The sequence below is a fragment of the Balaenoptera musculus genome, chromosome 5, assembly GCF_009873245.2.
Source record: "Balaenoptera musculus isolate JJ_BM4_2016_0621 chromosome 5, mBalMus1.pri.v3, whole genome shotgun sequence".
Taxonomy (NCBI): Eukaryota; Metazoa; Chordata; class Mammalia; order Artiodactyla; family Balaenopteridae; genus Balaenoptera; species Balaenoptera musculus.
In genome coordinates, this window is record NC_045789.1 from 47,075,677 (window position 1) to 47,147,765 (window position 72,089).

At 38.1% G+C, this 72,089-nt stretch overlaps 1 pseudogene; it reads left to right on the forward strand.

Annotated features, from left to right (window-relative positions):
• The first annotated feature begins 12,583 nt into the window (after window positions 1-12,583).
• Window positions 12,584-36,407, forward strand: LOC118895289 (annotated as a pseudogene).
• The last annotated feature ends 35,682 nt before the right edge of the window (window positions 36,408-72,089 follow it).

Here is a 72,089-nt window from a genome sequence, read left to right on the forward strand (position 1 = left end):
GTGTACAGATTTTTCACTTCCTTGGTTAAGTTTATTCCTATGTATTTTATTCTTTTTGATGCAATTGTGAATGGGATTGTTTTCTTAATTTCTCTTTCTGATTGTTGTCAGTATATCGAAACATAACTGGTTTTATATGTTGATTTTGTACACCGCAACTTTACTGTATTTGTTTATTAGTTCTAACAGTTTTTTTGTGAAGTCTTTTTTGTTTGTTTTTTTGTTTTTGTTTTGTGAAGTCATTAGGGTTTTTATATAAAATATCGTGTCATCTGCAAATAGACACAGTTTTACTTCTCCCATTATTATTTGGATGTTTTTTATTTCTTTTTCTTGCCTGATTGCTCTGGCCAGGAGCTCTGGATTAAGATTGCAAGAGTTCAAATTCCACCATCACCCTTTCCTACTACATGACTTCCAATACTATGTTGAATAAAAGTGGTAACAGTGGACATCCTTGTCTTTTTCCTGATCTTATAAGAAACTCTTTTAGCTTTTAACCATTGAGTATGATATTAGCTGTGGGTTGTCATATATGATCTCTATTATGTTGAGGTACAATCCCTCTATACCCGGTTTGTTGAGAATTTTTATCATAAATGGATGTTGAATTTTTCAGATGCATTTTTGCATCTATTGAGATGATCATATAATTTTTATCCTTTATTTTGTTAATGTGGTATATTGTATTGATTGATTTACAAATGTTGAACCATCTTTGAATCTCTGGAATAAATCCAACTTGATCATGGTGTATGATCCTTTTAATGCGCTTTTGAGTTAGGTTTGCTAACATTTTGTTGAGGATATTTGCACCTATGTTCATGAGGGATATTGACCTGTAATTTTCTTTTCTTGTAGTGCCCTTGTCTGGTTTTATCGGAGTAATATTGGCCTCATAAAATGAGTGTGGAAGCATTCCCTTCTCTTCTATTTTTTGGAAGAGTTTGATAGGATTGGTTTTGTTTTGTTTTTTTTTAATTTATTTATTTATTATTTTTGGCTGTGTTGGGTCTTTGTTTCTGTGCGAGGGCTTTCTCTAGTTGTGGCAAGCGGGGGCCACTCTTCATCGCGGTGCACGGGCCTCTCACTATCGCGGCCTCTCTTGTTGCGGAGCACAGGCTCCAGTCGTGCAGGCTCAGTAGTTGTGGCTCACGGGCCTAGTTGCTCCGCGGCATGTGGGATCTTCCCAGATCAGGGCTCCAACCCGTGTCCCCTGCATTGGCAGGCAGATTCTCAACCACTGCGCCACCAGGGAAGCCCCTAGGATTGGTTTTAATTACATTAATATCATTAAAATAATTTATTGATTATATTATTATAGTTATAATGTTATTATATAATATAAAATATAATAAATAGTATATAATTATATTACATAAAATATAATAAATAATACATAATTATATATTTATATAATGTATAATAAAAATATAAAAAGAATGTGATAAAATTCCATTAATTAAATGTTTGGTAGAATTCACTACCATATGTAGTCCATATGTTCCTGGACTTTTCTTTTGGGATATGTGTTTGATTACTGAGTCAGTCTCTTTAGTAGCTATTGGTCTGGTCAGATTTCTGTTTCTTCATGATTCAGTCTTGGTAGGTTGTATGTTTCTGGGAATTTACCCATTTTTCTAGGTTGACCAATTTTTTTTTGCATATAATTCTTCATAGTAGCCTCTTATGATCCTTTGTATTTCTGTGCTGTTGGTTGTAATGTGTCCTCTTTCATTTCTAGTTTTATTTATTTAAGTTGTCTCTTTTTTAAATTAATAAGTCTAGCTAAAGGTTTATGCATTTTGTTTATCTTTTCAAAAAACCAGAGTTTCATTGATCTTTCTATTGTCATTGTAGTCTCTACTTCATTTATACCTGCCTGATTTTGGTTTTTCCTTCCTTCTACTAACTTTGAGCTCAGTTTTTCTAGTTCATTGAGGTGTTAGTTAGGATGTTTGAGATCTTTCTTATGTCTTAATGTATACGTTTATTGCTATGAACTTCCCTCTTAGAATTGCCTTTGCTGAATCCCATTTCCATTTTCATTTATCTCAAGGGTTTTTGATTTTTCTTTTGGTTTCTTCTTTGATCAGTTGTTTGTTCAGTAGCATGTTGTTTAACCTCCACATATTTGCAATTTTTCATTAACATATCAGCATATCATGCTTGATATGATTTCAATCTTCTTAAATTTATTAAGACTTGTTTTGTGGCCTAACATATCATCTGTCCTGGAGAATGTTCCATGTGCAGCTGGGAATAATGTGTATTCTGCTGCTTTTGGATGGAATGCTCTGTAAATGTCTGTTAAGTCCATCTAGTTAAGTGTTAAGTCCAATGTTTCCTGATTGATTTTCTGCCTGAATGATCTATTCATTGCTGTAAGTGGGGTACTGAGGTCCCCTAATATTTTGGTATTGCTGTTTATTTCTCCCTTTAGATCTGTTAATATTTGCTTTACATATTTAGGTACTCCTATGTTGGGTGCATACATATTTACAAATGTTATATCTTCTTGTTGGATTGACCCCTTTATCATCATAAAATGACCCTCTTTGTCTCTTATTACAATCTTTGTTATAAAGTCTATTTCATCTGATAAGTATAGCTACCTCTGCTTTCTTTTGGTTTCCATTTGCATGGAATATCTCTTTCCATCCCTTCACTTTAAGTCTCTATGTGTCCTTACATCTGAAGTGAGTCTCTTACAGGCAACATAGCTGGGTCTTTTGAGAAATTTATTTAGCCACTCTATGTCACTTGACTGGAGAATTTACTTCATTTACATTAAAAGTAATTATCAATAGGACTTACTGTTGCTATTTTGTTAATTGTTCTGGCTATTGGTAATGCCTTTGTTCTTTTCTTCCTCTTTGTCTCTTCCTTTGTAATTTAATGATTTTTCTGTAGTGGTATGCTTAGATCTCTTTTTCTTTATCTTTTGTGTATTTACTATAGATTTTTACTTGTGGTACCACAAGGGTCATATAAAATACCTTCTATTTGTAACAGTATATTTTAAACTGATAACAACTTAAGTTTGAACACATAGTATAGCTCTGTATTTTTACTCTCCCCCCTCCATGTTTTATGTTTTTGATGATACAGTTTACATCATTTTACCTTATGTATCCATTAACAAATTATTGTGGTTATAGTTATTTTTACTACTCCTGTGTTTTAATCTTCATACTAGGTTTGTAAGTGATTTACCACGACCATTACAACATTAGAATATTCTGAATGTAACTATATATTTACTTTACTGATGAGATTTTATGTTTTTCTGTTACTAATTAGTGTCCTTTAATTCCAGCTCAAAGATGTCCCTTTAATATTTCTTATAAGGCTGGTTTAGTGCTTGTCTGGAAAACTCTTTATCTTACCTTCAATTCTAAAGCACAGCTCTGCCATGTAAGGTATTCTCAGTTGGCAGTTTTTCCTTGCAGCACTTTGAATGTATTATGCCATTCCCTTCCAGCTTGCAAAGTTTCTGCTGAAAAAAATCGGCTGATGGTTTTATGGGATTCCCTTATATGTAACAAGTTGTTTTTCTCTTGCTACTTTTAAGATTCTCTCCTTGTCTTAACTTTTGTCATTTTAATTATAACATTCCTTAGTGGAGTCTCTTTGTGTTTTCTTATTTTGAACTCTCTGGGCTTCCTGGATCTGGATGTCTGTTTCCCTCCCCAGGTTAGGGAAGTTTTCAGCCATTATTCCTTCAAGTAAGTTTTCTGCCCTTTCTCTCTCTCTTCTCCTTCTGGGACCCCTCTAATGCGAATGCTGGTCCACTTGATGTTGTCTCATAGGTCGCTTAAACTATCTTCACTCTTCTTTTTTTTTTTTTTTTGCTGCTCTGATTAGATGAATTCCTCTGCCCTGTTTTCCTGTTTGCTGATCCTTTCTTCTGCTTCATCTAGTCTGTTTTCAAACCTCCTCTATTGAATTTTTCAGTTCAATTATTATAGTCTTCAGTTCTGTGATTTCTATTTGGTACTTTCTTTTATTTTCTATCTCTGTTGAAATTCTCATTTTGTTCATGCATTGTTCTCCTGACATGGTGAGCATCTTTATAACCATTTTTGGAACTCTTTATCAGGTAAATCACCTTTGTTTCATTAAGGTCTGTTTCTGGAGTTTTATCTTGTTCTTTTGTTTGGAACATATTCCTGCCTTTCTTCATTTTCCTTGACTCTCTGTGTTGGTTTTTGCACTTCAGATAATATAGCTACTTCTCCCAGTCTTAAAGGAGTGGACTTATGTAGGAAGTGAATCTTATCAGCCCTAGTTCCTGGTTATCTCTCAAACACTTGTGATGGTCCAAGGTTCCTTCTTTGTCTTTGTGGCTCCCAGTGTTTTAGAGTGTGCCAAGACTTATCAGTATCCAGGGGGAGGATTTTAGTCAACACCTAGATGCTGGCTGATTGGAAGCTGGACCCTTAGGCAGCAGCTTCTAAAGTATACAAGTAGACATCTGTCAGAGAAAGACTGGGAGCTGGGTGGTTCTGTCTGCTCCCTCTGCACTGAGTCCCGGTGGGATAGGGGTGGAGGGCTGGTTAAGAACTGATTCTTGGGGCTTCCCTGGTGGCGCAGTGGTTGAGAATCTGCCTGCTAATGCAGGGGACACGGGTTCGAGCCCTGGTCTGGGAAGATCCCACATGCCACGGAGTGGCTGGGCCCGTGAGCCACAACTACTGAGCCTGCGCGTCTGGAGCCTGTGCCCCGCAACGGGAGGGGCCGCGATAGTGAAAGGCCCGCGCACCGCGATGAAGAGCGGTCCCCGCACCGCGATGAAGAGTGGCCCCCGCTTGCCGCAACTGGAGAAAGCCCTCGCACGAACCGAAGACCCAACACAGCCAAAAATAAATAAATAAATAAATAAATAAAGTAGCTATAAAACGCAGCTTTAAAAAAAAAAAAAAAAGAACTGATTCTTTTTTGCTATAGTCCTGTGGGATCCATGAACACAAGCCCCACTAGCTACCAGAGCCATGTGATCAAAGGTTGCATCCTCTGGGCAAGAACTATAAAAGCCAGGGCTCCAGACATATGCAAACGCTTCTTTCAGGGAGATATTAGTGACCTGTAGCAGAGCAGAGGGAGGATCCAGAGATGGCTCCCAATGGCCTTCCTGGTCTCCAGGGAGAACCACAGTCACCCTAGATGTGGGCTAAATTAGGAGCCTGACCCTCAGGCTGCACCTTTTAAGATATGCAAATAGGCCTATTTCAGGGAAAGATTGTGAGATGGGCATTTCCGATTGCTGCCTCTATACTGAGCCCTGGTGGGATAGCCATGGGGAGTCCTCAAGAGCCTGTTAAAAACTGTTTCTTTGTTTGCTATAATCTGGTGCTTCTCATGGATGCAAGCCCTGTTGGCTGAGCTAGGTGTTTGGGTGGGGGGGGGCCACCCCCCAGGTTGAAGTCTTAAAAGTTGGGGAGTGAGATGTTGGGTCTAAACCCTTCACTCCTCAGGGAGAAGCTGGGAGTTGGGAGTGCCCTTCCGACTGTATGGTACTGTGCCAGGGGTGGAGTTTACGGTGAGTATGTCTCAGCCTGTCCTTTTTGATGTAGGTTTGTTTCTCATTCATCTTAGTGTAGGAGTCACTCAGATAGTTTCTGGATTTTTTTTCATAGGGAATTGTTCCATGCGTATCTGTAGATTAGTGTGTCTGTGGGAGGAGGTAAGTTCAGGAGCCTCTGATGTCACCATCTTAGACTGGAACCCTCTGAACAGGATGCCAGTTTCTTAAGACAGTCTCCCTCAGCCTCTCAATCAGAATCATCATATAATCTTAGATCTCCTTTACAGTTGAGGCAAAAGCCACCCTTTAAAAGAATGAAAGAGGAGCAGCTGTAGAGGGCAGCAAAGGCAAGGTAGGCACCAGGATTCATTGGCTCCTATAAGATTGAAAAGAAAGATAAGAAAAAAGTCCACCAAATGAGGAATTATGACAAGGCTCAAACAGCAAAAAGTGTGCAGTGCATGTCAGAAGCCAATTTTTCTATTCCTTCACTAATGGAGGAAACTTAAAACATTGAATGGAAGTTCCCTGAGGTCAAGAATTATTGTCACCTCTGGTCTCTTCTTCCATTACTGAATGATGCCTTACTGTAGTTTTATAGCTTATGATGTAATTTTCCCTCACTCACTTTTTAAAATTATAGGCTTTTATTCTGAGTGACCTAGATCTCCTGAAGCTGGGGCCTGTGTCTTAATTAGGGTTTCCTTAAAAGCAGAGTCTGAGATAAGGATTTGGGATTGCCTCCTATATAAACTGCCTACACCCAGAAAACAGGAGTGTATAAGGGGAAGCATCAGATAGAAAAGAAGGAAAAGCCACCATGAGGTGCAATATTGAAGTCCACCATCCAGCTTTTCACCTTTGCAGAAGGATTTGTATGCTTCTCAGATTTGCCCCCAGAAACAACTCCTTAACTCTTCCAGGCTACACGTAGAAAAAAGCCTGGACTGGCAAAAGCCACGCCCCTCAGAAGAGGTCCAGTGTGAGCCTGGGGAGCACACTGCCAGCATGAATAAGACATAAATACCCCCTCGGGTGTGAAGTCATCAGTAGTTGAGGGCATGTACCATGGGGCATCTGGAAAATGCTATGGCCCATTCTTCTAAACTCTAAATATTCAAATTAGGTCATTCCTTTGGTTTTAAGCTGTTTTGTTTAAACAAAACATAATGGTGCACATAAGGGATGCCATGTTGTCTGGATGTGAGCTGCTCCAATGGCTTAAGGAATCAGAGTGAGTTCAACAGTTTGACAAGTTAAGGGATATCTGAGAACAGGGGATTATGAAAGCAAAACACTAGAGACCCTTGATGATATGTTTTACCCAGATCTGACCCCACTATAGGGCTTTCCAAAGTTACCACCAGGATACCCCCAAAGACCCCTCTAGTCACGAATTCCATTACAAGTGAAAAGTTCCTTGTGGCCTTGGGGGTTGAGTATTTTGTTCCATGGTCTGGCTTCCTGCCTAGTGCTGGATCCTCCCCCAGGGGCTTTTCTGTTTGCCTGACATCCATCTGGCTCTGAAACACAAATATCTAAGAAGGTCAAGATTGGTCTTACATCTCTAGGAGAAAACAGTGCCCACAACGGGCATTGCAGTATTTTGGATTGGCCTTAAGAATGATTCATGTTCTACAGTTGGGTGTCTCGAATGACACCCAGTGAAGAACCTCCAGGCTAGTAGGGGGAAATGGAGCACCAATTTCTTCAGCCCCATTGCTCTGAGCAAGGTTCTGTATGGACACAACAGAGCAGGTCTCTTCACCTTGGTTTCCTGATCACCATCAGGTACCTTCTCACAAATGAGTGCTCCAGAGAGTTTACTAATATTCAAAACTCCTACAGCTTAGTGTGTGAACCCATGGGACCTGAAAGAGTACATGGGTGCAATTTCTGCTTACATAAACTAAACTGTATCATGGTGTATGAACAAAGTTCTCTGGACTAAATCAGGAGTTCTGGGATCCAGAGTTAGTCCAACTCTCAGAGCTGAGTTACCTTGGACAAGTTATTTACTCATATGCTCCACATGAGGTTGTCAGTGTTAGAACGTGCCAGTAAGTCACTGATTACCAAATGGAGTTATATACAAACCATTTAATAAGTATAAACCACTATTTTTAATAAGTATTGGTATTATATTAGTATGACGATAAGGCAAAATACTTGGAACCCAACGCCATAAAGTATTAGTGTTTTTAATCAGTAAAAGTATATTTAATAAGTATTTAAAACTGTTTCATAATTATAAACCACTATTCTAGTAAGTTATTTTCTTAGATAGTTTAGTTTCTAGGCAAATCACCTAGAAGTTCACTGGGTTTATATTTTAGAACCAAAGTTGCTATGGTATACCATGTTATTTTCTTTGTATGGCACATAGTATACATAGTATCTCTTATCTCATAAAAGCCTTCCCCCTACCACTACCATTTCCATTTTAGCAGACCCCAAAACAGTGCATATAAACCAGGGACCACCATGCTTTTGGCAAAATAGCAGTCTCCAAAGAGAAGGGACCCATACAGGTAGGATTGCTGAACCACTGTAAGGAACACCCCTCCCAAGGCAGGTAAAAGAGGTCACGTGCCTTAATGAGAAAACGGAGATCCAAGAGAGTAGGGACCATCTGTGTCTTGCCCACCTGTTGCCAGCTATGTTAGCTCAGTATATGTTTGGGGCATAATCTATTTTGTGAGAGAGGAGAGGTCAACAGAGCCATGCACACTGGTGCTTTGAAATGTGGTCCCCACAATTTCCCCACTGACAGAACCTGTCTTTTCTCTCGCCTCCCTGGGATTCGTTCTCTTCTGAGACCTACACCTATTGGTCCAACTCTTACCTCTTCTCCGATGTGTCTTGCTCTGCTTTAGCCTTTCAGCATCTCCTCCCCTTCTTGGGGTCTTCTTTCTGCTAATCAGCCTCAGATTGGGTCAATTAGATTAACCTTGCCATTCTCCTCCCAAGAATTATATGTCTTTACCCATAGCTGTAGAACCCCAGATGTCCTAAGACTGCACGAGTCGGTCACGGCTAGTCATTTCTTCTCAGAAAGCCCCTCAGAAGCTACCCAGTTGTGGTTCCATCCAGCCAAGGTGCCTCAGGGCTCCGTGAGCTCTGCTGTGTGATTAGACACTGCCATCTCCTGGCCAGAGCACTAAACCTGGTCCCACGGGTGTGCCCCAGCAGTTCACCCTTGGGCTTAGTTGTGTGCATTCCCCATCTACACTGCCAGCCAGGATTGGAGAGACACTCCTGACCACTGTGCCTCCACATCTTATAAGGCCTACAACTTAGATAATCAACAGCCAGTACTGCCCTGGGGAACCCATCTAAAGACCACACCTCCCTCAGAGTCCAAATGCATCTCTCCCATAGAGAGACATCAACTTTGGATCCTAGACCTCATTATTTTATCATCCACTTAGCTGGTCCAATGAGTCATCTGAAAGGGATCTTAAAAATTGCTGTCTTAATTTGGATGAATACTTGTCTTCATGTGGACTTCTAATCAGTCTCTCCTAGTAACCAGGGTTAGGTTGGGTTTTTTATACAGTAGCTTTTGGAGTTAGATTTCTGATGGATGACTCCATATAAATATAAAGCAGTCTTTTGTTGAGTTATTAATCTGTTCAGTAGATAAACTCCAGCAGGCATAAAAAGTCTACTTTTCCAACAGAGAGACTGGCTAACTGACATATTCAACATCTCTGTCAAAGCTAAGGAGCTGAGACCAAAAGTGCTAAATATTTACTCTAGTCTAAAGTTTAAGCCAGCTGAATCTATAGACAATATCCTCTCTCATTCTTCATTCCCAGACCCTACGGCACAGGGGATTCTCTTGGGTGGAGCTGGCTCTTGCCTGCAACATTTGCCAGAATCTAGGTAATCACCAGCTCTGCTTCAGGAGTTCCCTCAGGATCACAAAAGGGAAAGATTTCTGTTCCTCTGGCCAGAAAAACCCAGATACCAATGGGCAGATATAATCCCTGAAACCAAGCAGGCCTTCAGGAGTTGAAAGAAACTGCCAGACATAAGTTTCTAGAAGTGGGTAAAAAGAGCCTATAGCCTGAAAGTCTAAATGTGTGGGAAGTTGGTTCCAGTTTATAACAGATTATCCAGTAGACTTGGGACATTAAAGACTCTGACTTTGCCTGTGTGGACCTCCAAGTCTACCCCAAACAAAAGAGAGATGGAGATTCATCTGGATCAGAGGGCTTAGTGAATCTGCTTAATTACCATAATTTTGGATATTAACTTTACCCCATGCTCATTTGATTCTTTAAAGTATTGGATAAACTTTGAACAAGCAAAACAATTCCCCTCTACACCCTTAGTAGAGGTTAATTTCAAATCATCTGCTGCCTCTTTCCAAAAGACTAATTGAGAAAAGTGATGTTTGTGAAGAATTGATTACAGGTCAAGCAGCACATCCAATTCTTGTTATTGTGCATTCCATCCTCAGATTGAATAGGACCCTCATGTACTTGCACAATATTTTCTTGGCCTCACACACAATCACGTTTGCTGTGTTATACTTTGGTGTTATGCCTTCAGCTTTCATCGAGGCATGGTATTAAAAAAAAAAAAAAACAGGCTAATGGGATCCATTACTCTCTTTGTTCCAGCAACATGGCAGATGTTGCTTACTATATCCCTCAGCTCTTGCTCTAGAAAGCCCCTCATGAAAATTGTCTGACAAAGTTGCCTGCTAGGAGAGGCTTTGCATCCCTTGAGTAACAGGCATAATTTTTCCTCAGTTGATAAGAGTATAATAAATGACTCTCCTGGTAATTTGCCTATCGGGAACTTAGAGCCTTATTCAAAGGTCAGAGATTCAGGCTCCAGTGGGAGGACATGGCTCATCTAGCACTGATGGGGTTGTTTCTTACACGGGGTTGGAGACCCCAGACACAGGAGGCTAAAATATCTTGCTCTGGGCTGCCCAGAATGAGATCTCAGTCCATGGGGCTCCTGAACTAAGTGACCAGCAGAGATTGTTTTGGAGGAAGCTTTCCCTGCTAGCCTATGGAGTTACTGAACTTGGGGCTTATAGAGGATAATCCATCAAGGTCCCTAGCTTGTAGCTATGTTACACTCCCTTTAAAGGCAAAGTTATTGGCCTATTCCCCACAGGTTTGTTTTGGTTTTTGGTTTTGTTTGTTTTTGTCAAATGGGGAAGAGGACACTGACTTCTAGCTATTTGCAAATGTACTGTCTCACATGTACCCTGGATTAATTATCTCAGATTTTTCTCCTCCTCACCTGGCCATTGCAAGCTGCTTCTTTCCATTACTTAAACTGATGAGCTCATCACTTGTCACTCTGCTGGACACAGCTCTCTCGTGGTGACCTCCATGACTGTCCCCCTCTCAAATTCAGGAAGGCAAGACAGTAATTACATGTCCAAAATGTCAGTCTTGCCACTCAGTAGCAGGACCAGAACTCAGACCTACCCCCTTAAGTTTGGAGGCCCACTGTAGACGCTGCTGCCCTGGGTCCCAGCTGCTCAGGAAGGGGTGTTTCCACAATGCCACTGTTGACACCAGGAGGAGTTTGGGTGTTCTCTCTTACGCTTGTCTGTCTCCACGTGGATCTCACCCCCACCAGCAGAAGTACTCCAAGCCTCTTCACTTTCCCTAGTCCAGAATACATCTCATTTCTTACCCCAGAGTTAATGTGGAAATGTCTTTTCCTCACGGTGTGGACTCATGGTGTGGCCTCATAGGATTACTATGGTGTGGTCTTCTGGAATTACTTTGGTGCTTTGGCATATTTCCCCAAACCTGGGTCATTCCACATTGACTATGGTTAGGTTATCCTAGAAAGGGTCTCCAAGAGAGATAGGTCCAGGTTTTAACAAAACAGAACCCACAGTATATAAATATGTTCATATGTAAATCCAATACTTCCTACATTAAGTATATCATAGTATCAAAATACTATGATTTTAAAGTGATAATTGTACCAACTATGACTTAAAGCTTTGATTTTGATTATAATTTTAAAATTAGTACATTGATATAGTAAACAAATTCTAACACAACAAACACTGTTAATCTACTTCATAATCTTGACTGCCATGACCCTCCAATAGAGTATCCTTCCAAAGATATTCCAGGTCTATACAATTTGATTAATGAGTTTTTATCAAACTTCTATAAAGTTATGATGAAGTTAATGGATTTTCTGTAGTGAGGTCTAACTTTAATATCTTGGAATGAGATATTTCCTTAGTAGGAGTAACTGACATAATTACTGGCAACCAGCCTGTAAAATCATACAAATATTATTTATGAACTGACCAGTTGTGGTAGCCCCATCATTTTAGATATCCTTTGCCTTTTATAGCAGTCTTCTTGATTTCATACTTTGGCATATCGTTTCCCAGGAAATTAAAATCTTTAACTTACCCTTAGGGCTTGATGATCAAATAAACAATAATTATAAAATACACTTGATTAATAGAGTTCATCCAAAAGAAGAGTGCTGCCCAACTTTAATTTATCTGGAATCACTCTGTCTCGTTATGTAATATTAAAAAAAAAAAACAAACAAACCCTGAGTTGTGATTTTTATCAAAGTTTTGTTATTGCCTGATTAAATCCCAAGCAAGCCATTCAGTTTAAAGAGATGCCAGATGATGATTAAAAGCAACCCCACTGTCTAATGAATTCCATAACCAGGTTAATTTGTTCTTGAATTATATGTGCATGGAATTGAAATTCCCCCAAAGCCAAGTCAATAGTGGAGCTGCCATCTTGTCCCCACTATCTGGGACAAATAACCCTTGATTTTCCTCACACTGGACACTCTGGCAGGACAAGCAGGGAAGTAAAGTGGCTCAAGGACCCTGCAGTGGCCTTGCCAAACTTTCCTTAGAGTTGCACTCAGGCTAAGAAGCTTCCATGCAACCTTACTTCTTTCCTCTGGAGTTAGACATGCAATGCAGACTAATGGCTCTCTCAGCCTCACCCGGCTGCCTCACCATTTTCCCTGATAGGCACTTTCTCTAATAAATGTCTTGCCTGATGTCATCTGTATAGTGGGCCCATGTCACATTCCACAGAGTGTCCTCATGGTTCAGATCTCTTTGAGCCAGATTGCAACCCTCTGGCGGCCACTCTGACCATGCTGCTGATTGCAGTGATCGTGTCCACTAGGTTTCTGATGCTTATGCGCTACCTCCTGCCTCTACTGTTTCAGAATCTGATCATGCTCTTTGCTCTCAGTGGTGCCAGTCTTGTAGTGGCATCTCCATTTGTCACCTCTGGCCTACAAAGGCAGCCACCACTGAATTTCTTAGTGATGCTGATGCCCTTCTCATTAGCTCATACTCAATGGTTTGGTAGACAGTGTCTCCTCTGTGCCATCCTGTGAAGCAGGTTAGGCCAGCTGAAACTCTTCAAAGGATTGACATCTTTTTTCTCCTACTTCTACATCTGGTCATAAGGGACCCTGATGCTGCCTAGGGTGTGACCTGAGGGTAAGACACTAGTGCAACAGTGATGAGGTCTGGGCTATCTGTTTTGCTGATTTGTCCTTCAGCTCTGTTCATGCTTGATCCTGGAGTACCATTCCATCTACCCAATCTAAAGATTTGTGGGTTCTGGTTTAACACAATTTATGAAGGGCATTGTTGCTGCATAGTTGCTTGGTATAACATATTCAGATGCTCCATCTACATCAAGGCCCAGTAGCAAGCCAGAAGCTGTTTATCAAACAAACAGTGTACAATTCTTGCTGTAAATGACCTTGTCCAGAACCCTAGCAGTCTGCATTGTGATTCTCCCATTGAGACGTATATGAATTCCACATGGCATCTTTCTCACCCAAGAAACTTCCTTTGGGGTAAAGTACCTTTTCTCCCTAATCAGCCTAGCCAGCCTAGCACATCCCCAGCTGGGTTATGTTGTGATTGAAATCTACTTAATGACTGAGTATAGATCTGGGGGGGGGGGGGGGGGGGCGGGGTTCTGCATCATCATGAATCCCATTAATGGGGAAGACTGGATAAGTTCTGCAGGATCATGGGTTCCGAGGAATGCAGGGATTTGAAGATGACCCCATTCTGTTCCAACTAGGACCCTGACCTTGGCATTGCATACTTACCTAGCTGAGAAGTGAATCTTCTTCAGAGCTCTGCTATATTTATGATTAAGTCCAGAGCCTAGTCCTCTGTTTTCTCTGGCTCTGGTGAAGGAGACAAGAGCCTCTTTAGATGCTATAAAGAAGGCCCCTGGCTTAGCTTTTAGTTACTGATTAAACACTCAACTTCTTGTTATTTTTCCAAAATACCAATTGTGTTTAGCAAGAGCCACCTAATTCCACTGTACATGTGGTCAATATTTCCCCATACTTTTCAAACACCTGATCCAGTGCACCTGCTAGTTCATTTCCTTCCACTTCTCCATCAGCAAACATTTTAACAATTTCAACCTTTTAATAATTCAGCCTTGTGCCAGGAGCTATCAGTACTCCATGCATGATCAGTGAGGGGGTCTGTGCTAGTTTCCTAGAGCTGCTGTAACAAATGACCACAAACTGCATGGCTTAAAACAATAGAAATTTATTTTTTCATAATTTATGGAGGCTGGAAGTCCAAAATCAGTGTGTCAGCAGGGCTATACTCCCTCTGAAGGTTCTTGGAAAGAATGTTTCCTTGCCTCCTCCAGTTTTTGATGGCTCCAGATGTTCCTTAGCTTGTGGAAGCAACACTCCAATCTCTGATCCCATCTTTACCTGGCCTTCTCCTCTATGTCCTCTTCTCTTATAAAGAAACCTGTCACTGGATTTAGGGCCCACCTTAATCCACCATGATCGCACCTCAATCCTTAACTAATTCCACCTGCAAAGACCTTATTTCCAAATAAGGTCACATCCTGACGTTCTGAATGAACGTGAATTTGGGAGGTGGGTTTGCAGTATCCAGCTCACTACAGGGTCCTTCTGGCCAGCTGACTGGTGACAACCCAGCTTCAGGATCCTTTCTTAGCACTGACTTTCTTGGATCATTCCTGGCACTAACTGTTGCAGGTTGGGTCCCCAGGAAACCACCTCTGAGACAAATAATAGTGTACAGGAAGTTTATTAAATGTTGCTCTTAAGTTGAACACATGCGGAAGGGATGGATAGAAAGAAGGATTCAGCAGAAAGGGAATTTGGACCACCGCATGGTTACACAAAGACCTCACCAGACTCGACAGGAATCTCTGAAGCTGAGATGACCCCTTATTGTTGTTCTCAGTTGGATCAAGGGGGCAGAGGCGTCAATGAGTAGGATAATCAGTCACTGAATGTGGACTGTTCTAGGAAGGGGCTGTGCCCTCAGGCAAACTGCCTCTCTTCAGGCAAGACATGAAGACTGATAGCTAAGTGTTCTCAGTAGTAGGTGAAAAGTACTTCACTCCTGGAGAGGTGTCTGGGTGACATGGGACACCATCTACTATACCTATCATTGATCAAGACTGAATTAACTTATTTTTATAAAACTAACTATTTTAGACAGACTACTGTTTTTATTCCCAGAAAGATAAACCAGAGGGAGAAAAAAGCATAAGAACCCTTGAAAAGAAATAAATCTTAGTTGGATGAGATGACTGAAGGGAAGTTTTGAGACATACATTTTGGAAGATGGAGGGAACACTCACCCAAAGTGGAAGCTCCTCCTTCTGAAAACTGGAAGAATGGAGATTGCACTCTGGTGATTGAGTTTAGGGGAGAGATGTGGGAGATGCTCCTCTCTCTCTCTCTCTGATCTGCCCGTCTGGAAGAAGAGTATATGTTCTCATCGGTTCTGCTCCTCTATACCATCAACTTTTCAGGGGCTGGACCTTGTTAGGAAGACCTGCCAGAGTCCAGCTCAGCTTGTACTGAGTGGGTGAATTTAACTTTGGGTGCAGTATTTGCAAGTCTTTTTTACCAGAAACCTAAATTGCATTTCTCCCAACAGCTTTATCAGCTAAAAAGGGAGATTTTTTGACCTCCACATCATCAATTCCTCTCTCTATGTCCCAACCTGTTCTGAACTCAAGTAAAGAAGAGTGGTTACTGTTCATAGGGCCCTCCCTCAAACTCCAACATGGTCATCAGTATTAATGAAGTTAAACACTTTCACTAGAACAACATTTTGGAGTTTCAGAAGTGAAAGGAAAGGAAAGTTGCATCTCAGTCCAAAAATAACCATGTGTATCCATTCAGAGTGCAGGCAGAGACAATTGAGCCTTCTCCTGCTTGAAAAGCCAACAGAGACTTAAAAGGGTGTGAAATGATTTACAGAATTGATGAGAGAAACAGACTCTAGGGCAAGCTTCCAGATATGATTCCAAAAGACAGCACGGAATTTTTTTAAAAATACAATTGACATAACATTATAATTAGTTTCAGGTGTACAACACAGTGATTTGATGTTTGTATATATTACAAAATGATCACCACAGTAGTCCAGTCAACATCCATCACTATACATAGTTACAAAGAATTTTTTTCTTGTGATGAGAACCTTCAAGATCCACTTTTCTAGCTACTTTGAAATATGCAATACAGTATTATTAACTGTAGTCGTCATGCTGTACATTACAGCTCCATGATTTAATAACTTTATACCTGGAAATTTGTACCTTTCGACCCCCTTCACCCATTTCACCCATCCCCACCTCTACCTCTGGCAACCACCAATCTGTTCTCTGTTTCCATGAGCTCAGGTCTTTTGTTTGGTTGGTTGGTGTTTTTAGATTCCACATATAAATGATAACATATGGCATTTGTCTTTCTCTGTCTGACTTATTTCACTGAGCATAATGCCCTCCAGATCCATCCATGTTGTTGCAAATGACAAAAATTTATTCTTTTTTATGGCTGAGTAGTATTCCATTCTATATAAATAACATATCTTCTTTACCCATTCATCTGTTGATGGACACTTAAGTTGCTTCCATATCTTGGCTATTGTAAATAATGTGTCTGTAAACATGGGGGTGCATGTATCTTTTTTGAATAAGTGTTTTCATTTTCTTTGGATATATACCCAGAAGTGGAATTGCTGGGTCATATGGTAGTTCTGTTTTTAGTTTTTGAGGAACCTCCATGCTGTTTTCCACAATGGCTACACCAATTTACATTCCCACCAACAGTGTTCAAGAGTTCCCATTTCTCCACACCCTTGCCAATGTTTACTATTTGTGGTCTTTTTCATGATAGCCATTCTGACAGGTATGAGGTAATATCTCATGTGGCTTTGGTTTGCATTTCTCTGATGATTAGAAATGTTGAGTATCTTTTCATGTATCTGTTGGCCATCTGTATGTCTTCTTTGGAAAAATGTCTATCCAGGTCTTCTTAAAGAAGACCATTTTAAAATTTGGTTGTTTGTTTTTTTCAAGTTGAGTTATATGAGCTGTTTATATATTTTGGATATTAACCCCTTATCAGTAATATCATTTGCAAATATTTTCTCCCATTCCATAGGTTGTCTTTTCATTTTGTTGATGGTTGCCTTTGTTGTGTAAAAGCTTTTAAGTATAATTAGGTCCAATTTGTTTATTTTTATTTTTTTTCCTTTGCCTTAGGAGAAAGATTCAAAAGAATATATTGCTGCAGTTTATGTCAGAGTGTTCTACGTATGTGTTCTTCTAGGATTTTTATGGTTTCCAGTCTTATATTTAGGTCTTTAATCCATTTTGAGTTTATTTTTTGTATATGGTGTGAGAAAATGTTCTAATTTCATTCTTTTACATGTAGCTGCCTAGTTTTCTCAGCACTACTTAGGGAAGAAACTCTCTTTTCCCCATTGTATAGTCCTGTATTCTTTCATAGATAAATTGACCATAAGTGTGTGGGTTTATTTCTAGGCTCTCTATTCTGTTCCATTGATCTATGTGTCTGTTTTTGTGCCAGTACCATACTGGTTTGATGACTGTAGCTTTGTAATATAGTCTGAAGTCAGAATGCATGATACCTCCAGCTCTGTTCTTCTTTCTCAAGATTGTTTTGGCTATTTGGGGTCTTTTGTATACCATACAAATTTTAAAATTATTTGTCCTAGTTCTGTGAAAAATGCCCTTGGTATTTTGTTGGGGATTGTATTGAATCTATAGATTGCCTTGGGTAGTATGGTCATTTTAACAATATTAATTCTTCCAATCCATGAACACAGTATATCTTTCCATCTGTTTGTGCTGATTTCAATTTCTTTCATCAGTGTCTTAGAGTTTTCTGAGTCCAGATCTTTTAGCTTCTTAGTCAGATTTATTCCTAGGAGATTTATTCCTTTGGATGCAGTTATAAATGGGATTGTTTCCCTAATTTTTCTCTTTGATAGTTTGTTGTTAGTGTATAGAAATGCAACAGATTTCTTTATATTAATTTGTATCCTGCAACTTTACTGAATTCCTTGATGAGCTCTAGTAGTTTTTTGGTGGTGTCTTTAGGATTTTCTACGTATAGTATCATGTCATCTGCAAGCAATGATGATTTTATTCTTCTTCCTTTCCAATTTGGAGTCTTTTTTATTTCTTTTTCATGTCTGATTGCTGTGGTTTCAAAAACTATGTTGACTAAAAGTGGTGAGAGTGGGCATCCTTGACTTGTTCCTGATCTTAGAGGAAATGCTTTCTGCTTTTCACCATCGAGTATGTTGATAGCTGTAGGTTTATCATATATGGCCTTTATTATGTTGAGATATGTTCCCTCTATACCCAATTTTTGGAGAGTTTTTATCATAAATTCATGTTGAATTTTGTCAAAAACTTATTCTGTTATCTGTTGATGACCATAAAATTTTTATTCTTCAATTTGTTAATGTGGTGTAGCACATTAATTGATTTGCAGATACTGAAAAGTTCTTGCATCCCTGGGATAAATCCCACTTGATCATGATGTATGATTCTTATGTATTGTTGGATTCAGCTTGCTAATATTTTGAGGAATTCTGTGTCTGTGTTCATCAGTGATATTGGCCTGTAATTTTCTTTTTGTGTGTCTGGACTTGGTGTCAGGATGATGTTGGCCTTGTAGAATGAGTTCAGAAGCATTCCTTCCTCTTCAATTTTTTTGGAATAGTTTGAGAAGGATAGGTGTTGACTCTTCTCTAAACGTTTGATAGAGTTCACATGTGAAGCCATCTGATCTTGGACTTTTGTTGGTTGGCAGCTTTTTCAATTACTGATTCAATTTCATTACTGGTAATTAGTCTGTTCATACTTTCTGTTTCTTCTTGGTTCAGTCTTGGGAGATTGTACAGTTCTAGGAATTTGTCCATTTCTTCTAGTTCTGTTTTTTTGTTTTGTTTTTGTTTTTCATATAGTTCATAGTAATCTCTTATGTTCCTTTATACTTCTGTGGGTTTGATTGTAACTTCTTTTTCAATTCTGATTTTATTGATTTATGCTCTCTTTTTTCCTTGATGAGTCTGAAAAGAAAATTGATAAACATTTAGCCAGAGAACCACCTTTTAGTTTCATTGACATTTTCTATTTTTAAAGTTTCTTTCATTTATTTCTTCTCTGATCTTTATGATTTCCTTCCTTCTACTAATTTTGGGTTTTGTTTGTTCTTCTTTTTTTAGTTCCTCTAGGTATAAGGTTAGGTTATTTATTTGAGATTTTTCTTGTTTCCTGAGGTAGGCTTGTATTGCCATAAACTTCCCACTTAGAACTGCTTTTGCTGTATCCCATAGATTTTGGATCATTGTGTTTTCATTCATTTGTCTCCAGGTTTTTTTCTTCTTTGATGTCTTCAGTGATCCACTGGTTGTTTAGTAGCATATTGTTTAGCATCCACTCTGCTCATTTTTGAATTGGATTTTTTTTTGCTAGTTTTATGAGTTCTGTATATATTTTTGATATTAACCACTTATCAGGTATATGATTTGCAAATATATTTTCCCATTCAGTAGGTTGCCTTTGATTTTGTTGGTTTCCTTTTCTGTGCAAAAGCTTTTTTAGTTTGTTGTAGTTCCACTTGTTTATTTTTCTTTTGGTGTCAAATCCAAAAACTCATTGCCAAGACCAATGTTGAGGAGCTTAATATGTTTTCTTCTAGAGTTTTATGGTCAGGTCTTACAGTCAAGTCATTAATCCATTTTTAGTTAACTTTTGTGTATGGTGTAAAAACAGTGATCTGGTTTCATCTTCTGCATGTAACTGTTCAGTTTTCCCAATGCCATTTATTGAAGAGACTGTCCTTTCCCCATTCTATATTCTTGGTTCCCTTGTCATAAATTAATGACCATACATGAGTGGGTTTATTTCTAGGCACTCTATTTTGTTCCATTGATCTATGCGTCTGTTTTTATGGTGATACCATACTGTTTTGATTACTGTAGCATTGTAGTATAGTTTGAAATCAGAGTGTGATGCCTCCAGCTTTGTTCTTCTTTCTCAATATTGCTTTGGCTATTATGGGTCTTCTGTTGTTCCATATAAATTTTAGGATTGTTTGTTCTAATTCTATGAAAAATGCTATTGGAATTTGGATAGGGATTGCATTGAGTATGTATATTGCTTTGGGTAGTATGGAGTTTTTAATTGAAATATAGTTTATTTACAATATTATGTTACTTTCAGGTGTCCTACATAGTGATTTGCCATTTACATACATTATGTAATGATTACCATGATAAGTCTAATAACCATCAGTTCCCATACAAAGTTATTACAATATTACTGACCATATTCTTTATACTGTGCATTACATCCCTATAGTTATTTATTTTACAACTGGAATTTTGTACCTCTTAATCCCCTTTCCTATTTTGCCCAATCATCCAATCCCTAACCTTCTGAACGACTCATTTGTTGTTTATATCTATGAGTCTCTTTTCATTTTGTTTTGGTTTTTTGCTGTTGGTTTTTTGCTGTTGTTGTTTTTTAGATTCCACACATAAGTGAGATCATATGGTATTTATCTTCATCTGTCTGACTTATTTCACTTAGTATAATACCCTCTAAATCCATCTATGTTGCAGCAAATGACAGGATTTCATTTTTTATGCTAAGTATTTTATATATATATATATATATATATATATATATATCACATCTTCTTTATCCACTCATCTATCAGTGGACACTTAGGTTGCTTCCATATCATGGCTATTGTAAATAATGCTGCAATGAATGTTGGGGCACATATATCTTTTTGAATTAGCGTTTTTGTTTTCTTTGGGTAAATACCCAGAAGTAAAATTACTGGGTCATGTCATAGTTCTATTTTTAATTTTTGAGGAACCTCTGTACTGTTTTTCATTATGGTTGCACCAATATACAAATCCCACCAACAGTGAACAAGAGTTCCCTTTTCTCCACATCCTTGCCAACAACTTTTATTGTCATTTTGATGACTGACTGCCATTCTGAGAGGTGTGAGGTATCTCTTTGTGGTTTTGATTTGCATTTCTCTGGTGATCAGTGATACTGAGCATCTTTTCATATGTCTGTTGGCCATTGGTATGTCTTCTTTGGTAAAAAAGTGCCTATCCAGTTTAGTTTGATGTAGTCCCATTTGTTCACTTTTGCTTTTGTTTCCCTTGCTTGAGGAGACAAAAAAATATTGCTATGCCAGTGTCAAAGAGTGTTCTGTATATGTTCTCTTCTAGGAGTTTTATGGTTTCAGGTCTTACATTTAAGTCCTTAATCCACTGAGTGTATTTTGCATATGGTGTGAGATACTCTTCCAATTTGATTCTTTTGATATAGCTGTCCAGGGTTCCCAACACCATTTACTGAAGAGCTGTCTTTTCCTTATTGTACATCCTTGCCTCCTTTGTCATAGATTAATTGGTCCTATAAATGTGGTTTTATTTCTGGGCTCTCTGTTCTGTTCCATTGATCTGTGTCTGGCTTTGTGCCGGTAGCATACTCTTTGGATGGTTAAGCTTTGTAGTATAGTCTGAAATCAGAGAGTGTGATACCTCCAGCTGTATTTTTTTTTCTCAAGATTGCTTTGACTATTCAGGGTCTTTCCTGATTCCATACAAATTAGAATTATTTGTTCTTTTCCTGTGAAAAATGCCATTGGTAGTGTGATAGGGAGTGCATGGAATCCGTAGATTGCTTTGGGTAGTAGGGTGATTTTAATATTCATTCCTCCAATTCATGAGCATGGTATATCTTGCCATTTGTGTGTGTTGTCTTCAATTTCTTTCATCAATGTCTTATAGTTTTTAGTATACAGGTCTTTCACCTCATTGCTTAAATGTAATCCTATGTTACTTTTTTGATGCAATTATAAATGGGATGGTTTTCGTAATTTCTCTGACACTTTATAGAAATTCATCAGACATTTTTATATTGATTTCGTACCCTGCAACTTTACTAAATATTAGTTCTAACAGTTTTTTGATGGAGCCTTTAGGATTTTCTGTATATGTCATATGCAAAAAGACAACTTGGATGTCTTTTCTTTTTCTTACCTAATTTCTCTGGCTAGGACTTCCAATACCATGCTGAATAAAAGTGGGAAGAGTGGTTACCCTTATCTTGTTCCTGATCTTAAGGGAAAACCTTACAGTTTTTCACTATTGAATATGATGTTAGCTGTAGGCTTATCATATATGGCATTGATTACATTGAGGTACATTCTATTTGTTGAGTTTTTTTAAATGGATGTTGAATTTTGTCAAAGGATTTTTCTGAATCTATTGAGATCATATGATTTTTATCCTTCACTTTAATGTGGTATATCACATTGATGAACTGAATGGTGAACAATCCTTGCATCACTGAGATAAATTCCACTTGATCATGGTGTACGATCCTTTTACTGTATTGCTGAGCTTGGTTTGCTAATAATATTTTTGGTAAGTAATTTTGCATCTATATTCATCAGGGCTATTGGCCTATAATTTCTTTTCTTGTGGTGTCCTTTTCTGGTTTTAGTATCAAAGTAGTGCTGGCCTGGTAAAATGAGTTTGCTAATCCTGTCTTCTGCTTTATCTAGCCTGCTAGTGAATGCCTCTCTTGAATTTTCAGCTCAGTTATTCTTCAGCGCTATGATTTCAGTTTGGTACTTTCTTATATTTTGTTTCTTTGTTGAAATTCTCATATCATTCATGCATTGTTCTCCTGACTTTGGTGAGTGTCCTTATGACAATTACTTTGAACTCTTTCTCAAGTATGTTACTTATCTGTTTCACTAATATTTTTTCCTGAGATTTTATCTTGTTCTTTTGTTCAGAATATATTCCTGTTTATTTTGCTTGACACTCTGTGCTGGATATGCATTAGCTGCATAAACAGCCACCTCTCCCAGTCCTGACTGTCCTTGTATAGGAGATTAACCTTATCATACAACCCATACCCTAATTCTTGGTTGTTTTTCAAAACTTTGTGAATGCCCAAGCAGCAACATGGAGGGACCTAGAGATTATCATACTAAGTGAAGTTTTAAGTCAGAGAAAGATAAGTATCATATGATATTGCTTATATGTGGAATCTAAAAAAATGATACAAATGAACATATTTACAAAACATAAATGGACTCACAGACATAGAAAACATATTTATGGTTACCAAAGGGGAAAAGGGGGTGGGATAAATTAAACAACAAGGACCTATTGTATAGCACAAGGAACTGTATTCAATATCTTATAATAACCTATTATGGAAAAGAATCTGAAAAAGAACATATATGTATAAACTGAATTACTTTGCTGTATACCTGAAACATTGTAAATCAAGTATACTTCAATAAAGAAGATAATTTTTTTTAAAAACTTCCCAAACCTAAAGAAGGAAACAGATATTCAGGTACAGGAATAACAGAGGGTCCCAAAAAAGATGAACCCAAACAGACCTACACCAAGACATATCATAATTAAAATAGCAAAAGTTAAAGAGGACTCTAAAGGCAGTAAGAGTCATATAAAAGGGAACCGCCATAAGGCTATCAGCTGATTTCTCTGCAGAAGCTTTGAATATATCATGTCACCCCTTTCTGGCTTGCAAAGCCCTGAAAGGGAGAAACCTACACCTTAGGGTACCCTACCCAAAGGAGAGATAAAGAACTTCTCAGACAAGCAAAAATTCAAAGAACTCAGCAATACTAAACCTACCCTAAAAGAAATGCTGAAGGGTCTTCTCTAAATGGAAAAGAAGTAAGAATATACAGGAAACGGAAAATCCCAATAGAAAAAGCAAATATATAGTAAGGATTGAAGATCATTTAACACGTTATTGACCGGAAACATAGTAATACATCTTTTGTTACCCGAGTGTTATTGACCAGAGACGTATCAATACATTTTTAGAGTGATACAATTAACATCACCATGCGAAATTGTTAGAGCTTAAAATTGATCAAGAGTTCATTATACAACTTATAATTGTCATAGTCATTCACATTTTGCTCCGTTAGGTTTTTGTTCCAACCTTGTGTATATTATAAATGCAAGTTTATACCATAAAATTTTCAAAAACGACACATCACGAAATTTTGAGTGAAGAAGAGTTTTATGCAGATGCTTTCTCTGATTGTCCGAGTGACATATATACTAGCGTCTCAGAAGATAGTTCTTCAGAATAGTTCTGATTCAGAGGATGTGAATATTAGACCAAGAAAAAGACAAAAAACCTTAGTGATTGATTCTGATACGGAAAGTGAAAATGAAACTCATGGAGCTGGAGAATGCGCCTTTGCTTCTATAGCAGAGTGGATTGAAGACAACATTTCAGGAAAATTAGAAGACTTTACATATGTGTCAAGTGTAACTATTGAATGTAATAACCCACAAAGTGTGTGTTAGTGAAATAACAGAATTAATTTTTGGTAATGACTTTTTCAAATTGGTTGCTTCTCAAATAAACTTGTATTACCAACTGAATGAAAAATCATATAAAAAGTATGATAAGGCTTTAAAATGGACTGATGTAACCAATAATGATATGAAGAAGTTTCTTGGATTAATTATTTTGATGCGACAAATAAAGTCACACTGGAGAGAATACTGGTCAACTGATCCCTTATTTAAAACACCTGTCTTTCCAAAGATTATGACAAGGTTCAAACAAATAATGACATTTCTTCACTTTAACAATAACTTGGAAACTCCACTTCCTGCAGACAGAATTTCAAAGTTAAACCTCTTTTGGATTATTTTCTACCAAAATTTCAGCTGATCTATGTACCCAAACAAGAGCTATCACTTGGTGAGGCAACGATAAGGTGGAGAAGATGACTCAGATTCAAAACCTATAATTCTGGAAAACTTACAAAATATGGAATTTTGGTCAGGATGGTTAGCGAAAAGTGAAACTGGATGTATATGCAACCTTGAGATTTACACAAGTGAAGGAAAGAAACTGCAATAAACAATATTATCAGTGCTACAACCTTATCTTAGTTCATGTCACCGTATTTACCAAGACAATTATTACAACAGTGTGTCCACATCTGAAATATTGTTGAAAAATAAAACCAGAGTTTGTGGGACTATAAGAGAGAATCGTGGTCTACCAAACCAATTAAAGGAGAAATCTAAAAATCTACAGAGGGGAGAAATGACATTTTTATGTAAGAGAGAAATGATTCTTCTTATATGGAAAGACAAGAGGCCACTCCGCATGGTGACAACTATTCATGATGCCTCCATAGCATCTACAGGAAAGGAAGACAGGAGGACTAAACATCAGATGACTAAGTCCACTTGTATATTAGAGTATAATAAATGTATGAAAGGAGTTGATCGATCTGATCAATATCTGGCAAACTTCAATATCCTCTGGAAAACCTGAAAATGGTATAAGAAAGTGGGTTTCTATTTGAGTAATTGCAGTTTATTCAATGTGTTTAAAATGTATTGTAGCCTAAATGCACAGAATAAAATGACTTACAAGCAATTTTTGTTAGCAGTAACTAGAGAATGGGTAACTGACCATTCTGGTGAATGTAGTGGTAGTTCCACCCCGGTCCTTCTTGTGGCATTTCTAAAAGAGCCTCCCACAAAGATCCACCTTGTCGACTATCAGGTAAAATAAAAGAACATATTCTAGAGGAAATAATACCCACAGGAATAAAACGAAATGCTGCTAGAAAGTGGAGACTCTGCTCTTCCGGGGAAAACACAGTGAAACATGGTATATTTGTAATAGATGTTCTGTTCCCCTACACAGAGGTGCCTGCTATACTGCCTAACACACTCTAACAAAATATTAGAATGCTTTAGTAAGACATGTACAAAGTTTCAAATAAATACGTTAAATGCAAAAAAAGTTGTTGATATTTACTCAAATGCAGGTGTTTCAGTATTCACTTATGTAACAAATCACTAGCCATAGGTATTAGTTTCTGCAAAAATCCCCCAGTCAATAATGTGTTAAGTATGCCAGTACATACATTAAAAGACAAGACAAAAAATATTGTAAAAGCAACTATAACTACAGTAAACACTAAAAGGATAAACATGAAGATATAAAACATGACATCAGAAAAATTGAGGGAGGAGAGTAAAAATGTAGATCTTTTAGAATGTGTTTGAATTTGACTATCAGTTTAAAGCAAGTAGATATAATTATGGGTCAACACATATGAACCCATGGTAACCAAAAATCAAAAACCTACAGTAGACACACAAAAAACAAAAAGAAACCCAAGCATACTACAAAAAAAAAAAAAAAATCAAATGACAGTGAGAGAAACAAAAAGAAATGAACAGAGAAGAACTACAGAAACACCTGGAATACAAGTAATAAAATAGCAATAAGGACATACCTATCAATAATTACTTTAAATGTCATTGGTCTAAATTCTCTATTCAAAAAACATAGGTGGCTGACTGGATAAAAAAAATAAGACCCTTCAATATGCTGCCTACAAGAGACTCACTTCTGGGTGAAGGACACACAGACTGAAAGTGAGGGGATGGAAAAAGATTTCATGCAAATATAAACAACAAGAAAGCAGAGATAGCAATTCTCATATCAGACAAAATAGACTTAAAATAAAGGCTATAAAAAAGACAAAGAAGGACAAAATATAATAAAGGAATCAATACAAGAAGAACATATTACACTCTTTAATATATACACACCCAATACAGGAGGACCTAAGTATATAAAGCAAATACTAACAGACATAAAAGGAGAAATTAATAATACAACAATAGTAGGAGACCTTAAATATCCCACTGACATCAATGGAAAGATCATCCAGACAGAAAATCAGTAAGGTAACAGTGGTCTTAAGTGACACAATGGACTAGTTGGACTTAATTGGTATCTATAAGACATTACATCCAAAAAAAGAATACACATTCTTCAAGTGCACATGGAATGTTCTCCAGGATATATCACATCGTAGAGTCACAAAATAACCCACAACAAATTTTAAGAAGATAGAAATTATACTAAGCATTTTTATGACCACAGTGGTATGAAACTAGAAATCAACTACAGAAAAAAAAAATGGAAAAGTACAAACACAGACTACACACAGCATGCTACTAAAAAACCAATGGGTCAATGAAGAAATCAGAAAATCAGAAAATACATCAAGACATAAAAATGGAAACAAGTTTCCAAAACCTATGAAATGCAGCAAAAGCAATTCTAAGAGAGAAGTTCATCACAATTCAGGGCAATATAACCTACCACCTAAAAGAATTAGAAAATAACAAGCAAAGCCCAAAGTCAGCAGAAGGAAATAATAAAGATCAACAAGGAAATAAGAAAATATAAGTGAAAAAAATCAATAAAAGAGATCAATGAAACCAAGAGCTGGTTTTGGGAAAGATAAAATTGATAAACCTTTAGCCAGGCTCACAAAGAAAAGAGAACCCAAATAAACAAAATATGAAATGAAAGAAACAATAACTGATATCCCAGAGATACAAAAAAATCATAAGAGAATACTATGAACAGTTGTATGTCAACAAATTGGCAACTTAGCAAGCTGTATGTTTCTAGAAATTTGTACATTCTTCTAAGACTGAATCAAGAAAACACAATTTAAACAAACTGATCACTACAAGTAAGACTGAATTTGTAATAAAAAAAAACTCCCTGCAAACAAAAGTCCAGGACCGGACAGCTTCTACCAAACATGTAAAGAAGAACTAATACCTATCCTTCTCAAACTATTCCCAAAAATTGAAGAGGAGGGAACACTCCCAAATTCATTTTACAAGGCCACCATCACCTTGATATCAAAACCACACAAAGACACTACAAAGATATTGGCTTGTAATTCTTTTTTTTTTTCTGATGACTATGGATGCAAAAGTCCTCAACACAATATTAGCAAACTGAATCCAACAATACATAGAAAGGATCATACACCATGATCAAGTTGGATTCAGCCCAGAGTCACAAGGATGGTTCAACATACACAAATCACACAATGTGATACACCACATTAACAAAAGATAAAAATCACATGATCATCTCAATAGATGAAGAAAAAGTATTTGACAAAATGCAACATCCATTCATGATAAAAACTCTCATCAAAATGGGTATAGAGGGAACATATCTCAACATAATAAAGGCCATTTACGACAAACCCACAGCCAACATCATACTCAAGCTGAAAGCCTTCCCTCTAAATTCAGGAATAAGACAAGGATGTCTACTCTCACCACTTCTAGCATTTGGAAGTCCTAGCCACAGCAATCAGACAAGAAAAAGGAAATGTATTCAAATTGGAAGGGAAGAGGTAAAACTGTCACTATTTGCAGATGACATGATACTCTGTATAGAGAACCCTAAAGTCTCCACCCAAAATCTATTAGAATAAATCAGTTCAGCAAGGTTGCAGGATATAAGATTAATACAGAAATATGTTGTGTTTCTATACACTGCAGTAAGTCCCCTACATACGAACGAGTTCAGTTTCGAGAGCGTGTTTGTAAGTCCAATTTGTTGCGAGTCCAACAAAGTTAGCCTAGGTACACAATCGGCTACATAGTACTGTACTGTAATAGGTTTATAATACTTTTCATACAAATAATACATTAAAAAAAACACAAAAAATAAACATTTTTCATCTTACAGTACAGTGCCTTGAAAAGTGCAGTAGTACCAGCTACATCACCTCCACTCTTATGCTTGCTTTGGGATATCCTGGGCTTGAAATAAAGATATTGTACTGTACTCTATACAGTACTATACAGTAAAGTACACAAAAGCACAACCACTTGTAGAGAGTGCACACACGTGACAATGTATGCCAGACACGTGAACTAACTTACATGATTGGACATGCAAATGCACTTTTGCATATTTGAAAGTTCACAACTTTAAGGTTCGTATGTAGGTGACTTACTGTAATAATGTAATATTAGAAAGAGAGAGTAAAAAACAATCCCATTTAAAATTGCATCAAAAGAAAAAGACCTATACTCTGAGAAGTATAAATCAGTGATGAAAGAAACTGAGAATGTTTCAAAGAAATGCAAAGATATCCCATACTCTGAGTGGAAAAATTAATATTGTTAAAATGGCCATTCTACCCAAAACAATCTACAGATTTAATGTGACCCCTCTCAAAATGCCCATGACATTTTTCACAGAAATAATAATCCTAAAATTTATATGGAACCACAAAAGACCCCAAATTGCCAAAGAAATCCTGAGAAAAAAAGAACAAAGCTGGAGGTATAACCCTCCCAGACTTCGGACTATACTACAAAGATACAGTAATCAAAACAGCATGGTATTGGCACCAGAACAGACAGATGGATCAATGGAACAGAATAGAGAGCCCAAAATAAACCCACGCACCTATGGTCAAGTAATCTATGACAAAGGAGGCAAGACTATACAATGGAGAAAGACAGTCTCTTAAATAAGTGATGCTGGGAAAACTGGAGAGCCAGCCACGTGTAAAACAATGAGATTAGAACATTCCCTCACACCATATACAAATATAAACTCAAAATGGTTTAAAGACCTAATGTAAGGCCTGAAACCATAAAACTCTGAGGGGAAAACAGATGGAACACTCTGACTTAAATCATAGAAATATTTTCTTGAATTGGTCTCCTAAGGCAAAAGAAATAAAAGCAAGATTAAACCAATGGGACCTAATTAAACTTAAAAGCTTTTGCACAAAGGAAATCAGACAAAGTGAAAAGACAATCTATGCAGTGGGAGAAAATATTTTCAAATGATATGACCAACAGAGGGTTAACATCCAAAATATACAAACAACTCATACAACTCAACAACATAAAAACAAACAACCCAATAAAAAAATAGGTAGAAGACCTGAATAGACATTTCTCCAAAGAAGGCACACAGATGGCTAACGGGCTCATGACAAGATGCTCAACATCACTAATTATTAGAAAAATGTAAATCAAAACTACAAGGAGGTATACCACCTCATACCGGCCAGAATGGCTATCATCGAAAGGTCTACAAATAACAAATGTTGGCGAGAATATGGAGAAAGGGAACTATCCTGCACTATTGGTGGGAATGTAAGTTGGTGCAGCCACTATGGAAAACAGCATGGAGGTTCCTTAGAAAATTAAAAATAGAACTACCATAGCAATTCCATTCCTGGGTATATATCCAGAAAAAATGAAAACACTAATTCAAAAAGATACATGCACCCCAATGTTTGTGGCAATGCTAGTTATTGGGTTGGCCAAAAAGTTCGTTTGGATTTTTCATAAGATATTCGGGTTTTACCATAAGATGTTACAGAAAACCCCGAACGAACTTTTTGGCCAATCCAATACAGTAGCCAAGACAGAAGCAACTCAAGTGCCCATCAACACATGACTGGATTAAGAAGATGCTGCATATATGCAATGGAATATCACTGAGCCATAAAAAAAGGAAATACTGCCATTTGCAGCAGTGTGGATGAACACAGTATTATACTTAGTGAAATAAGTCAGACAGAAAGACAAAAACTGTATAATATATGTGAAATCTAAAAAAATACATTTGAATGTATATGCAAAACATAGAAAACAAACTTATGGTTACCAAAAGGGAGAGGGAAGTGGGGAGGGAAAAATTAGGAGTATGGGATTAACAGATACAAACTACTATATATAAAATAGACAAGCGATAAGGATATACTGTATAGCACAGGGAATTATACCCATTATCTTGTAATAACCTATAATGAAGTGGAGTGTGCAATACTAAATCAGTATGCTGTACACCTGAATTACAATATTGTAAATGAACTATACTTCAATTAAAAATAAAATTTTTACAAAAGGACAGTAATGGATTACAATCCATTGAATAAAATTGTAGAAGTACATACTGATATTAACATATGAGAGAGAAGGAAATGCTTTCCCTTACAGTTGAGTATCAACTAATAAATGTAGAAGAAATGAGGAAAATAACAAACCATTTGGCAACCATTACAATGCTGATTGGTTCAAGTGGGAATTATCAATGGATGTTAAGGCTGGTAGGTAATAATTTGAAACTAGGCCAATATCCCATGTCTTATTAGAAATCTTCCCACAAAATACTTCTCAATTATGAAGGACACCAGAAGGGGGAAATGGCAGGCTTCTCCACCTGTAATTCAGACCCCAACATGAGCAGGTTATCAAGGTTAACATAACAGTAGTGGGATGGGTCAATGTCATGTGCCTCCTGATGTGATACACTGAGAAGAACACAGCATCACTTCTGGACAGTAGTTTTCTATCAGTGTTGATATCCTAATTTGGATGGTTGCATTGTTGCTTTATAAGTAAGAGAGGGTCTTTGTGTTCCAGAAATATACACTAGATTTAGAGGTGATGGGGCATCATGTTAGCAACTAGCTTTCAAGTGGCTCAGAAAACAAATAAGGGCAATAGATATTCATAAAGAGATGCTTGCAGAGCAAATACATTAATAATTGGGGAATCTTGATGATGGGGATATGCTGTACTTTACTGTCATTGCAATTTTTCTGTACATTTGAAATTTAAAAATTTACTAAAATACCTTTTTTAAAAATCATGTTTATAATATAAAATGGTTTGATTGGCATTTTGGCAAGGAGTTGGGAAAAAAACTGCATAGATTTCTAGGTGGGAAAGTATATAAAAGTGCTGTTTCTTATGGAGCACTGTTTGTCACTATCAAATTTTAAAATGCATATACACTTTGACCCAATAATTCTACTTTTAGGAATTAACGCTACAGATATATACACCTATGAATATGGGATATACTTCAAGTTACATGAAATGCAAATAATCAAGCACAAAATTGTGTGAATATATGACCATTTATGTGAAAAAGGAACCATGCATACATGTTTACCTATAATTACTGATAATATCAGAGAATAGAAAAGAAGCTGGATGGCTAGGTGAAGTGGTAGGCAAGATACTTTGCCCATCATTCTAAAAGTTTAAAAAAAAAAAAGCATAAATATAGGAGAGGTGGAGAATTGAGGCTAATTTTGGAATTGGTCTTAGGTTCTACCTCTTCATGGGAGGAATCACAATTTCCCCATTCCTTGGATCTGGACCTTGGCCAATTGAATGTGGTAGAACTGACAGTGTGCCAACTCCAAGCCTAGGTATTAGACCCATGCAGTTGCCATGAGAACTTGCCCAGGGAATTTGGTTGGAAGATGAAATACATAGAACAGAGCCAGTAACACCAGCTGAGACCATTCTAGACTAGCCAACAACAAGCCAATCACCAGAGTAAGCCCAGCCAGGACCAAATGAATTGCCCAGCTAAACCCAGCAGAACAACCCAGTGGACTCATAGTCTTGTGAGTATAATAAACGGTTGTTTTAAGCCACTAAGTCTGGTGTAGTTTTTAATGCAGCATTAGTGTGGCAACAGATTATACCCAGCATGAACCCCTTCTTATTGGGCCCTGTGTGAATCTTGGTATCTAACAGAGCTTACCTCCCGCTACAAACCTAGACGTCCAAAGGTATATTCAACTTTTCATTGTCATCTTGGTAACCGGGCATGGGCACATGACCTGGGCTCTGTTAATCAAATGCTTGCGTATGAAATTTTGAATCCACTTTGCTGCATCTACTAATTAAAGTGTCAAAATTCTCCAGTATCCTTATTTCTTGGTGTTGCTTGTTTCAGATTCATTGATGGTGGAATTGCCTGCTACGTGAGGTCCTAGCACTGACGCCTGTATCTTCAGTTGTTTCTCTGGAGAGTTTTCAGCTCTGCCTCTATTTATACATTTTCTGAGCCTGATCCTTCTACTTCTGAAAATGAGAAGGTTTTGGGCAGTTCATGGAATTAAGTTTATTTTCTGTTTACAGGGGCCAGCGGGCCATTTTGTTTTTAAGCTGAACATCATTCATTTAGACTTTTGAAATTGATTAGTCAGGAATCTGCTGGTGTGGACATAGAATAGAGCTTCACGTTGGTGAAGTTAGAGAAAGAAGGTAGGGGAGAATTTTAGGAGTGGGGATGGTATTAATGTGCCTCTACATTATTCCCCTTTGAAACACAAGCAAAGAGATTAGCTCAATATATCTCAATTACTATGATATAGTACAAGCAAAATGGAGATCATTCATTGTGTGCCTTTGCATTGAAAATAAATTATACCAAGACTCAAGTCCTAGCAACCTTTTACATTAGGAATGACCAGGATTCAAACTTTGAACTTTATCCCTAACCCATTACTTCCTTAGGTTTGTGGTTTATAAGTTTTGACCACTCTCACACTGTCCTGAAAAGAAATTTAGAATCCCAAGTATTAGTATACTTAAATGCCTTCTATTGTCCCTGAAAAAGTGCCTTGGATATGGATATATCAAGTAACTCAGGAAATCTTGAATCAGACAAGAAATTGGATATCTACCAATTTTCCCATCTCTTGGCTGACCATTGTCTCCCAATTAGTTTGAGACTCAACAGAACTAGGACCCTGGCTAAGTTTCAGCTGGCATTGATTCAATCTTTAAATCTCTCACATCCATCATGTCTCATTCCATAGCTTAGGCCCTCATCTCTCATCTAGATGATTACTGCAATGTGAGACAAGATTGGAGGCGGATAGACCAAGTTTTTAACAGGGGGCAGGCCTTCTGTGATTTGGTTTTTCTTACTTCCCACTGCAACTCCTGCCAATCCCAGGATAGAAAATAGACATTTGCCTGATTATACCAATTATTTTCAGAACGCCAAGCACTTACATGCTGTTCCTTATGATTAGCATGCCCTTCCCTCTTGATAAATGTCCACTCATCCTTCAATTCTCAACTCAAGCATCACCCACTATGTCCATCTCCAAGTAGAGCTGACTCTTCACCTTCTCCTGCAGCCATGCTATCTATTTCACCCTATCCCTACTGTGGAGCATTGATTTCCTTGTTGTCTCTCCCATTGTTCAGAGTTCTCTTGTATCCCCAGGACATAGGCTATTGTACTAGAGTACTCAAATTATGCCTATGGGCAACCTTGGACAAATAGCCAAGAAAGAAACAAAGAAGGAAAAAGAGAGAAAGAGAGGGAGGGGGAGGGAAGGGAAAGGAGAGGAGAAAAGAGAAGAAAAGAAAAAAGAATCTGAAGTCCCAGGGGCTCAATTCTCTATTCTACAAAATAATTGTAAATGTTCATCCTGCCAACAAAAATGTCCCTGACGTTTAAGAACCATACTTAGCAAAAGAGTGACAAGACGAAAATGCATGATAATTACTGCCTTGGATTTCAAAAATTATCCTCAAGAAATCTATCAATCACATTAGTAAGAGTCATTTCTTCCTTATTAACTATATAAGCTGAAAGGCTGGCAGGATTTCATGGAAATTTTATGATCACTGGTATCAGTCATGGTTTAAATCTGGCCTTGGATAAAGTTCTTGCCCTCTGGAGCTCAGTTCCTTGAATTGAAAGGATTGTATTACACTGCTAGGAATCTTTCTTTATATATATATACATATATATATACACACACACACATATATATATATACACACACATATATATATATATATACACACATATATATACACACACACATACACATATATACACACACACATACATACACACATATACACATCTATATACATGCACACACATATGTAAATATATACATATATATGTATCCTTAAATAGTTTTGTTACTTTTCCAGTGAACAGGCTTACAGGAGCTAAAAACTGTACACAACCAAGATTTTCATTACATGGAAAATGTTTTTTAGAAAAAAATCACGATGTCCATACTATCCAGTTTTATACAGCATTTTAAAAATACTGAAGTGTAACTATATACTGACTTGGAAACCTGTCCATGTCCTGTATAGTGGGAAAAAATATTGAACATGTGCAATTATGATCTTATTGATCATTTTGGAAAAGATATCTGTATATAAGGAGGTACATATATGTGCATAAAAGTGCATAGGGGAACAATCACCAAAACCAAAGTGTGTAATATATGAAGGGGGGGAGAAGACATTACAAGAGAAAAAGAATTTCAACAAACAATTCTATTTTGATTGATATAGCCCATTCAGGATGCAATAACAAAAAAACCACAAACTGGATAGCTTATAAACGTATTTCTCACAGTTCTGGAACCTGGGAAGTCCAAAATCAAGGCACCAGCATGGTCACATAGAAAGTGCCAACCAAGAATAGTTTACCCAACAAAGCTATGCCTCAGAAATGAAGGCAAGAGAAAGCTTTTCGTAACAACCAAAAGCTGAGGGAATCCATCACCACTATACCTGCCTTAGAAGAAATGCTGAAAAAAGTTCTTAAAGTTAATATGAAAGGATGCTAACTTCTAATATGTAAGCTCGTGAAAATACACATTGCACTGGTAAAGCTAAGTATATAGTCAGATTTAGAATACTCTAATTCTATAATACGATGACATATAACCACATAACTCTAGTATAAAGGTTAAAGGACAGACTCTGCCCCTCCTGACTGGCGGTTGGTGCCCTGTCACTGCCTGCTCTGGCCATGGCTAGGGCCCTTGGCTTGTAATTTGGTGACCAAATCTCCCGAGGCAGCACTGGCTGTGGCGACCCCACCTCTAGCGATGCGGCAGGCAGCAGGAGCTGGAGGGTCCATCGCAGGCCGAGACTTCTCCTGGCCGTGCTCCTTCCTGGCTAGAGGTGTTGCCGGACGCTGTGCCAAAACAGGTGCTCCTTTAGATCAAGCAAAGGTTTTATTACCAGCTCACAATCACCATTACAAACATTTGGGAGTGTCTGCTGCATTGCGTGCTGTTCCCCAAAGGAGGGATACCTTGGGGATTGTATAAAGGGAATGGTGCAGTGATGATCCAAATCGTTCCCTATGGTGCGATCCAGTTTATCGCGTTTGAGCATTATAGAACATTAATTACTACAAAGCTGGGAGTTTCTGGTCTGCGCACAGATGAATGTCTGGATCGATGGCAGGTTTAACAGCAGTTATTGGTACTTACTCTCTTCACGTGGTTAGAGTACGCCTAGCACTCCCGGTGAAAGGGGAACATACCTATACAGGAATTATTCATGCATTCAAAACAATTTATGCAAAGGAAGGTGCCTTGAATTTTACAGAGGCCTGATGCCTGCTGTATTAGCAACGGCTCCCCGTGCAGGTGTTTCTTTCTTTCTTTTTTTTTTTTTTACTTTTGGTGCCTTTCCCATGCTCCCACCCTTCTTCGCAGACCTTCAGACTATCCTAACATCTGAGTTTTGAAAACTCACATAAACTTACATTATGGTGGTGCTGCTGGAGCAATAACACAGACAGTATCTGACCCATTTGATGTAACTCATCAGTGAATGCAGTTAAGGACTGTTCTTCCAGAATTTGAAAAATGCCATACCATGGAGGTGACTATAAAGTATGTCTATACGGCAGGGAATTCAGAAGGATATCATGGTTTCTCTCTTAATTACATTCACTGTGTTCTTTCTCAAGCAGTTGCTTTTACAGTACATGAACTTATGAAGCAGTCTTTTCTCCTCAACTAAAAAAAGTTGTTGTGATTTCTTTTCCTTAGTAAACTCTTTGAGGGAGAAATAAAATGTTAATTTGGGGGGAGAACATTACTTGAAGGGGAATATATACCCTGTTACAGGAAACCATGGGTATTTTTAGCACTCGATTTTTTTATTCATCACAAATCGAAAGTGCTTACTTATACTTTTGGATGCCAAAAGTTATATCTTAGAACATTGAAAAAAATGTAAGCTGTTGCTGGCTAAAAGTGTTATTTGGGGGCTTCCCTGGTGGCGCAGTGGTTAAGAATCCGCCTGCCAATTCAGGGGACACGGGTTCGAGCCCTGGTCTGGGAAGATCCCACATGCCGTGGAGCGACTAAGCCTGTGCTCCACAACTACTGATCCCATGTGCCACAACTACTGAAGCCCACATGCCTAGAGCCCATGCTCCGCAACAAGAGAAGCCACCACAATGAGAAGCCCGTGCACCACAACAAAGAGTAGCCCCCGCTCACTGCAACTAGAGAAAGCCCGCGTGCAGCAATGAAGACCCAGTGCCGCCAAAAAATAATAATAATAAATACATTAATTTTTTTTAAAGTGTTATTTGGAAGTAGAACTAACTTAAAATGGGATTCAAGAGGTTGCCATTAAGTTTACTTAAAAAACTAAAACTAGAGCTACCATATGACCCAGCAATCCCACACCTGGGTATATATACAGAAAAGACAAAGTAAAAGATACACACACCTCAATGTTCAGCCCTGTTTACAATAGCCAAGATATGGAAACAACCCAAGTGCCCATGAACAAATGATTGGCTTAAGAAGATGTGGTGTGCATATATATATATATATATAACATATATACCTATATATGTATGTATATATATACACACATACAATGGAATTATTACTCAGCCATAAAAAGGAATGAAATATTGCCATTTGCAGCAACATGGATGGACCTAGAGAATATTGTTTAGTGAAGTAAGTCAAAGACAAATATTATGTAATATCACTTATATGTGGAATCCAGAAATGATACAAATGAGTCTATATACAAAAGAGAAACAGACTCAGACAGAAAACAAAGGGGAAAGGGAAAGGAAAGGGGGAAGGGATAAATTAGGAATTTGGGATTAACAGATACACACTAGTACATGTAAAATAGATAAGCAATAAAGATTTACTATATAGCATAGGGAACTGTATTCAATATCTTATAATAACCTATAATGGAAAATAATCTGAAATATATATATTCAGTTATATATATATCTAAATCACTTTGCTATACACCCAAAACTAGCTCAATACTGTAAATCAACTATAATTTTAAAAAGAGGTTGCCATTAGCTTTATCATGCTATTCCAGTTTTAAATTGTAATCATGATTTTCAAAGACTCTGGCATCAGTTCTTATTATAAACGGGCTTGGTTATATTGCAGCAGAATCATGAGAACTGAAAATTTAAGTTATATGAAGCATGCTTAGAAGCCAACACTGAAGTATTATTATTAATATTGCTCTTCTTGTAATCCTGCTCTACTGAATAAAAGGACACTCTCTCTTCATTTCTTAATAAAAATTGTATTTAAAAAGTAGCTGTGTAGAGACTCAACAATAAGAATTTTCAGGAATTGCACAAATGTTATTTCCAGTTACTGTGAGCGATTTAAATGTTTTTAAAAGTCAATGTATTGGGACTTCCCTGGTGGCACAGTGGTTAAGAATCCGCCTGCAAACGTAGGGGACACGGGTTCAAGCCCTGATCCAGGAAGATCTCCCATGCTGCAGAGCAACTAAGCCCATGCGCCACAACTACTGAGCCTGTGCTCTAGAGCCTGCGAACCACAACTACTGAGCCCACATGCCATAACTATTGAAGCTTGCATGCTTAGACCCCGTGTTCTGCAACAAGAGAAACCACTGCAAGGAGAAGGCCATTCACCACAACAAAGAGTAGCTGCTGCTCACCGCAGCTAGAGAAAGCCTGTGCACAACAAAGAAGACCCAACACAGACATAAATTAATTAATTAATTAATTAAATAACATTAAAAAAAAGTGTATTTCCCAAAGGCAGTAATAAATACTGAGTATCTTTGCTCTTAAAACAGATTAGCATTATAGATTTGTTTCTGTTAAATTTTTTAGTATACACCAAATCATCTAAGTGGACTGTGAAATATCCACTAATATAGATGTGAACATCAAAGAACGATTCTAAGTTATTATGTCATGATACATCAACTAGTTCACCCCTGTAAAATAATTTTAGTGCAATGTAAACTTAAGTAGAAAGGTAAAATATGATTTGAATTGCTATCCTTTATATTAAAATGGTTTAAAATGTAAGAATTCCATTTATTGTGTTTAGAATACTTTTTATGTTTTATCATAAGCATGACTAAAACACAAGGGGAACAGTTATGGTTCTGTCCTGAGAAATAGCAATTTGTAGAATAGTTTTCTAATGTCTTAAAAAATCATAAGCTGAAAGTCTTATTTCTGCTTCAATTTTTATTTTTTGCATAAAATATTTCTTGTCATACCTTGGTAAAAATTAGATGAACTGGTTTCACTTTCAAAGTTTTTATTTTAAAATAAATATGTACCTTTGTATGACTTATAAGTGTACACACAGGTAAAAATACATGTGTTCCTAGAACTATTTTGTATATTTTAATTTCTGGGCTACAAATGTATCTAAATACTGTCATCAAATCTCAAGAAAATTTAAATGTATAAAATAAATATCTCAGGTTACCAATAAAAGGACTGCAGATTTTTAAAATAAAATTTTGCATTCTGTGTCTGTTATAGAATACATAGGATATTAAAAATAAATTTTATTCGTAAAGGTTAAAGAGGAGATTGGTTCAAGATGGCAGAGTAGAAGGACATGTGCTCACTCTCTCTTGAGAGAGCATGGGAATCACAACTAACTGCTGAACAATCATTGAGAGGAAGACACTTGAACTCACCAAAAAAGATACCCCACATCCAAAGTAAAGGAGCTGCCACAATGAGATGGTAGAAGGGGCGCAATCACAATAAAATCAAATCCCATAACTGCTGGGTGGGTGACTCACAAACTGCAGAACAATTATACCACAGAAGTCCACTCACTGGAGTGAAGGTTCTGAGCCCCACATCAGGCTTCCCAACCTGGGGGTCTGGCAAGTGTAGGAGGAATTCCCAGAGAATCAGACTTTGAAGGCTAGTTGGATTTGATTGCAGGACTTTGACAGGACTGGGGGAAACAGAGACTCCACTCTTAGGGCACACACAAAGTAGTGTGTGCATCAGGACCCAGGGGGAAGAAGCAGTGACCCCATAGAGACTGAACCAGACCTACGTGCTAGTGTTGGAGGGTGTCCTGCACAGGCGGGCATGGCAGTGGCTCACCGCGGGGACAAGGACACTTGCAACAGAAGTTCTGGGAAGTACTCCTTGGCATGAGCCCTCCTGGCGTCTGCCATTAGCCTCAACAAAGAGCCTGTAGACTCAAGTGTTGTGTTGCCTCAGGCCGAACAACCAACAGGGAGGGAACTCAGACCCACCCATCAGCAGACAAGCAGATTAAAGTTTTACTGAGCTCTGCCCACCAGAGCAACACCCAGCTCTAACCACCACCAGTCCCTCCCATCAGGAAGCTTGCACAAGCCTCTTAGATAGCCTCATCCAACAGAGGAAAGACAGCAGAAGCAAGGAGAACTACAATCCTGCAGCCTGTGGAAAGAAAACCACATTCACAGAAAGATAGATAAAATAAAAATGCAAAGAGCTATGTACCAGATGAAGGAATAAGTTAAACCTCAGAAAAACAATTAAATGAAGTGGAGATAGGCAACCTTCCAGAAAAATAATTCAGAATAATGATAGTGAAGAAGATCCAGGACCTTGGAAAAAGAATGGAGGCAAAGATCGAGAAGATTCAAGAAATGTTTAACAAAGATCTAGAAGAATTAAAGAACAAACAGATGAACAATACAGTAACTGAAATGAAAAATACACCAGAATGAATCAATAGCAGAATAACTGAGGCAGAAGAACGGATAAGTGACCTGGAAGACAGAAGGGTGGAATTCCTGCCATGGAACAGAATAAAGAAAAAAGAATGAAAAGAAATGAAGACAGCATAAGACACCTCTGGGACAACATTAAATGCACCAACATTCGCATTATAGGTGTCCCAGAAGGAGAAGAGAGACAGAAAGGACCCGAGAAAATATTTGAAGAGATTAGAGTTGAAAACTTCCCTAACATGGGAAACAAAATAGCCACCCAAGTCCAGGAAGCACAGAGAGTCCCAGGCAGGATAAACCCAAGGAGAAACACACCAAGATACATAGTAATCAAATTGACAAAGAGGAGAGAGACATTCAAGATGGTAGAAGACTAAGATGTAGAGATCACCTTCCTCCCCACACATACATCAGAAATACATCTACATGTGCATCAGCTCCTACAGAACACCTACTGAATGCTGGCAGAAGACCTCAGACTTGCCAAAAGGCAAAAATCTCCCCACGTACCCGGGTAGGGAAAAAGAAAAAAGAAAAAACAGAGACAAAAGAATAGGGACGGGACCTGCATCAGTGGGAGGGAGCTGTGAAGGAGGAAAGGTTTCCACACACTAGAAAGCCCCTTCACTGGCAGAGATGGGGGTGGGGTGGGGGAAGCTTCAGAGCCACGGAGGAGAGCACAGCAACAGGGGTGCAGAGGGCAAAGCGGAGAGATTCCCACACAGAGGATCAGTGCCAACCAGCAATCACCAGCCCGAGAAGCTTGTCTGTTCACCCGCTGGGGCGGGTGTAGGCTGGGAGCTGAGGCTCGGGCTTTGGAGGTCCGATCCCAGGGAGAGGACTGGGGTTGGCTGCGTGAACAGAGACTGAAAGGGGCTAGTGCACCACAGCTAGCAGGGAGGGAGTCCGGGAAAAAGTCTGGAACTGCCTAAGAGGCAAGAGACCATTGTTTCGGGGTGCGCAAGGAGAGGGGATTCAGAGCACCACCTAAACGAGCTCCAGAGACGGGCGCGAGCCACAGCTATCAGTGCGGACACCAGAGACGGGCATGAAATGCAAAGGCTGCTGTTGCAGCCACCAAGAAGCCTGTGTGCAAGCACAGGTCACTATCCACACCTCCCCTCCTGGGAGCCTGTGCATCCCGCCACTGCCGGGGTCCCATGATCCAGGGACAACTTCCCCTGGAGAACACACGGCACACCTCAGGCTGTTGGAATGTCACACTGGCCTCTGCTGCCACAGGCTCACCCAGCATTCCGTACCTCTCCCTCCCCACAGCCTGAGTGAGCCAGGGCCCCCTAATCAGCTGCTACTTTAACCCCATCCTCTCTGAGTAAAGAACAGATGCCCTCAGGTGACCTACACACAGAGGTGGGGCCAAATCAAAAGCTGAACCCCAGGAGCTGTGCGAACAGAGAAGAGAAAGGGAAATCTCTCCCAGCAGCCTCAGGAGCAGCGGATTAAATCTCCACAATCAACTTGATGAATGCTGCATCTGTGGAATACATGAATAGAAAAGGAATCATCCCAAAATTGAGGTGGTGGACTTTGGGAGCAACGATATATATATATTTTTCCTTTTTCTCTTTTTGTGAGTATGTATGTGTATGCTTCTTTGTGTGGTTTTGTCTGTATAGCTTTGCTTTTACCATATGTCCTAGGGATCTGTCTGTCCTTTGTTTGTTTGTTTTTATTTATATTTTTTAGTATAGTTTTTAGTGCTTGTTATCATGGGTGGAGGATTTGCTTTATAGTTTGGTTGCTCTTTCTTTTTTATTTTATTTTTTTATTTTTATTATTATTATTTTTTGTCCTTTCACTCTTTCTTTTTTTCTCCCATTTCTTCTGAGCCATGTGGCTGACAGTGTCTTGGTGCTCCAGCCGGGGTCAGGCCTTTGTCTCTGACGTGGGAGACCTGAGTTCAGGACACTGATATTATGTGGAGCTGGGAGGTCTCTGGTAGACCAAATGGCAAACGCTCTCCCACAGATCTCCAGCTCAATGCTAAGACCCAGCTCCACTCACCAACCAGCAAGCTACAGTGCTGGACACCCTATCCCAAACAACTAGCAAGATAGGAACACAACCCCACCAATTAGAAGAGACACTTCCTAAAATCATAATAAGGTCACAGACACCCCAACACACACCACCAGATACGGCCCTGCCCACCAGAAAGACAAGATCCAGCCTCATCCACCAGAACACAGGCACTACTCCCCTCCACAGGAAGCCTACACAATCCACTGAACAAACCTTAGCCACTGGGGGCAGACACCAAAAACAACGGGAACTACGAACCTGCAGCCTGCAAAAAGGAGACCCCAAACACAGTAAGTAAGGAAAATGAGAAGACAGAGAAACACACAGCAGTTGAAGGAGCAAGGCAAAAACCCACCAAACCAAACAAATGAAGAGGAAATAGGCAGTCTACCTGAGAAAGAACTCAGAGTAGTGATAATAAAGATGATCTAAAATCTTGGAAATAGAATGGAGAAAATACAAGAAACGTTTAATAAGGACCTAGAAGAACTAAAGAGCAAACAAACAATGATAAACAACACAATAAATGAAATTAAAAATTCTCTAGAAGGAATCAATACCAGAATAACTGAGGCAGAAGAATGGATAAGCAACATGGAAGATAAAATGGTGGAAATAACTATCACAGAGCAGAATAAAGAAAAAAGAATGAAAAGAATTGAGGACAGTCTCAGAGACCTCTGGGACAACATTAAACACACCAACATTCAAATTATAGGGGTCCCAGAATAAGAAGAGAAAAAGAAAGGGACTGAGAAAATATTTGAAGAGATTATAGTTGAAAACTTCCCTAATATTGGAAAGGAAATAGTCAAGTCATGGAAGCGCAGAAAGTCCCATACAGGATAAATCAAAGGAGAAACACGCCAAGACACATATTAATTAAACTATCAAAAACTAAATACAAAGAAAAAATATTAAAAGCAGCAAGGGAAAAACAACAGATAACATAAAAGGGAATCCCCATAAGGTTAACAGCTGATCTTTCAGCAGAAACTCTGCAAGCCAGAAGAGAGTGGCAAGACATTTAAAGTGATGAAAGGGAAAAACCTACAACCAAGATTACTCTACCCAGCAAGGATCTCATTCAGATTTGACAGAGAAATGACAAGCTTTACAGACAAGCAAAAGCTAAGAGAATTCAGCACCACCAAACCAGCTTTACAACAAATGCTAAAGGAACTTCTCTAGGCAGGACACACAAGAGAAGGAAAAGACCTACAATAACAAACCCAAAACAATTAAGAAAATGGTAATAGGAACATACATATCGATAATTACCTTAAATGTAAATGGATTAAATACTCCAGCTAAAAGACACAGACTGGCTGAATGGATACAAAAACAAGACCCATATATATGCTGTCTACAAGAGACACACTTCAGACCTAGGGACACATACAGATTCAAAGTGAGGGGATGGAAAAAGACATTCCATGCAAATGGAAATCAAAAGAAAGCTGGAGTAGCAATATTCATATAAGAAAAAATAGACTCTAAAATAAACACTATTACAAGAGACAAAGAAGGACACTACATAATGATCAAGGGATCAATCCAAGAAAAAGATATAATAACTGTAAATATTTATGCACACAACATAGGAGCACCTCAATCCATAAGGCAAATGCTAACAGCCATAAAAGGGGAAATCGACAGTAACACAATCATAGTAGGGGACTTTAACACCCCACTTTCACCAATGGACAAATCATGCAAAATGAAAATAAATAAGGAAACAATCTTTAAATGATACATTAAACAAGATGGACTTAATTGATATTAACAGGACATTCCATTCAAAAACAGAATACACTTTCTTCCCAAGTGCTTATGGAACATTCTTCAGGATAAATCACATCTTCGGTCACAGATCAGGCCTTGGTAAATTTGAGAAAATTGAAATCATATCAAGTATCTTTTCTGACCACAATGCTATGAGACTAGATATCAATTACAGGAAAAAAATCTGTAAAAATAATACAAGCACATGGAGGCTAAACAATACACTACTTAATAACCAAGAGCTCACTGAAGAAATCAAAGAGGAAATCAAAAAATACCTAGAAACAAATGACAATGAAAACACGATGACCCAAAACCTATGGGATCCAACAAAAGCAGTTTTAAGAGGGAAGTTTATAGCAATACAATACTACCTCAAGAAACAAGAAACATCTCAAATAAAAAACCTAACCTCACACCTAAAGCAATTAGAGAAAGAAGAACAAAAAAACCCCAAAGTTAGCAGAAGGAACGAAATCAGATCAGAAATAAATGAAAAAGAAATGAAGGAAATGATAGCAAAAGTCAATAAAACTAAAAGCTGGTTCTTTTAGAAGATAAACAAAATTGATAAAACATTAGCCAGACTCATCAAGAAAAAAAAGGGAGAAGACTCAAATCAATAGATTTAGAAATGAAAAAGGAGAAGTAACAACCGATACTGCAGAAATACAAAGGATCATGAGAGATTACTACAAGCAACTCTATGCTAATGAAATGGACAACCTGGAAGAAATGGACAAATTTTTAGAAAAGCACAACCTACCGAGACTGAACCAGGAAGAAACAGAAAATATAAACAGACCAATCACAAGCACTGAAATTGAGACTGTGATTAAAAATCTTCCAACAAACAAAAGCCCAGGACCAGATGGCTTCACAGGCGAATTCCATCAAACATTTAGAGAAGAGCCAACACCTATCCTTCTCAAACTCTTCCACAATATAGCAGAGGGAGGAACACTCCCAAACTCATTCTACGAGGCCACCATCACCCTGATACCAAAACCAGGCAAAGATGTCAGAGAAAGAAAACTACAGGCCAATATCACTGATGAACATAGATGCAAATATCCTCAACAAAACACTAGCAAACAGAATCCAACAGCACATTAAAAGGATCATACACCATGATCAAGTGGGGTTTATCCCAGGAATGCAAGGATACTTCAATATACGCAAAATCAATGTGATAAACCATATTAACAAATTGAAGGAGAAAAACCATATGATAATTTCAATGGATGCAGAAAAAGCTTTCGTCAAAATTCAACACCCATTATGATAAAAAGCCTCCAGAAAGTAGGCAGAGAGGGAACTTAACTCAACAGAATAAAGGCCATATATGACAAACCCACAGCCAACATCATTCTCAATGGTGAAAAACTGAAACCATTTCCACCAAGATCAGGCACAAGACTAGGTTGCCCACTCTCACCACTATTATTCAACATAGTTTTGGAAGTTTTAGCCACAACAATCAGACAAGAAAAAGGAATAAAAGGAATCCAAATCAGAAAAGAAGAAGTAAAGCTGTCACTGTTTGCAGATGACATGATACTATACACAGAGAATCCTAAAGATGCCACCAGATAACTACTAGAGCTAATCAATGAATTTGGTAAAGTTGCAGGATAAAAAAATTAAGGCACAGAAATCTCTTGCATCCTATACACTAACAATGAAAGATCAGAAAGAGAAATAAAGGAAACACTCCCATTTACCACTGCAACAAAAAGAATAAAATATCTAGGAATAAATCTACCTAAACCTACCTAATAAAAGACCTGTATGCAGAAAATTATAAGACACTGATGAAAGAAATTAAAGATGATACAAACAGATGGAGAGATATACCATGTTCTTGGATTGGAAGTATCAACATTGTGAAAATGACTATATTACCCAAAGCAAGCTACAGATTCAGTGCAATCCCTATCAAACTACCAATGGCATTTTTCACAGAACTAGAACAAAAAATTTTACAATTTGTATGGAAACACAAAAGACCCCAAATAGCCAAAGCAATCTTGAGAAAGAAAAACGGAGCTGGAGGAATCAGGCTCCCTGACTTCAGACTATACTATAAAGCTACAGTAATCAAGACAGTATGGTACTGGCACAAAAACAGAAATATAGATCAATGGAACAGGATAGAAAGCCCAGAGATAAAACCAGGCACACATCATCAATTTATTTTTGAAAAAGGAGGCAAGAATATACAATGGAGTAAAGACAGCCTCTTTCATAAGTGGTGCTGGGAAAACTAGACAGCTACATGTAAAAGAATGAAATTAGAACACTCCCTAACACCATACACAAAAACTCAAAATGGATTAAAGACCTAAATGTAAGGCCAGACACTATCAAACTCTTAGAGGAAAACATAGGCAGAACAGTCTAGGACATAAATCATAGCAAGATGCTTTTTGACCCACCTCCTAGAGAAATGGAAATAAAAACAAAAATAAACAAGTGGGACCTAATGAAACTTAAGCTTTTGCACAGCAAAAGAAACCATAAACAAGACCAAAAAACAACCCTCAGAATGGGAGAAAATATTTGCAAATGAAGCAACTGAGAAAGGATTTATCTGCAGAATTTACAAGCAGCTCATGCAGCTTAATATCAAAAAAACAAACAACCCAATCCAAAAATGGGCAGAAGACCTAAATAGACATTTCTCCAAAGAAGATATACAGATTGCCAACAGACACATGAAAGAATGCTCAACATCATTAATCATTAGAGAAATGCAAATCAAAACAACAATGAGGTATCATCTCACACCAGTCAGAGTGGACATCATTAAAAATCTACAAACAATAAATGCTGGAAAGGGGGTAGAGAAAAGGGAACCCTCTTGCACTGTTGGTGGGAATGTAAACTGATAGAGCCACTATGGAGAACAGTATGGAGGTTCCTTTAAAAACTAAAAATAGAACTACCATACGACCCAGCAATCCCACTACTGGGTATATACACTGAGAGAACCATAATTCAGAAAGAGTCATGTACCACAATGTTCATTGCAGCTCTACTTATAATAGCCAGGATATGGAGGCAACCTAAGTGTCCATCAACAGATGAATGGATAAAGAAGATGTGGCACATATATACAAAGGAATATTACTCACCATAAAAAGTAACGAAATTGAGTTTTTTGTAGTGAGGTGGATGGACCTAGAGTCTGTCATACAGAGTGAAGTAAGTCAGAAAGCGAAAAACAAATACCGTATGTTAACACATATATATGGAATCTAAAAAAAAAAAAAAAGATAATGAAGAACCTAGGGGCAAGACAGGAATCAAGATGCAGATGTAGAGAATGGACTTGAGGGCATGGGGAGGGGAAGGGTAAGCTGGGATGAAGTGAGTGGCATGGACATATATACACTACCAAATGTAAAATAGATAGCTAGTTGGAAGCAGCCACATAGCACAGGGAGATCAGCTCGGTGCTTTGTGACCACCTAGAGGGGTGGGATAGGGAGGGTGGGAGGGAGACGCAAGAGGGAGGAGATATGGGGATATATGTATATGTATACCTGGTTCACTTTGGTATAAAGCAGAAACTAACACGCCATTGTAAAGCAATTATGCTCCAATAAAGATGTTAAAAAAAATTTTTTTAATTAAAAAATTTAAAAAAAGACAAAGAAGAACTATTAAAAGCAACAAGGGAAAAATGACAAATAACTTACAAGGGAACTCCCATAAGGTTAACAGCTGATTTCTCAGCAGAGACTCCACAAGCCAGAAGGGAATGGCACGATATATTTAAAGTGAGAAAATGGAAGAACCTCCAACCAAGATGAACCTATGACCAAGTTGACTCTACCCGGCAAGGTTCTCATTCAGATTCCACAGAGAAATGAAAAGCTTTACAGACAAGCAAAAGCTAAGAGAATTCAGCACAACCAAACCAGCTCTACAACAAATGCTAAAGGAAATTCTCTAACTGGGAAACACAAGAGAAGAAAAGGACCTACAACAACAAACCGAAAACAATTAAGAAAATGGTAATAGGAACATACATATTAATAACTACCTTAAACGTGAATGCATTAAATGCTCCAATGAAAAGACACAGACTAGCTGAATGGATACAAAAACAAGACCCATATATATGCTGTCTACAAGAGACACACTTCAGACCTAGGGACACATACAGACTGAAAGTGAGGGGATGGAAAAAGATATTCCATGCAAATGGAAATCAAAAGAAAGCTGGAGTACCAATACTCATATCAGATAAAATAGAGTTTAAAATAAAGACTGTTACAAGAGACAAGGAAGGACACTACATAATCAAGGGATCAATCCAAGAAGAAGATATAACAATTATATATGCACCCAACATAGGAGCACCTCAATACATAAGGCAACTGCTAACAGCTATAAAAGAGGAAATCGACAGTAACACAGTAATAGTGGGCGACTTTAACACCTCACTTACACCAATGGACAGGTCATCCAGACAGAAGATTAATAAGGAAACACAAGCTTTAAATGACACAAGAGAACAGATAGATTTAATTGATATTTATAAGACATTCCATCCAAAAACAGCAGATTACACTTTCTTCTCAAGTGCACACTGAACACTCTCCAGGATAGATCACATCTTGGGTCACAAATCAAGCCCTGATAAATTTAAGAAAATTGAAATCGTATCAAGTAATTTTCCGACCACAGCACTATGAGACTAGATATCAATTACAGGAAAAAAATCTGTAAAAAATACAAACATATGGAGACTAAAGAATACTTTATTAAATAACCAAGACATCACTGAAGAAATCAAAGAGAAAATCAAAAATACCTAGAGACAAATGACAACGAAAACTCGATGATCCAAAACCTATGGGATGCAGAAAAGGCAGTTCTAAGAGGGAAGTTTACGGCTATACAAGCCTACCTCAAGAAACAAGAAAAATCTCAAATAAACAACCTAACTTTACACCTAAAGGCTCTAGAGAAAGAAGAACAAATCCCAAAGTCACTAGAATGAAAGAAGTCATAAAGATCAGAGCAGATAAATGAAAAAGAAACAAAGAAAACAATAGTAAAGATCAATAAAACTAAAAGCTGGTTCTTTGAGAAGATAAACAAAATTGATAAACCTTTAGCCAGACTCATCAAGAAAAAGAGGGAGAGGACTCAAATCAATAAAATTAGAAATGAAAAAGGAGAAGTTACAATGGACACTGCAGAAATACAAAGCATCCTAAGAGACTACTACAAGCAACTCTATGCCAATAAAATGGATAACCTGGAAGAAATGGACAAGTTTTTAGAAAGGTATAACTTTCCAAGACTGAACCAGGAAGAAATAGAAAATATGAACAGACGAATCACAAGTAATGAAATTGAAACTGTGATTAAAAATCTTCCAACAAACAAAAGTCCAGGACCAGATGGCTTCACAGGGGAATTCTATCTAACATTTAGAGAAGAGCTAACACCCATCCTTCTCAAACTCTTCCAAAAAATTGCAGAGGAAGGAACACTCCCAAACTCATTCTATGAGGCCACCATCATCCTGATACCAAAACCAGAAAAAGATACTACAAAAAAAGAAAATTACAGACCAGTATCACTGATGAATATACATGCAACAATCATCAACAAAATAGTAGCAAGCAGAATCCAACAACACATTAAAAGGATCATACACCATGATCAAGTGGTATTTATCCCAGGGATGCAAGGATTCTTCAATATATGCAAATCAATCAATGTGATAACCATATTAACAAATTGAAGAATAAAAACCATGTAATCATCTCAATAGATGAAGGAAAATCTTTTGACAAAATTCAACACCCATATATGATAAAAACTCTCCAGAAAGTGGGCACAGAGGGAACCTACCTCAACATAATAAAGGCTATATATGACAAACCCACAGCAAACATCATTCTCAATGGTGAAAAACTGAAAGCACTTCCTCTAAAATCAGGAAGAAGACAAGGATGTCCACTCTCGCCACTATTATTCAACATAGTTTTGGAAGTCCTAGCCATGGCAATCAGAGAAGAAAAAGAAATAAAAGGAATACAAATTGGAATAGAAGAAGTAAAACTGCCACTGTTTGCAGATGACATGATACTATACATAGAGAATCCTAAAGATGCCACCAGAAAACTACTAGAGCTAATCAATGAATCTGGTAAAGTTGCAGGATAAAAAATTAATGCACAGAAATCTCTTGCATTCCTATACACTAACAATGAAAGATCAGAAAGAGAAATTAAGGAATCAATCCCATTCACCACTGCAACAAAACTAATAAAATACCTAGGAATAAACCTACCTAAGGAGATAAAACACCTGTACTCAGAAAACTATAAGACACTGATAAAAGAAATCAAAGATGACACAAACAGATGGATAGATATACCATGTTCTTGGATTGGAAGAATCAATATTGTGAAAATGACTATACTACCCAGCTGTCCCCAAGGCCGTGTACAGAGACCAACCTGTCACTGTCTGGAGCACTCCCACAGCTGTGCTTTATTCAGACTGAAATGTAAATGGTTAGGGTTTTGCTAGAGTCTGTGTATAGTTTCTAAAAATTTTTTCTGTAAGGTAAGAGCTTCTGCTCCATGTGCTGGGGGAAAGCAGCTCACAGTACCATTAAAACCAGCTTAGCCCTTTCTGAGGAAAAAAAAAAAAAAAACCCACAGATTCAGTGCAATCCCTATCAAATTACCAATGGCATTTTTTACAGAACTAGAAGAAAAATTCTTAAAATTTGTATGGAGACACCAAAGACCCCGAATAGCCAAAGCAATCTTGAAGGAAAAAAGTGGAGCTGGAGGAATCAGACTCCCTGACTTCAGACTATACCACAAAGCTACAGTAATCAAGACAGTATGGTACTGGCACAAAAACAGAAATATAGATCCATGGAACAGGATAGAAAGCCCAGAGATAAACCCACTCACCTATGATCAACTAATCTATGACAAAGGAGGCAAGGATATACAATGGAGAAAAGACAGTCTCTTCAATAAGTGGTGCTGGGAAAACTGGACAGCTACATATAAAAGAATGAAATTAGAACACTCCCTAACACCATACAGAAAAATAAACTCAAAATGGATTAAAGACCAAAATGTAAGGCTGGATACTATAAAACTCTTAGAGGAAAACATAGGCAGAAAACTCTTTGACATAAATCATAGCAAGATCTTTTTTGATATACCTCCTAGAGTAATGAAAATAAAAACAAAAATAAACAAATGGGAACTAATTAAACTTAGCTTTTCCACAGCAAAGGAAACCATAAACAAAATGAAAAGACAACCCAAAGAATGTGAGAAGATATTTGCAAATGAATCAACTGACAAGGGATTATTCTCTAAAATATATAAACAGCTCATGAAGCTCAATATCAAAAAAACAAACAACCCAATCAAAATACGGATAGAAGACCTAAATAGACATTTCTTCAAAGAAGACATACAGATGGCCAAGAGGCACATGAAAAGCTGCTCAACATCACTAATTATTAGAGAAATGCAAATCAAAGGTACAATGAGATATGACCTCACACCAGTTAGAATGGGCATCATCAGAAAATCTACAAACAACAAATGCTGGAGAGGGTATGGAGAAAAGAGAACCCTCTTGCACTGTTGGTGAGAATGTAAATTGATACAGTCACTATGGAGAACAATATGGAGGTTCCTTAAAAAACTAAAATTAGAATTACCATATGACCCAGCAATCCCACTACTGGGCATATACCCAGAGAAAACCATAATTCAAAAAGACACATGCACACAATGTTCATTGCAGCACTATTTACAATAGCTAGGTCATGGAAACAACCTAAATGCCCATCAGAAGACGAATGGACAAAGAAGATGTGGTACATACATACAATGGAATATTACTCAGCCATAGAAAGGAATGAAATTGGGTCATTTGTAGAGACATGGATGGACCTAGAGACTGTCAGAATGAAGTAAGCCAGAAAGAAAAAAACAAATATATTAACGCATATATGTGGAATCTAGAAAAATGGTACAGATGAACCAGTTTGCAAGGCAGAAACAGAGACACAGGTGTAGAGAACAAACATATGGACATCAAGGGGGGAAAGCGGGGGTAGGGGCTTGTGGTGGTGTGATGAATTGGGAGATTGGGATTAACATATATACACTAATATGTATAAAATAGATAACTAATAAGGACCTGCTGTATAAAAAAAAATAAAATTCAAAAAAAATTTTTAAAGCTTAAAGGACAAAAGTATTAAAAATAGCTATAGCTACATAATTTTTAGTAAATATACAACATAAAAATATGTAATGTGTGACATTAAAAACAAAATTGTTTGGGGGAGTAAAAAGGTAGAGTTTTTGTATGCAATCAAAGTTAAGTTGCTATCAGCATAAAATAGACTATTATATCTATAAAATGTTTCAAGTAAGCCACAGGGTAACCACAAAACAAAAACCTATAGTAGATATAACAATATAAAGAGGATCAAAGTATACCGCTATGGCAAGTTATCAATTCAAATGGAAGACAGCAAGAGAGGAAGAAAAGAACAAAGGAACTACTAAAGCATAGAAAACAGTTAACAAGATGGCAACAGTAAGTCCTGACCTACCAATAATCACATTAGATGTAAGTGATTATTCTCCAATCAAAAGGCACAAAGTGACAGGATGAATTAAAACAAAACAAAACAAAGAAACTAGACCTAAATATATGCTGCCTACAAGAGACTCACTTCAGCTTCAAGGACATGCATATGCTCAAAGTGAAGGGATGGATAAAAGTATTTCATGCAAATGGAAACCAAAAGAGCAGGGGTAGCTATACTTATACCAGACAAAACAGACAAAACAGACTTTAAGTCCCAACTATTACAAGACACAAAGAAAGTCACTGTATAATGACAAAAGGGTCAACTCATCAAGAGGCTATAATAATCATAAATATATATGCACCCAACATCAGAGAATCTAACTACATTAAGCAAACACTAACAGATATGAAGGGAGAGATAGACAACAATACAATAATAGTAAGGGACTTCAATACCCCACTTTCAACAAGGCATAGATCATCCAAACAGAAAATCAACAAGTAAACATTGGACTTGAAGTATACTTTAGACCGAATGGACCTAACAGATATTTACAGAAATTCTATCCAAGGGCAGCAAAATACTCATTCTTCTCTAGCACACATGAAACATTCTCCAGGGTAGATCATAGGATAGGTCACAAAACAAGTCCCAGAAAATTTTAAAAGGTTGAAGTCATACCAGGTATCTTTCCTGACCACATGGTATGACTAGAAATCAACAACAGGAAAACTGGAAAATTCAAATATGTAAAAATTAAAACACTCCTGAACCAGCAATTCACACTAAAGCACTGTGTCACCAAGGCCATCAGGAATGTGTGGATGCATGGGATACTATCATCACTGGGAAGTTCCTTCTCCTGCAATATGTGATTTTGTTTGAGAGTCAGTAGTGGCTCTCTTTAGGCCAGAGCTGATGGTAGAAACAGTAGTGACATGGCCAGGATCATATATATCCATCCATAAGGACCATGGCCCCTTCTGGTAATAAGAGACTCAGGATAAAGGTCTGGGCCACCAGGCAAGTGCTCTAGTCCAGCAAAAATACTAGACAAAGGGGCAGGTAATCTAGAATGTAAAGGAAGAAAAATAAAAATTATGTATGGCCTCAGGACCAAGGGCAGCAGTGGGGGCTGTAGCTAGTCTACTAACATTGTTATAGGTTTCCCCCCAAAATTGTGACCACCTTGTGCACTTCTCACATCTATTCAAGTCTCACTTTGTTTATTCCTACCTGACACATCTTCAAGATGGTGGCTGGACTCTAGCACACACTATTGGTGTTCCATCCGGATTCAGTTGAACCCTTTTCAGCATTTCTGTCTCTCCCAATTTCAGTTTGCATTGGTTTCCAATAGCTCACACTTGTCTCTTCTTCTGAGGCCTGTCACTGGACTCTGGACCTGGAAGTGCCTGGGAGTTTGCATCCTCTGTGTTGGCCCCTATCCAGTGATTGCTGTTCAGCATGGGCCCACAGAAAAAGAGGAAACTCTGTGTAAATATACCCATTTTTATACATATATCAGTTTTTTAGTATACACACTTTTACTATAAAGTTATCCACTGTTAACCTGCAATACAAGTTTATCAGGGCATCCATCCTGTATTTTATCTGGCAACCTACCTTTCAGTAGAACTAAAGGTTCCCACTTTCTCCCTCTCTCGTGGCTTTTTATTAACCATTGGCAGTTTGGCCAATTACACAGCCCATCTGTGTCTGAAAGGAGTACATAGGTAGCAAGGAGGCCAAGGTCAGCATTCGGAAGCTTCCTAGAAGGGGTGCTGATTGCCTTTTTCTGAATGAGGAGATGACAGCATTTACTTTATTGGGTTGGCATGAAGATTAGTTGTGCTTATGTACACGGTACATAGTATACATCTAAAAGATTTAGCCATTTCTCATGTTACGTTTATAGCATATTCACTTTATGGCATTTATTTACATGGCCCTCCTATTGCAAAGAACGAGCTGAATCTCCTTAGTTTAGGGTGGTGAACTAGTGCACTGAAATGAGGGCTGTTAAGATCACCAGCATTGTTGAAATGTGTTTCCAAGCACCAGTCAAGGGGCCTCCACTGAGAGAATCTTGTCCTCCCAGTTCAGTTATCTGCCTTTGAATCAACACATATGGCAGCTCTTGAGAATCAAGGTGGCCCTGAGTAGTCTGGTGGTCATTTGTCATTCTCTACCCTCCTCCCGTAAGATTTCCCTTTTACCATCTTAATGTCATCTTAAACCAGAGCCATGATGATTATTGCCCAGGCTTCATGAATTTTGCTGCAGAAAGTTTTTGGTCAGAAGGTGGTAACATTAAGACCTTCTGAGCTTGGTATCTATCAAGGAGAAGATTAAATGATGGTTCATTCATACTACAGAATACTGGGCATGAGTTAAGGAATAAGCCAATCTTCATCGAAGAATGACCATGATATATTGAGTATAAAAAGGAAATTACATAAAAATATGTACAATATGATCAAACTTCTGCAAGGTAATTCTTGTGCTTCTAAAATCCTTTATGTTCATTTGCATTTGCTCAGTCTTCAGAAGCATGACCTTTTGACAGTGAACACCTGTTGAGTGGGATGGGGAGGTGGATAGGGAGAAAGGAGGGACTTTGAACTTCGAGAAATATATTAAGCTTTTCTGCAGAGAAGGTATTCCTTTTCTAAGTCTAAACTTTTGATATAAAAAAATATTTATTCTGACTGCTGCCACAGATGTTCACATTCTATAAAGTATGTTGTTTTCAGCTAGGAAGGTAACATTGAGTGTTCAGATACTCAACTCCCATTATTGGTAAAACAGAGAAATGTAAGTCACCTGACTGTAATCTTGGCATCATTCCCTATTTTCTTATGAGATGGTGACTCAGCAGAATTGATTAAGGATTTTCTGGAGTATTCCTTAAGAAGTCATCACTGTAAACTTTCAAGTATCACCACAAGATGGCAGAAAGGGATTAATCGTGGGACAGCTGACGTCAAAGGCTCATACCTGTAAGATTATGTAAGTCATTTTCATTCTCCCCCGTGCGGTTGGAATTACTCTTATTGGAAAATTTTTTTCATCTTGGAAGTTATATCATATACTTAAGAGGATGTGTTAGTTAGGGTTCAACCAGAGAAACAGAACCGGTACGAGATATATATTAAGATATTGATTGCAAGGAAATGAGTTACACAGTGGTAGTAAGGCAAATCCAAAATCTTTAGGGCAGGCTGTCAGGAAGAGTAGGCTGGAACTGTTAGGTATGGATGAAACTTGTCCACAGAGTTTCATCTTCAGAGAAGCCTCAGCTCTGCTCTCAAATCTTTTAAACTGGTTGAATCAGGCCCATAAGATTATCTAAAATAATCTTCCTCACTTACAGACAACTGACTATGGACTCTAATTACATCCATAAATAACTTCACAGAAAGATCTAGACTAATGTTTGACTGAATAACTGGGGACTATAGCCTGGCCAAGTTGACACCCCAAAAGTGTGTCCACCCCTTGTCAACTTGGCACACATACAGTTGACCCTTGAGCGCCATGGGGGTTAGGGGCATCAACGCTCCACCCAGTCAAAAATTCACATATAACTTTACAATTGGCCCTCTATACTGCAGTTCTGCATCTGCAGATGCAACTAACTGGAGATCGTTTAGTACTGTAGTATGTATTTAGTGAAAGAAATCTGCATATAAGTGGACCTGCACTGTTCAAACCTGTGTTGTTCAAGGGTCAACTGTACATCACTTTAAACCATACTTAATCTTGAGTGACATCACCAAAATGGCAACATAGGAAACTCCACTCTCTGTCCCCCAACAAAGATCAACTATTAGACAGCTATCCATGAAGAGAAACAGCTCTGGGAGAGCTCTGGAGTCCACTTAGGCAGCTTTAGCAATACAGTAGAACAACAACCCCAAGAAAAACTACACAAGAGAAGGATGCCTCCATCATCCCTCCCCCAAGCAGGCGTTGCTCAGCACTAAGAGCTAACTCCTCGACTAGAAAGAGTTCCCATTGCTGGGAAAGGAAAGCAGGGTGAGCCATCAGCTTCTCAGCCTTTGGGGCACTGCCTGAAGGTCCCACTTCAGTTCCACTCCACCCAGAGGCTGGCAAAGGTGAGACATAGAGATGGCTGGGAACAAAGTAAAGCGGGGGCTATCAACAGCAGTCATACAGCAGGAGCAATGGCGTTCTCAGTGACCTGCTCTGCAGACAAACCCAGCTGATTTCACCACTGAAGAAACTAACAGTCAGCAGCCATTACAGACCCCCTGCAGATTCCACCCACTTTTGCCCCACAAGTAGTCTTGTTTGCTGATGCCAGCCACCCGAGTCGCTCCCTGCTCCCCTGCGGGAGGCCAGGACCCACACTGGTAGCCTTCCAAAGTCTCTGCAGCCACACAAGTATAAAACTCCAGCTGCCTGAGGCCCTCCCTGCCCTCATCGGAGCCCAGCAGTCAGCTCGGGCTGCTGTACTTGTGTGAATGCAAGAAGCCAACCTAGGGCCCCCAGGATGGCCCCTGCTGCCCTACTGCCGTGCCCACACTCAGGGTGAGCCCTCCAGCTGTGCTCCTGAATGCCACCACGCTGACACCTGTACTCAGCCTCCACTGCTGTGTGCATGCCGTGGTTCAGAGAGTGTGCGGCCAGAGGTGAGTGTACTGAGAGCCAGAGCCTCCTGAAGCTTCAGGACTTCAGGACACAAGCTGCTTGTGTGTCTGGATCAGGCCTTGCCTTCTGTAACCGGCTGGCACCACCACACCCACCTGTAGCTAGCTAGCCGCTCCAGCTGTGCACCTGCACATCCCCAGCCCAACACACAGCAACCTTCACTGCAGTGTGCATGTCCCAGGGAGGACTATGCTGACAGCCGGGGCCCCGGCAGCCGCCAGTGAGCCCATAGTTGGTCCCAACACTTGCTGCCTGCTCTGGCCCCCATCACTATGGTTTGTTTTTAAGACAGAAGTTTAAAGGCCTGCAACTGGCCTCCGCCACTACATAGGCACATTCAGCTGGTCCCCACAGTCAAGAATGTACTAACTACTGTCTCTCGCCATCAGCGTTGCCTACCCTGGTCCCTAGCTAGCAAATGTAGAAGTGCCCCTTAGAACTCCAACAGTGCTGCAGCCACAGAGATCCCCTGCAGTGCTTGCCAAGGACCCCAGGAGCCTAAACCAAAGAGATATCATGGCCCCCCAGATCTGGTGCCACCCCATACCCCCTCATTGTACCCTGCACCACTAGACCCAGGGACATAACATGATCCAACCTACCCCACCTGCAAGTGAAAGCTTCCCTTACCAAAGACCATTAAGTCTGGAAGACTTAGACTGCTTTTTCCAAGGTGCAGACACCTATTCAAAGCTACAGGAATCACTAAGAATCTGGGAAACATGTCTCCCTCAAAGGAATACAGTAAAATTCCAGTAACAGGCCCCAAAGTAATGCAGATCTCAGAAGTGGCAGACAGAGAATCCAAAATAATTTTTCTACAGATGCTCAGAGAACTACAAGAGAACACAATTTAATGGTATTAGGAAAACAAGAGCAAATTGAAAAGTTCAAAGAGAAAGAATAAAAAAGAACCAAAAATGTTTCAGAGCTGAAGAATACAATGATTAAACTGAAGAATTCAATAGGGAGTTTCAAGGCAGACTTGAACAAGTAGTAAGCTAGAAGACAGATCAATTAAAATTATCCAATCAGAGGAGTAAAAAGAAAAAAGAATGAAAAGGAATGAAGAAAGCCTATGGGACTTATGTATATTATTTCCTTTGATGGTTCCTATATCATTGAGTCCCAGAGGCAAAAAAGAGTAGAAAGCTTATTTAAATATTGGCTCAGAACTTCCCAAATCTGGGAAGAGATTTAGACATCCAAGCTCATAAAACCAACAGGTCACCTCAAAATTTCAATCCAAAATAATCTTTTCCAAGACACAGTAAAACTATCTAAAACCAAACACAAATTGCTAATCAGGGAAACTGCAAATCAAAATCACAATGAGATATCACTTCACACCTGTCAGAATGGCTATCATCAAAAAGACCACAAATAACAAACATTGGCAAGGATGCGGAGAAATGGGAACTCTCGTACACTGTTGGTGGGAATGTAAATTGGTGCAGCCACTGTGGAAAACAGCATGAAGTTTTCGCCAAACAAACTAAAAATAGAATTACCATATGATCCAGCAATTGCACTCCTGGGTATGTATCCAAAAAAATAAAAACACTAATTTGAAAAGATACATGCATCATTATTTACAATCGCTAAGATATGGAAGCAACCTAGGTGTCCATCAATAGATGAATGGATAAAGAAGATGTGGTGTGTATATATATGTAATGGAATACTACCAAGGCATAAAAAACAATGAAATTTTGCCATTTGCAACAACATGGATGGACTTGGAGGGCACTATGCTAAGGTGAAAGAAGTCAGAGAAAGACAAATACTGTATGATACCGCATATGCAGAATCTAAAAAATACAACAAAATAGTGACTGTAACAAAAAAGACTCACAGATATAGGGAAAAAACTGGTGGTTACCAGTGGGGAGAGAGGCTATATAGGGTGGGGATTAAGAGGTTCAAACTCTTATATAAAATAAGTTACAATGATATATTGTACAACATGGAAAACACTGCCAACATTTTATAACTATAAATGGAACATAACCTTTAAAAATTGTGAATCACTATATTGTACACCTGTAACATATTTGTACATCAACTATACTTCAATTAAAAAATAAAATTAAATTTAAAAAAGTAAATCAAACAAAAAACTTTTAAAGCTACAAGAGAAAAAAATAGAAGGGAACACTCATTAGGCTACCAGTGGATTTCTCAGTAAAGACCTGCAGGCCTGGAGAGGATGGGATGAGATGTTCAAAGTGCTAAAAGAAACAAACTGAAAACTTTACTGAAAGTTGTTCTTTAGAACGAAGGTCAGATAAGCCTTTCCCTAACAAAAGCTCAGGGAGTCCATCATCACTGCCCCCTTTTTTTTTTTAAATTAGAACAATTTATTCCTTTATTCCATATTTCCAGTCTTCAGCTCTATTGCACGTTGTATCACCACAAAGTTTAATGTAATAAAAATAGAATACCCATAAAGTGAAGCATTAATACTCTCATCTGATTACTAGAGATATCAAGCTTTTGGGAAATTTCCTTTTCAATTTTCTCAACCATTACAGCATTAAATAGTCTCAGTTAATCGATCTGTATAAGGAGAGGTAACACAAGCACTGGCATGTGTGAATCATTATTCTATTCAAGGTATGTGCAAGTATTTACTGACTATTATGCAAATAGGATTTTTCCTATACTGACTTGGTTTGTAATGTTAGAAAGGTCTTGGATTTGAAATCTGAAGGCCTACTCTTGTTATGGCCCAACTTATTATCTGCATAACCTAGGACAATATCTTAGTATCCACATCAGTAAACTGAAATGCAAAACAAAATATAGTTTAGGTTTATATTCAAAGTCAAATGAGATAATGTTGTAAAAGGCCAACTGCCATTTAAATATTAATTTTAATATGTACACATATGCAATACAGAGTATAAAAATTTAGAAAATTCCCACTGCCTTTTAAGAAATGCTGAATGGAGTTCTTCAAGCTGAAACAAAAGGGTGCTAACTAGTAACATGAAAACATATGAAAATATACATTACACTGGTAAAGGTAAGTATATAGTCAGATTCAGAATACCCTGATCCTATAACCAGGTGTTGTGTTAACTACCTAATTCTAGTATAAAGGTTAAAGGACAAAAGTATTAAAGATAACTATAGCTTCAATAATTTGTTAATGGATACACAATATAAAAAATGTGAATGATGACATCAAAAACAAAAGGGTAAGAGTAGAAGGGTAGAGTTTTTGTTTGCAATCAAAGTTAAACTGTTATCAGCATTAAACAGTCTGTTTTATATATATAATATTTTATTTAAGCCTCAGGGAATCACAAGGCAAAAATCTACAATAAACAGACAAAAGATGAAGAGAATCAAAGCACACCACTATAGAAAATCATCAATTTACAAAAGGCAGAAAGGAAGAAAAGAAAAATGGAACTATAATACAGCCACAAAACAGATAGAATTAGTAAATCCTTACCTATCAATAATTACCCTAAATGTTAATGGGCCGAAATCTCCAATCAAAAAGCAGAGTGGGATACAAAAGCAAGACCCATATATATGCTGTCTACAAGAGACCCACTTCAGACCTAGGGACACATACAGACTGAAAGTGAGGGGATGGAAAAAGATATTCCATGCAAATGGAAATCAAAAGAAAGCTGGAGTAGCAACTCTCATATCAGACAAAATAGACTTTAAAATAAAGACTATTACAAAAGACAAAGAAGGACACTACATAATGATCAAGGGATCGATCCAAGAAGAAGATATAACAATTGTAAATATTTATGCACCCAACATAGGAGCACCTCAAAACATAAGGCAAATACTAACACCCATAAAAGGGGAAATCGACAGCAACACAATCATAGTAGGGGACTTTAACACCCCACTTTCACCAATGGACAGATCATCCAAAATGAAAATAAATAAGGAAACACAAGCTTTAAATGATACATTAAACAAGATGGACTTAACTGATATTTATAGGACACTCCATCCAAAAACAACAGAATACACATTCTTCTCAAGTGCTCATGGAACATTCTCCAGGATAGATCATATCTTGGGTCACAAATCAAGCCTTGGTAAATTTAAGAAAAATGAAATCGTATCAAGTATCTTTTCTGACCACAACGTTATGAGACTAGATATCAATTACAGGAAAAGATCTGTAAAAAATACAAACACATGGAGGCTAAACAATACAATACTTAATAACCAAGAGATCACTGAAGAAATCAAAGAGGAAATCAAAAAATACCTAGAAACAAATGACAATGGAGACACGATGACCCAAAACCTATGGGATGCAGCAAAAGCAGTTCTAAGAGCGAAGTTTAGAGCAATACAATCTTACCTTAAGAAACAGGAAACATCTCAAATGAACAACTTAACCTTGCACCTAAAGCAATTAGAGAAAGAAGAACAAAAAACCCCCAAAGTTAGCAGAAGGAAAGAAATCATAAAGATCAGATCAGAAATAAATGAAAAAGAAATTAAGGAAACAATAGCAAAAGTCAATAAAACTAAAAGCTGGTTCTTCGAGAAGATAAACAAAATTGATAAACCTTTAGCCAGACTCATCAAGAAAAAAAAGGGAGAAGACTCAAATCAATAGAATTGGAAAAGAAAAAAGAGAAGTAACAACTGACACTGCAGAAATACAAAGGATCATGAGAGATTACTACAAGCAACCCTATGCCAATAAAATGGACAACCTGGAAGAAATGGACAAATTCTTAGAAATGCACAACCTGCCGAGACTGAACCAAGAAGAAATAGAAAATATACACAGACCAATCACAAGCACTGAAATTGAAACTCTGATTAAAAATCTTCCAACAAACAAAAGCCCAGGACCAGATGGCTTCACAGGCAAATTCCATCAAACATTTAGAGAAGACCTAACAACTACCCTTCTCAAACTCTTCCACAATACAGCAGAGGGAGGAACACTCCCAAACTCATTCTACGAGGCCACCATCACCCTGATAGCAAAACCAGGCAAAGATGTCACAGAGAAAGAAAACTGCAGGCCAATATCACTGAGGAACATAGATGCAAAAATCCTCAACAAAATATTAGCAAACAGAATCCAATAGCACATTAAAAGGATCATACACCATGATCAAGTGGGGTTTATTCCAGGAATGCAAGGATTCTTCAATATATGCAAATCAATCAATGTGATACACCATATTAAAAAATTGGAGAAAAACCATATGATCATCTCAATTGATGCAGAGAAAGCTTTTGACAAAATTCAACACCCATTTATGATAAAAACCCTGCAGAAAGTAGGCATAGAGGGAACTTTCTTCAACATAATAAAGGCCAGATATGACAAACCCACAGCCAACATCGTCCTCAATGGTGATAAACTGAAATCATTTCCACTAAGATCAGGAAAAACACAAGGTTGCCCACTCTCACCACTATTATTCAACATAGTTTGGGAAGTTTTAGCCACAGCAATCAGAGAAGAGAAAGAAATAAAAGGAATCCAAACTGGAAAAGAAGAAGTAAAGCTGTCACTGTTTGCAGATGACATGATACAATACATAGAGAATCCTAAAGATGCTACCAGAAAACTACTAGAGCTAATCAATGAATTTGGTAAAGTAGCAGGATAAAAAACTAATGCACAGAAATCTCTAGCATTCGTATGCACTAATGATGAAAAATCTGAAAGTGAAATTAAGAAAACACTCCCATTTACCATTGCAACAAAAAGAATAAAATATCTAGGAATAAACCTACCTAAGGAGACAAAAGACCTGTATGCAGAAAATTATAAGATGCTGATGAAAGAAATTAACGATGATACAAACAGATGGAGAGATATACCATGTTCTTGGATTGGAAGAATCAACATTGTGAAAATGACTCTACTACCTAAAGCAATCTACAGATTTAATGCAATCTCTATCAAACTACCACTGGCATTTTTCACAGAACTAGAACAAAAAATTTCACAATTTGTATGGAAACACAAAAGACCCCGAATAGCCAAAGCAATCTTGAGAACAAAAAATGGAGCTGGAGGGATCAGGCTCCCTGACTTTGGACTATACTACAAAGCTACAGTAATCAAGACAGTATGGTACTGGCACAAAAACAGAAATATAGATCAATGGAACAGGACAGAAAGCCCAGAGATAAACCCATGCACATATGGCCACCTTATCTTTCATAAAGGAGGCAAGAATATACAGTGGAGAAAAGACAGCCTCTTTAATAAGTGGTGCTGGGAAAACTGGACAGGTACATGTAAAAGAATGAAATTAGAACACTCTCTAACACCATACACAGAAATAAACTCAAAATGGATTAAAGACCTAAATGTAAGGCCAGAGACTATCAAACTCTTAGAGGAAAACATAGAAAGAACACTCTATGACATAAATAACAGCAAGATCCTTTTTGACCCAACTCCTAGAGAAATGGAAATAAAAACACAAATAAACAAATGGGACCTAATGAAACTTAAAAGCTTTTGCACAGCAAAGGAAACCATAAACAAGACCAAAAGACAACCCTCAGAATGGGAGAAAATATTTACAAAGGAAGCAACTGACCAAGGATTAATCTCCAAAATTTACAAGCAGCTCATGCAGCTCAGTATCAAAACAAGAAACAACCCAATCCAAAAATGGGCAGAAGGCTTAAATAGACATTCTCCAAAGAAGATATACAGATTGCCAACAGACACATGAAAGAATGCTCAACATCATTATTCATTAGAGAAATGCAAATCAAAACTACAATGAGATATCATCTCACACCAGAATGGCCATCATCAAAAAATCTAGAAACAATAAATGCTGGAGAGGGTGTGGAGAAAAGGGAACACTCTTGCACTGTTGGTGGGAATGTAAATTGATACAGCCACTATGGAGAACAGTATGGAGGTTCCTTAAAAAACTAAAAACAGAACTACCATATGACCCAGCAATCCCACTACTGGGCATATACCCTGAGAAAATCATAATTCAAAAAGAGTCATGTACCACAATGTCCATTGCAGCTCTATTTACAATAGCCAGAACATGGAAGCAACCTAAGTGTCCATCAACAGATGAATGGATAAAGATGTGGCACATATATACAATGGAATATTACTCAGCCATAAAAAGAAACAAAATTGATTTATTTGTAGTGAGATGAATGGACCTAGAGTCTGTCATACAGAGTGAAGTAAGTCAGAAAGAGAAAGACAAATACCATATGCTAACACATATATATGGAATCTAAGAAGAAAAAAAAACGGTCATGAAGAACCAAGGGGCAAGTTGGGAATAAAGACACAGACCTACTAGAGAATGGACTTGAGGATATGGGGAGGGGGAAGGGTAAGCTGTGACAAAGTGAGAGAGTGGCATGGACATATATATACACTACCAAACGTAAAATAGATAGCTAGTGGGAAGCAGCCGCATGGCACAGGGAGATCAGCTCGGTGCTTTGTGGCCACCTAGAGGGGTGGGATAGGGAGGGTGGGAGGGAGGGAAATGCAAGAGGGAAGATATATGGGAACATATGTATATGCATAACTGATTCACTTTGTTATAAAGCAGAAACTAACACACCATTGTAAAGCAATTATACTCCAATAAAGATGTAAAAAAAAAAAAAAGCAGAGTGGCTGGATGGATAAAAAAACAAGACCCGTCTATATGCTGACTACAAGACACCTCAACTTTAAGGACACACATAGGATCAAAGTGAAGGGATGGAAAAATATATCCCATGCAAGTAGAAGCCAAAAAAGAGCAGAGTTAGCTATACTTACCAGACAAAGCTATACTTCAAGCCAAAAACAGTAACCACAGACAAAGATAGTCATTACATAATGATCAGAGGGGCAATTAAGACGTCATAAATATACGTGCAACCAAGATTGGAGCACGTAAATGTATTGAGCAAATACTAACAGATCAGAAGGGAAAAATAGTAGAAGACTGCAATACCTCACTTTCAACAGTGGATATCAACCAGACAGAATATCAACAAGGAAACATTGGACTTGAACCATACTTTAGAACAAATGGAACTAACACATACACAGAACATTCCATCAAATAGCAGCAGTATATTCTTCTCAAGTGCACATGGAACATTCTCCAGGATAGAGCATACGTTAGGCCATAAAACAGTTTAAGAAGATTTAAGTTATATCTAGCAACTTTACAGACCACAATGGTATGAAACTAGAAATCAATTACAAACAGAAAACTGGAAAAAATACGAACACGTGGAGACTAAACATCAAGCTACTAAACAACCAATGATACAATGAAGAAATCAAAGAGGAAGTCAAAAACACCTTGAGCCAAATGAAAATTGAAACACAATCTTTCAAAATTTATGGGATACAGCAAAAGCAGTTCTATGAAGGAAGTTCATAATGATACAGATCTATCTCAAGAAACAAGAAAAATTTCAAACAATCTAACCTTACCCCTAAAGGAACTAGAAAAAGAACAAAGCCCAAAATTAGCAGGAAGGAAATAATGAGTAGAGTGGATATAAAATGAAATAAGGACTAAAAGAAATAATAGAAAAGATCAATGAAACTAAGAGCTTGTCCTTTGAAAAGATAAACAAAGTTAATAAACTTTAGCCAGACTCATCAAGATAAAATGAGAGGGCCCAAGTAAATAAAACATAAATGAAAGAGAAGTTACAACCAATACCACAAAAATACAAAAAATCATAAGAGACACTATAGTATTGGCACTAAAACAGACAAATAGATCAATGGAACAGAATACAAAGTCCAGAAATAAACCTACCTTTATAAGGTCAACAATCTATGACAAAAGAGGCAAGAATATACAATGGAGAAAAGACAGCCTCTTCAATAAAGGGTGTTGGGAAAACTGGACAGCTACATACAAAAGAGTGAAACTAGACCACTTTCTTATACCATATACAAAAATAAACTCAAATAATTTGGACAAATGGATTAATGACTTGAATGTAAGATCTGAAACCATAAAACTCTTAGAAGAAAACATAGGAAAAAAAGCTCCCTGACATTGGTCTTGGCAATGATTTTTGGATATGACACCCAAAGTACAAGAAACAAAAGGAGAAGAACACGAGTGGGACTACATCAAACTAAAAAGGTTCTGCACACACACACACACACACACACACACATACACACACAGAAAATCAACAAAATGCAACCTACCAAATGGGAAAGCATACTTGCAAACCATGTAACTGATAAGAGATTAATACCCAAAATACATTTTATACTCATGCTACTCAATAGCCAAAAAACAAACAATTAAAATAATTAATGGACAGAGGAACTGAGTAGACACTTTCCATAGAAGACATCCAAAAGGCCAACATGTACATGAAAAGATGTTCAACATCACTAATCAGAGAAACAAATCAAAACCACAATGAAATTATCATCTCACACCTGTTAGAATGGCTGTCATCAAGAAGACAAGATATAACATCCACTGGCAAGGATGTGGTGAAAAGAGAACCCTCATATACTGTTGGTGGGGATGTAAATTGGTATATCACTATTGAAAACATTATGGAGATTCCTCAAAAAGTTAAAAATAGAACTACCATATGATCCAGCAATCCCACTTCTGGGTATATACCAAGGAAATAAAAGCAGGATCTCGTAGTGGTATCTACACTCCCATATTCATTGCAGCATTATTTACAATAGCCAAACATGGAAACAACCTATGTGTCCATCAGCAGATGAATGGATAAAGAATATGTAGTATGTATACACAATGGGGTATTATTCAGCCATGAGAAAGAGCTGGTTCTTTGAAAAGATAAACAAAGTTCATAAACTTTAGCCAGGCTCATGAAGAATAAATGAGGAAATCCTGCTATTTTCAACATGGATGAAGCTTGGGGGCATCATGTAAGTGAAATAAGTCAGAATAAGACAAATACCATATATCGCTTAAATATGGAATTGAAAAAAGCTGAACTCATAGAAAAACAGAGTGGAGTGGTGGTAATCAGAGGCTGGGAGGCAGGGTAAATGGGAAGATGTTTGTCAAAGGGTACAAACTTCCAGTTATAAGATGAATATGTTTGGGGGATATAATGTACTGCATGGTAATTATAGTTAATACTGTATTATATATACTTGAATGTTTTTAAGAGAGTAAGTCTTATATATTCTCACCACACACACAAAAAATGCTTATTATGTAACATGATGGAGGTGTTAGCTAAATATGGAGGTGATCTTTTTGCAATATATACATGTAACAAATCAGCATGTTGTACACCTTAAACTTATACAATGTTATATGTTAATTTTATCTCAATAAAGCTGGAAAAATAATGTAGAGGTTCAAAGAAACAATACTTGACCTCCAAATAAAGACAAAGTCATACTTCTGCCTAACATGATAAACTATCCTTTTTACAACTGAAAACACACTCACGTTTTCCCCAGAAAAGAATGCAAAATCCTTTGAATTTAGTTCACTTTTCTACTGTGATATAAGGTTGATTTATATCTTAGAGATAAGAAAAACATTTCATTTATATCAAATATTCATAACAAAATAAGAAATACTCAAAACTATGTCTTTGTCTCTCTGGTTAGTCACTATGGTGACTAACCATAAATAAATATGGTCATAGGTTTTATTTATAGGGTATTCTTCCAATTACTCTTTCCATATTCCCTTTCCCCTCAGTGAGCACTTCAGCTGGTCATGGTTCTTTGTCTTGTGGGTTGACCCAAATTTTTCCTAAAGAGTCTGGGTCATTAGCAATGCTGTCTGAATTCAGTTTTTATAGCATTCCATTGACTAACTATAGAACTCGGTGGTAATAAGATGCCCTAAGAGATCTCCTTTGTGTAGTAGCAATCTAATTTCCCCTTGATAGTCAGGAACCATCATTCCAGCCAGTATAGTGATTTTTGCCTATTAATTCAGAGGCACAAGGAGTCTATAAGGGCCAGTGACAGTCTCAACTTTCAGTTCAATGAACTCATGTCTCCTGGTGGAATCATTCCTCCCTTTGGAACTAAGACCTATAGAATAGCAGAGCCTAAGTTCATGGGGATGAGTAACAGAAATTTTAGTAGGTCACTAGGGGTAACAGCAGAGGTATTCTTATTTCCACCCCTTGGATCCTGGACCCAAGAAACCTGGCTATGGGAGAAACAGCATCAAATACTGAACACAGATTTAGACCATAGACAGCATTCTGGAAGACATTTTCCCAGCCCTGGAAGGTGTTGCCACCAGCTGGTGCTGTAACAGTCTTCAGAAGGCCAGAGTCTTCATTCTTTGCCCAGAGAAGTCTATCCACATACCTTCCCCCCAGACCTCTGTGTCCAGTTTTCTAATTCTTATTCCTTCCACAGCCCTGACCATCCAGTCAAGCTATTGGTCACAGCTTATAAATCAATATAGACTTATCTCCAGCCCTTTCTCCTCCCAAAGTCAACAACCAGGTGCACTCTTCAAAGTTCCGCCTTATCCTTCACCGCTATCCTTTGAGAATGTTGCAGGAAGGGGCTGTAGTTCTGCAGCTGTCACCTTTGGTGCCTGCATATCATGCAGAACAATTTTGTCTTCCTCATTCAACTGATCCTAGGGAAATCTCCATGAAACCATAGGTATGGCTTGGAGAAAGAAGGTAGTTTAGTAGGAGTGGGAGCCCTTCACATTTGGACCAATTCCTCAGGCTCACTACTTGGGCCTTCAGGGTCTGCTCAAGTCTGATCTCATATAAATCACTGCCATTTGTTAGTGGAGTGTTGCTACGCACACCCAACTTAATGTCTTGGTGGGCCAGACGACACCCAGTTTATGACAGGTAGCTCAGGTCACATGGTAACACTGTACATGGTCAAGCATTCAGTCTCTTCTAGGACCTAGTAGCAGATCAAGAGCTGTTTCTCAAAACAAAATTATCCAGAGGACGGCAGGGTTTTGCTCCAAAATCCTAAGAGTTTGTGCTGTGATTCACTTATAAGGGTCTACTGAAGGCTCCAAACAGGATCTCCATCTGCCAGTGACACTTCAGTGCCATTGGATCTGCTAGACCATATGGCCAATGGCAGAGAAGTTTGCACAGCAGCCCGGACCTGTTGCAGAGCCTCCTCTTGTTCTGGGTCCCACTAAAAACTAGCAGCTTTTGAAGTCACTTGGGAAATGGTTTGGAGTAGCACACACCAATGAGGAAAATGTTGCTGCCAAAATCCATAAAGGCTCATTAGGCGTTGTGCTCTTTTTGGTGGTGGGAGAGCAGGTACAACCACTTCTTTCACTTTAGAAGACATATCCCCACATGCTTCAATATGACTGGACCCTTAGAAGTTTCACTTAAGTGGAAGGCCCTTGAATCTTTGTAGCATTTATTTCCTACCCTCTAATATGCAAATGTCTTACCAGTATGTCTAGAGTAGTTACTACTTCCTGATCACCAGGTCCAATCAGCATAATATTAATGTAATGAACCAACATGAAGTCTCATGGAAGGAAAAGGTGATCAAGGTCCCTGTGGACTTAATTATGCCATAGGGCTAATACCCTGCAGAGTTGAGACCTTAAAATAGAACAGTGAAGGTTTATTGCAGGCCTTGCTACCTGAAAGTAAGCTGCTTCTGGTGGCTTTTACTAACAGGTACGGAGTAAAATGCACTTGCCAGATCAATAACTGCGTATCAGGTACCAGAGGATGTGCCAATTTGCTCATCCATTGGCACATCCAATGGAATCACATTTGTAACAGTAGCTGCATTTGGAATCACCACCTAAGTTTATAATAATCCTGGACTGTCATTCTTCAAAATCCATCTGTTTTCTGCATAAGCCAAATAGGTAAGTTGAATAGGGATGTGATAGGAATCACCATCCCTGCATCTCTCGTGTCCCTGATAGTGACATTAATTTCCAGAATGTGGTATTGTTTTTGGTTTACTATTCTTTCATAGGTAGAGACTATACCGGTTGCTTCTATTTGGCCTTTCCTGTCATAAAAACCCTCATTCCACAGGTCAGGGAACCAATGTAGAGATTCTCTCCATTGCTGAGTATGTCTATTCCAGTTATGCATTCTAGAACTGAGGAAACCACCACAAGATGGGTGTGGATCCCCTGGACAACTGTGAGATGTACCTGAGCTAAAACCCTATTACCTAACCTCCAGAAGCCCCAACTGTGACTGGTAGACCACAGTGACATTTTGGGTCTAGGAATTAGCGTCAGTTCAGAGCTGGTGACCAGTAATCTCTGAGAAGTCCGATTATTTTCTTTTCCCCAATGCACAGTTACACTGGTAAATGGCCATAGATCCATTTGGGGAGTACTGGGGAAAAGATTAAAAGTATATGATTTTGGCAGTGTAACAGAGTCATTCATCAAAAGGAGAAAGAGATCAAGGGACATTCGCAAGATGGCAGAGTAGGAAGACCCTGAGCTCACCTCCTCTCACAGGCAAACCAAAATTATAACTATTTACAGAACAACTATTTATAGAAAAAGACTGGAACCTACCAGAAAAGATATTCTACAACTAAAGATATAAATAAGGAACCACAACAAGATGGGTAGGAGGGGTGGATTTGTAAGTAGATAGGGTGAGGGGGTCCCTGGAGGAAGAATCAGGCATGGCTTTCTTGACATAAGCGAAACCATTTTTGGCCTAAGCCATTTTGGGATCTAAGCCTGGCCACAGTGCTTGCCCTTGAACAGGTCTCAGTAACAATGATCTTAAGGGAACGAAAGAACAGATGACTTATTAGGCAAGAGAAGTAACGATAGCAAAGAAAAATAGATCAGTTGTAAAGATTCTCAGTTCTGTTTCAATGGTAAAGATTAGCCTGAAGCACTTTCTTGAGCTGTTTTGTAGAATTTAAACTTCCCTTGAGGGCTCAACCACCCACAGGAATCTAAGGGATGATAATGTTGACATTTTCTGAATTCAATCAACTCAAGCTTGGACTCTGTCGACCTTTGCCCCAATTCTAAGGCGAATTCTCCTGTTAAAGCCCCTTCATGAATATGCATACACCACCCAAATCCCCTTCATGAATATGCATGTACTCTTAGCTTAAAACTTCCCCAATTTTGCAGTTTGGGGAGACACTGCTTTGGGAAAGATCCCCGGCATTCTCCTTACTTTCTGCAAGTAATAAATCCTTCCTTTTCCCAATCTTTGGCTTGGTTTTGTCTTTTGGTTGATACCTACCAAGAGTCAAACCCAGTTTTTCAGATTACAGAGTCACAGTATAGCTAAGACTCATACTCCCAGGTGGGCGACCCACAAATAGGGATAATCTCTGCAATTGTAATTACTCTCCCAAGGAGCAAGGGGTCTGAGCCCCACATCAGGCTCCCCAGCCTCAGGGTCCTTCACTGGGAAGACAAGACTCCAGAACATTTGGCTTTGAAGGCTTACTTACTTACTTTTGGGAGACACAGAGGGCTCGGAGAAATAGAGATGCCACACTTAAAGGGCACACACAAAATCTCACGTGCTCTAGGACCCAGGGCAGAAGCAGTAATTTGAAAGGAGCCTGGGTCAGACCCACCCACTGATATTGGAGA